Here is a 70074-nt window from a genome sequence, read left to right as displayed (position 1 = left end):
CTTCAGAGAATTGGATACAGACAATGCCACATTAATGTTACTGTGGAACACATTTATCAAGATACCTTTGCAACTCAGGAAAGCTTAGAGGGGTTTTTCCTATGTCACTTTTGCTGAGGTGAGCAGGAATTATTTATCAATTGACTAAGGGGTGATGAAACCTCTAGGACACGTTACCAAAGTGTTTCAAATGTATTCAGGTCCCTCACTAGGAGCTACAAAATTTAAAAATTGAGCAGAAGAAAACCTTTGTGCTTCTTTTGTGGACTAAAGTCTGATTTAAATCCTATTACTGTAAGCCAGCAAAATGCAGTGATGCTAGGCTTTGCAAAGATGGTGGAGGAAAAGGGATTCCATCTGCATTCCTTAAAAACCAAATAGAGTGTAAAAAAAGATAACTATGATACCTCTAGTAGTCAGAACATCTCTACAAAATTCTCTGGACCATGAGCTGGCCACAGAAGACTCAAAATAACAAAGGCAGAGATTTGTGCAGCTGAAGGTGTTCTGAAAGACTGAAGGAAATCCACTGAGAACAAATTGACACAGCTACTGTGACAGAGAAAAATCATAGTTGGTAACAGTGACATTTTTATCAGTGACAGTTTTAGTGCCTATAACATCCTGGACTTAAATTAGCCCAGTTAGCTGGTGCTTTTCTCCTTAACAGACAGAACTGATTGTTGTTGACACTTAATATCACATCCCTTTATTTCTCTACTGGGCCATCCTCAGTGTGGATCTGGGGCAGACTGCCCTGCCAATTTCCCTTACCTGAATCATCTCTTCCTTTTCCAGTATTGAAAACCTCACACAGCAATCTAAATTCCAGTTTTTGAAAAGGCAGAGGTTTAAACTACCAACCTGAGACTCAACAATTGTCCCTTCCAATTATTTAGTGCTTGAAATTGAGACATTCACACAGTGCAACCTAGCAGTCATACACACATCATCACTCACTACCACACTGAACACAGCTGTGTTAAACAGTGGGATTTCACTTCTCAGCAGATTTTACTTTCCCTTGATCTTCCACTTTTTTGATGGCAGCTTGGATAGCTTCTTGATCACCCAGAAACTGGTGAGGGCCCAGAGGGTGCAAATTCTCATCAAGTTCAAGGAGTATGGGCACACCAGTGGGGAGGGTGACATTGATGATGTCCTCATCGGAGATGCCTGCCAAAGAAAAACAAAACAGTTACACCTCCAGCCTCCTCACTGCCTGCTGCCTTATTCCTGAGGTTACCAGTCTCAAAACAGTCAAGGACACCTCCCAGCCTCCATGGACACCACCAGCCACTCAAGGGTCAATTCCCAGCTAGGCCACAGCTTAGGAAGTCCTTTAGGAGCAGCTGAAGGAGAGAATTCCCATCAAGGTGAAGACAGTTTCTTCACTTTTTCAGCCTACACGTGTGAAATAAACAGGAAGAGATTGCCCTGGAGACTGCACTGTTCCTTTAATACAGGACATGGAGTACAATAGGTTCCCCTCCATCATTTCCCAGCTTACATGTCACAAAAGTCAGGAGTCCACATGTGCTACTCCAGCATGAAACAACCTCTGCTACACAGCCCATGCATTCTCAAAGAGGCAGGATAACAAGGTTCATTTTTCTCTTAAATTTTCTGGGCAACTCTTATCAGACAAACTGTCATGAAAATCAGTATTTAATTCTACTTGTGTGAGAACCCCCCTTTGCCCACGTCTGATATCTCACACACAAGTTTATAGCAGGGCCCACAGTACTGTTCTCAGAATTCCTACACACAAGATATTCATTTCCACTTTCAAATGAGGGGAAGAAAAAGGAGGCAGAAAATCAACTTGTACAGCTTGGAGCATTCTTCTTTTTTCCACTTAACTAAAGGAATGCGTACCTGGAAAATAATATTTACGTTATACAGACATGTAATTAAAATATTTTAGGCTCTCATCTCAATGAAATTGCTGGTTATTTTTACATTGAACACACATCCAAAGCCTCCAAGTGAGTTTCAAGACCAAACATCCCAGTAAAGTTTTCACACAAGGTCTAAATAATTGCATGAAAAGCAGTGACTGCAAAGACATTAACCCTCAAAAAAATCAGGCAAAAGAGAGCTGGTGTCATTGGAATGCCAAGATTTCCTTTCCCCTCCTTTTTAGAAGCACTGAGGTCCCAGCAGCAGCCTGCTGTTGTGAAGCAGGGCAGCTTTGAGTAATTCTCTCAGCAAATGCACACCACGAGCTCCTGAAGCGATGACACCACATGAACTAGACCAAGGTGCACCAAGCAAACATCCTCCTGGAGCAGCTGACCAAACAGATGGTGCTCAGAACACAGGGGTGTAAATTCACCAGAGATTTGCACATTAAGTAGAAAAGCAGAGCCATCACATTAACAGGAAAACACACACAAGTCAAGCAACTCAGCAACAGTGGGGTGACAACAGGTCAGAAAAAACAGAACTGTTCATGAGGTGAGGATCATGTGCCCCTGCCCAGAGACTACACCAGCACCCAACTCTTGCAGTGAGCCATAAGTTTCAGAAGGGCATGGAGCACCAGAAACAAACCTTGGCAAAGAACTTACACCTTGCTACATATTGAGCATCAGTCCATTGAAAGAAGTCACACTCAGATAGCTCAGACAATTCTTGCATACAAGGGACAAATAATTCACCTGTTGTAGGCCACAGAGTCACCTACAGGGAAAAAAACCCAAAGAATACCTAAAATTTAAAAATGGCAGAGAAATGGATGGGAAAAATACTGCACCCATTCACCAGGCACAAGCACTGTTCTCAAGGACTTGGTCTGCAAAACAAGCAGCCAAGCTGCCTGAGCTCTTATTTCAAGGATTCTGAAGCATTAGATTTTAACAACACCCACATCCCCATGTATATTCCCAGAGAATCCATGCCTAGGAAGCGTTCTGACCACCTCCTAAGTTCAGTCTCCCCAGACTAAACCATTCATACACACACACAGCAGATGAAGTCATGCAGGAGAGTTTAGGCAAACCACATAGTGTGGTCAGGAGACATGATATTTAAAAGTTTCCTCTGGAGATGGATTAAACAAAACTAGCTGTAGCTACATGGATTCAGAAATGCATTTTACTGTTTTTACAGAACACAAAGTGACCACAATGTCAACTAGTATTGATTTACAAAGCAAAACAGTGCAGCCTAGGATAAACACACAGCAGCAAACATGATGGTTTTCTCCTCAGGAGTTTTCCCCATATGGAAGTGCAGCCCCACAGCCAGAAGTCTGGAAACATGAGCTGAAATCAGATGAAAATCCTAAAGAAACAACAGTGCCTGTTGCTGTGTGCAGCATTTCTGTTCTTCAGGAAGCAAGAAGCTGAGCAGGCTGGTCACACAAGCTCTTTGGTTGCAGTAGTGCTCACCAGAACATTCCCCAGCCAGCAGGCCAGGAGGACAGCAAAGGGATCACACCAATGGCTGCAGTGTGAGCTGACTGCTATCCAGTTACTCCATGTGCTGTAACCAGAACCAGCTGACCTTTTCCTGAGCTCCATCTGAGGTGGCCTGTGTCACAACCCAGCCCATGGCACAGGGAAGAAGGGTGAAATCAGGGCAAGACCTCAACTGCTGACTCCAAGGTGCAATGGTAAATAAGACCACTGAAGTAGTAACGTGCTTCCCTCCAGTTTAATCCCAAAGCCTGGGTATCAGCACTGCTGAAATACTGAGCTGCTGGAAGCAGTTTTTACCCAAGAAGGTTTAAAAAACAGGTCCTGCCTACTCATAGTTGTGAGAACCCACAGACATTTCTGAAGTACTCAGGATGACTTCCTGAGGAGCCCAGATAAAATGTGACTAGGCAGCTGCCCTCCTCAAGGGGCCATCTCCCATGCTCTGTCCTGAGAACACCGCTCCTCACCTGTACAGCAGGGAGCAGTCAGGCACAGGAACACCACAGTAACTTGGTATAGCACTTCTTATAAAAGAGACCTTTCAAAATTGCATTCAGAATTCCTCCCCAGCTCACTTATCCTCCATTTAACCAAACTGGGTAATCAAATACACAAACTGGAAATATCTCCAGGCAAGCTTAAGAATTCACCTACAAGTGGTAGCCCATGGAGTGTTTTGAAATATTTGGACCTTGCAAAGTCCTACAGAGAGAAACCCCAGATTTTGAGCACCTACAGCACTCTCAGAGGGGCTGGTTCAGCTTTCCCTCTCCTCTCACCTGTTCTTAGCAAGTTCCTCCCTCCCTATTCCTATGGTCAGAGGAACCCAAAACCCACAAGAGCTGTTGAGAATAACAACAGCCTCCTCTCTGCACGTCAGCTGCACTTGAGGCCAGATGATTCACCCAATAAAAGATCATACACAAGATCAAATGCATCAATTCATCCACAAAAGCTTGTTTAATACTGGTGCTTTGTAATTGAGTTCTAAATCAGGTCATAGCATCCCATATGCTTAATGAAAACACTAAAGCTTTAGCCTAGTAAGGTAAATATTCAGAGCCACTTTCTGCCCTCCCTGCAAGACAGATCTAACTTCAACAGGGCAGAGGAGGGAAACAAGCACAGTGTTAGAAACTGGATTTTGATCTTGATGGAATCTTACCTTGCTGTGCAAATTTTAAGGTAAGAAAGATGGGTGGGCTACAACCATGGCTGTAGTATATCATTTACATTTGTTTCACTCACATCTGCCAAGACTTTCTGTCTGTATTAGATTTGCACAGCCAGGCTTTACTAGTAGGAGGCTACAGTGGGGCACCAAAAAAGAACTGTGGTGGGTTGGTGGTATGGCTGGACACCAGGTGCCCACCAAGCTGCTCTATCACTCCCATCCTCAGCTCAATGGGTGGGGACAAAAGATGCAAAAATAACTTGTGGGTCAATATAAAGGCAATTTACTAAAGCACAAGTAGAGGCAAAGCACAGAAGCAAAGAAAAACAAAGGATTTATTCTCTACTTCCCATCAGCAGGCAATCCAATCACTTGCTACTAATCAGGGCTTCAGTGTGCAGAGCTATTGCTTCAATGCCACCACAAATGTCCTCCCTCCTTTCTCTCAGCTTTCCCTGCTGAGCAGACATCATAAGGGCTAAGGAATATCCATTTGGGCAGTTTGGGTCAGCTCTCCTGGCTATGTCCTCTCCCAAGAGCTTGCCCAAGCCCAGCCCATTTGGGGACAATGTTGGAGAGACATTCCTGATGCTGTGGGAGCACAGCTTAGCAGTGGCCAAAACACAGCCAAGGTCATTTGTAAAGAGGCCCAGCAAGCTCTCAAGAAATAAGCAGCAGAAGCACTGAGCAAAGACTGGGGAAATGACAGGGAGAGCAAGAACATCTCACTTCAAGACCACTGAGTTGTTAGATCTCAAGCTGTTTCCTGCAACTGCACTCACAACACCACACTCACATAAGCAGTATTTCCTGGAGAAGCCTAAGCAGCAAAATCAGTGAAATAATCTTATTAAGAAACTCTCAACACACAGTCCACACCAGGTCACAATGTGCAGCTCCAGTATGTAAACTATTGGGATACTATTGGAAATTCTACAATCAGGCATTCCACAAACCCCTGTTTTGAGGTATCTGACACCAGTCCCCAGGGTTAAATGGCTGGGAAGAAAGAAAAGTTGGGACAGCCTACCAATCCTTCATCTGGTAAATCAGTCCATTGGACTTGGTCTGCTATCAGCACTTAACAGAAATGGGGCAAGGAGGTCACAAGTATTGCACTAATATCTTCATAAAGGGACACTGTCAAAAGGGTTCAATATGAAGCACTGGTTATTAGATAAAGAGAAAACTAACCTCCCCCAAAGAATTGGAAAAAAACACCTGCAAACACATCCTGTGCATCCAGGATACTCATTTAGCATGACAGATTCCACAGACATTTCATACATCTTAATGAGGCCCACTCTGTGCAATGAGAAAACAAGAACAAAATCCAAACCCACAATCAAAGCCTTTTGAGCATGACACTGTTGCTCCACGCAAGCAGAAAGCAGAACTACATTTCCAGCTCTTTACCAATTATTCAGAACAATGAAAAAACACAGATTCAGAGAATTGCAGTCCTGCTTCAAGAAAATACCTCCTTGAAATAGTAACTTCAAGGGATACTCCGTAGTCTTTTAAGAAAAAAATTCCAATTGACACTATAACAATTAGAACTGTTCCATCAGATCCAACTGAATGAAAACATTCCTATTTCCTGCCATTTAAAGTTTGAGTTACATCTTCCAAGATCAAGTTAACACCACGATTAAGACATCCGAGCAGCCATACAAGATTGCTGCTTGAGGCATTTGGAACCTAGTTTTCAAAATGCCAAAAAAAAGAAGAAAAAAATAAGAAAAAAAAAAAGAAAAAGAGTTTCAGCTAAGCTGGAGGGGCTTAGAAAACTCCATTGAAGTGCAGGACACACTAAGCTTATAAAAAACCCACAAAAACACAGCCCATCTCACAGTGGGTGCTATAAATACAGTAGACTGGCAAAGTTTAAGCACTGTTGAATCAGGTCCAACTCTAGCAGGGTTCCAGAGCAACTCCAACCTTTCAGCAGAGAAAGGGAGAGACAGTGAGCAATGCAGACAAGGAACCTTTTCGATCCAGCTAGATTTAGGCTGGGGAAGGCAAAAACAAAACAACAAAGGTAGATTGTAACACCAGGGTGTCATAGCTCTGCCTATGCTACCCTCCAGGCCAGCTCTTCAGAAATCCATTCTCCACTACATAAAGGGCAGGAGAGCCAAGCAGGAACCTGCCAGTTGTTCCTGTGTGGGAGCTGAGATAGCTCACCCATGGTCCTTGGTCAACAGAACCAGTTCCTCTGCCAAGGACTGCTCACATTTCCCTATGTAATCTCCCATGTGCTGGTAGGGTGAAGGTATACTGCAAGACAAAGGACAGCTTTATTCCACTTTGACTATGGGCAGTCCTGGAAGAGTTAGAGAGTTAGCAATTGTCCCATAGAAAGGTTCTGCAGCTCTGCCCCTCCCTGATCTCAGTGCAGCAAGAAATCCAAGTTAGCCATGCTAACTCCAAAGCAACCCTTCCCAGTCCATGAGGCTGCCAGCCCCTGTTGCAGGCCTGCACAGAAGGTGGCCCAGGATCTCTCCTGGAACCTACACTCAGCTGTCACCATTTCACCCCCAAAGGGCTTGGCCAGCATGGTTTCATGGAGCTGGTTCAGTTCTTGGGAGGCAGGGGAGTCACCACAGCTGCAGATCCCCTTTCCTCTTCTTCCTTTATCATTTCACACAGTGTGGACAACCACTCTGACCACATCGTGGAACTGACTGAACCAGCCCTTCCTCCTTTATCCATGATCTGCACCCCAGGATTCACAACCTCTCTAGTCCCAGAAGCCATTTGTACCTGCTCATTTCACAGCCTTCATACTCCTGACTGTTCCAGCATAGCCAAATGCAAAAAGTAATCAGCAGGCAGAGCCACAGAACAGAGGATTTTAAAACTAAAATAAACCCTGAGTGGACACAATTCAGGCTGTGCATATTTGTAACTACAACTGCAGTAGGCTGCTTTCACACATACATAATGACTGAATTCTGCTCTACCCACAAAGAAATTAACACAGTTCAACTTCCAGTTTAGGATGGCCAAGAAGCCAGGAGATGAAAGAGGAAGGGAGGGAAGAATCTAACAATGAAAAGGATGTTTTTTATCATGAAGTCCCAAATAAGTCATTTTCAAGACCAGTTCTGGGATTTTCAGCCCAGGTAAGACTTGTTGGAGCAGGACCAGAGGAGGACCACAAAAATGAGCAGAGGGATGGAGCACATCTCCTGTGAGGAAAGACTGAGCTGGAGCTGTTCAGCTTGGAGAAGAGGGCCACTAAGAAAGATGGAAACAGACTTCTTAGCAGGGCCTCTTACAATAGGACAAGGGATGATGTTTTAAACTAAAAGAAGATCCTTTCAGACAAGATATATGGAAGAAAGTTTCCATGATGAGGCTAGTAAAACACTGGAACATGTTGCCCAAAGAGGCAGCAGATATCCCATTCCTGGAAACATTCAAGGCCAGGCTGAACAGGACTCTTAACAACCTGATCTAGTTGAAGCTGTCCCTGCTCATTGCACAGGGACTGGACTAGATGGTCTTTAAAAGATATCTCCCAACAGAAACCATTCTGTGGTAAATCAACAACCTTATGCTAAGCTACAAACTTGGCTGTTTATTGGGAAGCATTTTCTATATTGGGATACATTGCAGTATTGGCACAAGCTTTAGCAAGTGCCTACTCTCTGCAGAACTCTATGCCACATAACTTTTAAGTAAAAATTATCAGGGTGACCCATTGAAGTAACAAGAACATCTTCCATAACCCAAGCCAAGCACTTTTATTCTGCTGTGTTACAGCAATGCTTTTTTAATGAAGAGATGATTATCACAAACCTGACAAAGCAGCTGAAAAAAACCAAAAATAACTTGAGTCCGCAGTTTTTGTCTATCTAAACCAACCACAAATTTTGTTTGAATACAGAAGTTTTAAATGAACAATGAGAAATAAAATGAAAGCATCTGGCCCTTTCCTTAACTACATTAACCTAACAAATTCTCTCCCTATGGCAACAGCTCTCTCCACAGAGAGCAGCAGGCACAACTCTCTCCCAGGACTTTTCCTGGGAAAGGCAGTGAGAAGCTCAGAGAAGAAGAGAAAACAATTCTTATCTCTACTTGCTGCTCCTGTTGTTTTGCACATGTGGAATGTGTTATGGAGATTGTTTACCCAAAGTGATTTGGGTACTGGACACTGGTGAAAGTTTTTTTGCTTCCTTGGCCAGTTGGGTCAAAGCTTTGTCCTGACTGTCTCACAGAGTCATGGGTAAAGTGTCTCTTTAGTATGCAAATTAGTACAGTATTAGTGTAAATAGTATAGCTTAATGAAGCAATTGTTCAGCTTCCTGAATCATGGAGTCAGAACAAATTATTCCCTGGCTGGGGGATCACCTGTTTCTACTACACTCTCCCCTTTCCACATCTCCCAGTTTGCTTCCTTGACCAACTTTCTACTTCCTCCTTGGAGACCACAAACATCCTTACCTTACCCAGCTATGAAATATACACAACAGAACAACACATAAAGCTCCAAGGCATTGAGCAAGGAGGAGAGGGGAAGGCTCAAACAAAGGCCCTTACCTTCCACGTGCTTCAGCAACGCCCTGCTGCTGTTGCCATGAGCAGAGATAAGAATCATTTTGCCACTTTTCAGTTCTGGCACTATCTTTTCATTCCAGTAGGGAAGTAGTCTATCAAGCACATCTTTGAGACTTTCAGCCTTTGGGAGGTTCTCCTGAGAGACATCACCACATTTGTAGCGGCGGTCGTTGTAGATCTCTGCGTAGTAGGGGTGAGATTCAGAGATGGGAGGCGGGGTGACATCGTAGCTCCTCCTCCAGATCTTCACTTGCTCCTCGCCGTGGTTCAGAGCCATCTCTGCCCTGTTGAGCCCGATCAGGGCCCCGTAGTGACGCTCGTTCAGCCTCCAGGAGCTCTGGATGGGGACCCACTCCTGGCCCATCTCCTGCAGGATCAGCCAGGCAGTCTGGATGGAGCGGCTCAGCACGGAGGTGAAGACGAGGTCGAACTCGAAGCCCAGGGCTTTGAGGTGTTTGCCACAGTTCTGAGCTTCCTTTATGCCATCACTGCTCAGCTTCTGGTCCACCCAGCTGCAGAAGCGATTCTCCTTGGTCCAGGCTCCTTCCCCATGTCTCAGGAGAACGAGCCTGTACTTTGCCATTTTGGTTGCAGCTTAGCACAGAGGGCAGCTGGTCTGGCATCTAACAGCGAGACATCTGAACAAAGACAGGAGACAGACACATCAACCATCCCACAGATAATGCATTACAAGTAGCAATAAGGCAGTGAAAAGTAAACAACTGTCAGAATCAAAACAAGCAAAGAAACAAGTGTCTGCTGAGTGTGATTTTACAATTGAGAGTGGGAGGAATTCCAAACCAGGAGAGCTCACGTGGGAAGGAAAGTGCCATCCTTCACCCAGCTTGTTGCAACTAGCCCACTAAAACAATTGATTAGGAGCAGATTTGTACAAGCTGTTCCAGCCTACAGTTTTCCTCAAGTCTTTAAACAGAGCCTCACTCAGCATCCCAGGCTCCCAGAGCAGCAGATGTCCCTCCCTGGGGAGCTCTGAGGTGCCCCATGTAGCTGGAGCCCACCAGGCTATCCAGATCCTCACTGCTCCGAGGGAATGCAGGCACACAGAGCGGCTGTGGCACTCAGCCAGATGAACTGCAGAGTGGGACCACAGGACTGCAACACAAAACCTTATCAGCTTTTCTCCAAGGAGGTGTCAACACAGTCACACTCTGCAGAATTTCCTCATATCCCCATCCTGTCCTGCTAACTATGCCAGTCTATGCTTGATTTTTTCCCCAGGCCACCTCCTCCATCATGCCTCCACACATCAGCGTGACAACACAGATACTCTGGGATGCAATGCACAGCTAGTGAGTCCTCATTCCACTGAATCCCCAAGTGACCTCACAGATTATCCCATCCTCTTCCTGACTTTCAAGTCTATTTTTCTTCTCCTGTCTGTGAATTACAATGCCAGATTCTTAGGCATCAGGAATAATGTTTTTACTTTTGGAGCGGGCACAAAAAGCCTGTTTGCTGTCCTCATTAAGTCAGACAGCTACACATTCATAAGGTCAAACAACACCTTTCTCGTTTTTCTTCCAAGCAACATCACCTCCAGATTGTCTTCAATGGCAGATGCCTTTTGACCACACGCCCAAGGGTCTGCCAAGGTGGGCAAAGATCTGCCAGCAGACAATGGGATGCCTGAAAGGCCCATCTAACACAGGACTGCAACTCTGAAACTCCACCTGATCCCTCCAACCTGAGACACAGGCTAGATAGCAATGGACAGAGAGGGGAAAAAATATAAAAATACAACTCTCTGCTCTGGGGGGACTGCTGTACCTCAGATGAATATTAAGTGCTCTCAAAACCATGGGCAGTGGGAGACTGAGCTCTGATTTCTGCACTCCCAACCTTGGGCTAGATTCCCATGACACACTGAAGGAGCTCCTCTCGTCTCAAATCAGCTGGAGCTGCTTCAGTCACACTCCAAGTGTCTCAAATTCAGGCCCTCTGTGACCCTGAATTAGGTCAGCAGGATGGGGTAGGCCCATGCATTCTGGGTTTTGGGAAACAGCCAGCACAATACCACCATTCATTTTAACAGGCTTTCAGAAAAAAGTGTCTAGAAAAGTTGAATTCATTAACAGACTCAGGAATCTGATCTTGCTTGTAACTGCAGCTTAACTCTCCTCTAATCTCACGTTAAGACAGAATCTACATCAAACCAGGGCACTCTGCAAACCCCCCCAGTGCTGACTTCTGCCTAAATGGAACTCAGGATTAAAAAGCCTTTGAGGACTGAGATTTTTACAGAATATCAGGAGGCATTGTTTGACACGCAATAGACAGCTGAGAAACACAAAGAAAGTCTCATTTCATGCAAAGGCAGGCTGAGATTTGTGTAGGGCAAGAAACATCTCAGACAAAATCCACTTTTTCTACTCCAATAATCAGCTGCACTTTAAGCAAAGAAATAAGTTATTGCCAGGATTCAGGTGTCACATCAGATCCAACACTAAACTGCACCCTGTAAGATCTCAGGTTTATAACAAAAACAAGTATTTGACAGCATTTCCATCAAAAGCACCTGATCCTTACCCAACATACCACAGATAAAATTGAAAAATTGCAGTGTGTTCACAGCATGAGCTACTACACATAAAATAGCTCCACAGAAAGCTCTGTCTCTGCAAATACTTCATTATTCAGATGAATTGAATCTGTTATCCACAGGAATAGACTACATAACCTACAAAACCAAATTAAGACCCAACAATAGGGGTGATGCACCTCTTTGCCAAAGTTTACTCGGTATTTTAGCCAAAAGCAATAAAAAATTTGGTTAATTTAAGAGATACACTTACACAAACCCCAAATAGTATCTGGGTGTTATAAATTCCAGTTCACTTATATAAAACATTAGGCAGAAGCACAATTTCTGAAACAAATTTAGAAAGAACTAGCAAGTCACAATGTTGTTTGAACATCAGTCCACTTCTGGAAGCATTTAGACTAGAAAGCCTTAGAGCAACACATGGAAATAATCCTACTCACCTTTCCTATGGCAAAGGAACAACCTACACAAATCCCAGCACGGGCTCAATAGCTGCCTTATACAGAAGCCAGCACACACTCCTGGCTGGTTACCTGCAGGGAAAGAATAAACACCAGTGCTCACAGAAAGAGCCCACAAGTGCAAATGGCCATGCCAGACACCATTTGCTCTCAAAGCTGTTAAAAAAAACCGGAGCACACACTGCTTGTATGGGCTGGGAAAGATACCAAATACCTTCTCCCAAAAAGATGCCAACACACACCTCCTGCATTTCCATCACGGGAAAGTTTCTGGTCTCCCACGTGCCCCGGGACATCATTTGCTCCCTAAGATTTGTTTAGACTGCAATTACAGCTCTAGTGTGCACAAATCTACCAAAAGCTCTGGGGACCACGGAGGACACAGACAGCAGCCCTGGAGCCAGCACAGAGGCACTGGAAGGGGTTGTCCAGAGAAGCTGTGGGTGCCCCATCGCTAGAGGTGCTCCAGGCCAGGCTGATTGGAGTCTTGAGCAACGTGGTCTACTGGAAGCTGTCCCTGCCCACGGCACGGGGGTGGAACTAGGTGGCCTTTAAGGTTCCTTCCAACCCAAACCGCTCTGCGGTTCACTCTGTGAGAGAACAGAAAGCCAGAGCCCCAGCTCAGCACAGCAGCGCAGCGCACGGCGCTCAGGATAACACCTTACACCGGCCAAGCTCCGGGCCAAGCACAGCTTCAAGGTCTAACACCAGCGGCCACTTCCAGCGCTCCTACTCCAGCCGGGACGAGCTCCCCTGCTCATCCCTTACTGAGGCGTCCCTGAGCGGAGCACCTGCGTGTCCCAGCCCTCCCCGAGCACGGAGGCTCGGCCACAAGCAGGGCAGCACCTCCGGACCCGCGCAAACACCGCGGCCACCAGCGCGGGGCGGCGACCCGCACACGAACGCAAACACAGACACGGCCACGGGCTCGCAGGGACACGGGCACACACGCCGTGCCTCGCAGCCACCGCCCCCTCGCCCGGGGGACAGCACCACCATCCCTCCCTGGAGCGCCGGAACAGCCCCGCCGAGGAAACCCCCCCGAACCCAGGGCCGCTCCTCCTCCCCCCGCCCCGGGGCCGCTCCCCTGCCCGAGCCCGAGCTCCCGGGAATTACCGGGCTGACACCGCGCCGCCTCACGGGGAGCGCCGGAGCCGCGGCCGGGCCGGGCGAGGGGCGGACCGCGCGTCTTATTGCGGCCGCGGCGCCTCCGCGCCCGCGAGAGCGGCGCGCTCTGATTGGCCGGCCAGGCGGACGGGCAGCGGGCTCAGCCAATGGGCGCGGCGCGGGGCGGTGACGCGGTGCCCCGAGCGGGCCGGCCCGGCGCTGCCGTGCCCGGCGGGGCTCGGGGATGCTGCGGCCATCGTGCCCTGCCGAGCCCGGCCGCCACCAGCGATTCCGGCAGAGATGCTGGCTCCCCCCGGGGTCCGGGCACGCAGAGCACGACCGGAGGCGTCCAAATCTCCGGCTACTCCCGAAACCGCTTTAGGACCTTCTGGTTTTGGTGAAAAGCAAGGCGCCAAATTCTAATTACCCATCATGAAATCAGTAGCCAAAAAAAAAAAAACCAAAACAGACGTGAGTCTTCTTTAGGATCATGCTAGCTCCCTCATTCCCACAGGCTGTAATCCTAATCTGAAGTAAATAAAAACAAGTGGATGGAATAGCTCTGGTTCGAAACAAGAGGGAAGTGGTGTGAAAAGACAATGTTCTTCTATTGCCATAGGTCTGATTTTATTTCTAAAAAGAAGCAGGGCACATCTTTCATACCCCTTCGGTCGCATTTTCTTCTCTAAATGCTTACCCCTGAACAGCCACAAGGTAAAGCTCAGAGGGCCACAAACTGGATGCATGCCAAATGTGTTCTGTCATCCTTCCCTACAGGGGATAGAGGCGATCTTCCCTTTTTAATAAATTCAAAAGATAGTGCATGATAATAAAAGACAGGGGATTCAGATTCTGATAGGAAAAAGTGACAGGAGTAAACTTAAGAAAATTTGGAGCAGAGGTATTAAAATAATGTCTCTAGTGGGCTGTGAGGAGAAATGGTGTCTACTTTTACATTTACAAGGATATCCAGATCCTAAGATGTCAGTGGGAAAGAAGGCTAATCCAGATGAAACCTGCTTTGCTGGGCTCACAGCACTTAGCACTGTGTGCTAAGGGTGGCCAGGTAGCTGGTGAGCAGCATCCTGCTTCTCTTTGGTGGCTACTGCACTTTGCTCCTCGTTCATTTGGGAAGCTCCAGACAGCATTCTGCATCTCAGGGAGAATACCTTTCCTGATAAAGCTGTTCCTGACTTCACCACAGAACCACAATAAAATCTGCTGCTTCTGCAGAATATTTCTACTGGATGTGCATTTTTCTTAACAGTTACGCATAAAATCCTTTTCACCTCATCCACCAACTTCAGTATTACCAACTACCTTTCATTTCTGTCAGGCTTGTCTAAGCCAGAACTTAGAGCACTAACCCAGTGCAGCCTATGTAATTGAAGCACTACTCAAATTCACAGTGTAGAAGAGTTTGATTTGCCACCCATCAGCTCAAGCTGGTGCAGAGAAATGCTCCCACATCCCACTGTGTGTGCACAGCCACACACCTACAGTCACCATGCCTTCAGGCAAACTGGTCTATTGACTTTGTAAGGAAAAGAAGCAGAGTTCCTCGAGATAGAAGGAAAAATGTCTTTTCTTGAATATCAGCACTGTAAGAATACAACTAGCAGAAAGAAACACTCTATGCCAATATGCAGTTGTGAGTGAGTAGACAGTAACCCATACCACAATCCAGGACTTCCATGGCCATTAAATACAGATTTTTGTCTCCTTTAGTCTTTAGGCAAGACCATTTCCTTAGCATGGCAAAAGCAGCCTAATGACTTTGATTATTCACATTTCAAAATATCCAAGGACGGAAGAGTCAAAGCCACATCCCTGTGCGTGACTTCTTGCAGACAGCTACACTCACTTGGCAGCTATTATCTCTCACACCAGCTGGGTTGTGTTTTTCAGGGTCTCTGCTCTGGAGCCCTTCCAGGCTGTTGCATTTAGCTGGAATGTTTGTGGCAGAATTAGTCCAGGAAACTCCTTTCCTCAATGCATAAACTTCTGCCAGGGCACCAGTGCAACTGCACCACTCTGAATAAAGGCCTGGAGCTGAGCAGGGCAGAAGCAGAAGAAAACAGAACTGGAAAGAAGAAAGGCTGCTTAATGATTGATTAAAACTGTGGCAAACAGGAGCGTTCTTCACTGATTATGCCCTTGGTACTCTCCCACAGAATAGTTACTTTGTTCAAAGCCAGATCCAGTGTTTGCCACAGAGCATTGCAGACATACCAATTTTAATTTCCAGAAAACCCTGAGCTCTTTGTTTACAACTATTTGATGCATGATCTGTCTTCATTAATAATTTCATGTTCAAAAGAAAGTTCTCTAAACAAGTCCTTGCACTCTTTAATAACCCTGAAACCCTCTCTAAAAGTTCTCCTGTGTGTTTTCCTACTTCATGAATTTGTCTCCCTACATCTTTTCCAGCCCATTCTCTCTGCCCCCCAGATGGGTGCCCAGGGAATCCTCACTCCCCTTTTTCTGAGGGGCAGCCCCATTCATTTCCAACACTTGACATTTTTTCCCCTACAGAAGACCTAGGTACTGTCTGCTATCCATGCTATTGTCTCACATTCCTATTCTATTGTCACCATGATATTTTCTGAAAAATCCTCTTTGCCCAGGATTTTCTCCTGGGAAGCTGAGAAGCCTCAGAAAAGAAAGAAAACAATAATTACCTGATTGCTTGGAAATGTGGTCTGGAGATCGTTTACCAACAGGTGCACCTTTGATTGGTTCCATGTGAATTGTTTTTAATTCATGACCAATCACAGCCAGCTGTGTGGGACTCTGAGGAGTCAGTCACGAGCTTTCATTATCATTCTTGCCAAGCCTTCTGATATAGTCTTTCTCTTGCTTTAGTATAGCACTTCTTTTAATGTAATATATATTATAAAATAATAAATCAGCCTTCTGAGAACATGGAGTGAAATTCTCATCTCTCACCTCATCCTGGGGACCTCACAACACCACAATTGATGATGGCCCATTTCCACCCAGAGACAAATTTGTATGGAGGACGTTCTGGGAATCTAACGCTACAAGGAGAAAAATATCCTTACTGCCTCCTGAGCATTCAGAATTACAACAGTGTAAAATGACCCTGCCTAAATCCATCTCTTCATACATCTCTACACACCAGACCTCAGTCTGTAATATAAGGAAAATGAACCTTTTTCCTCAGAGCTCAGGGAGCAGGAGCAGGCAAGGACATGCCAGGCTCCCTTCTCTCTCCTGGAGCCACTTACCCTTCTTGCAGTACCCACACATGTGGTTCTTTCTCAGCATTTCCTTGGCTCGAGCTCACCTCTGCGTGGGGAAATTTTCATCACACACCTCCCCCTATTTGTCAACATATCACACCACCACATCTTAAACCAAGCCTAGGATTACCTCAAACTTGGGGGTGCACCTGACAGAGCACAGAGGCACACCTTGCACACCAGGCAGCCACATAATTGCAATTTAAGCTCCTTAGCAAAGGCCCTTTTTCACCTTTTGTTTTACTAGTTTAGGCACTGTTTGACACCTGCTTAATATTAACACAATTCTGCTTTAGTGTTTTAACACAATGGGGCTTTCATCCTGTTTGGGTATGGAGGCAATACACAACTTCAGTAGATTCTCTTTATATCAAAACCAGAAGTGTAAGTCCATGTGAAGAGAAAATTAGGTACTGTACCTTTTTTTCTTCTCTCTCTAACTCCATTACTTGGCCAGAAAATCTGTTTAAAAAAAAAAAATATGAGCATGTAAGCACTCAAACTCACCCTGCATTTTTCACCAGAATCAGAGCTTTAGTCTTAAAGTAAGTGCAGATTTTTTTCTGAATCATTAATACCAAATAAATGACTGAGAAGGAGGAAGAAAATACATAAAAGCCTTCATTATATGCAAAACAGATGGAGGGAAGCTGCTTTGGGAGGCATCATATTCTAAACCTGAAGTGGGAACTGAATTTTTTATGTGATCCCAATGGCTAGGTACTGGTAATATTATTCTGAAATAAAAAAGGGTGACTTCTGTCTGTTCTTCTGAAATATTAACTAAAAAAAAAAATCTGCATAATGCATGCTTATACTCTCTATGCCCTTAAAACCATTACGTTGTCATCTTCAAATAAACACCTCAGCACAGCAGGTGCCTAGAACATACAAAAAAGTGCATGGAACACAATGTTCTGAAGAAATCCTCATGGATACAGTTCTAGTCTTCAAAAATGCCTCTAAAAATGTTTTACAAGGTATCAATGGCTGGGAAAACAAATTTCTTCCCCACAATCAAAAGTTTTCCCATTTTTTGAGCCAGAGGCACAATTTGAAGATTTCCAAGGTTTACTTTTAAACTTTGTGGGTTGGGAGGTGTTTACATTTCAGATTTTGGGTTGGAGCATTTCACTGGTTTTTAGTCACAGTATTGTACAAATGAACTTCTTGTAGCAGCATCAAAAGCAAAGACAAACCTGTGATTAATCTGCTTTTTTTTCCCCTCCATGATAAACAAAGTGCTCCAGACACCAGACGTCAGTAAGGAACTGTCTGGGAAGAGATAATTTTAAAGGGCTTTCAAAAAAAGAAAGCAGCAGGGTGGTGTCTAGTCATGATAAGTTATTTTGAAAACAGACTGGATAGTGCTGATACTAGAGCATGATGACAGCACATAACAATCTGGGCAAATACAACCAAAAAGGGTAAAATGGGAACTTCAGTGTCATCGCAGAGGATGGTGAGAACAACAAACACACACCACACATACTCAAGTATATGTGTATTAATGTCTTGCTATGAAAAATGAATGGTTCACCTCAAAAAAAATTGTTCTAAAGTCTTTTACTTCCATGTTACAATGAACCATGGATTAACTAACACCTTGTTGATGTGTGTGTAGAATTATCTTTGTATTTATGATGTTTGTTTTCTCACAAACACTCTACAAATCACAAAGACCTTTCTGGTGCTTCCTATGTGTCTGTCCATGGTATGTGGCTCCCTTGCATCACAGCAGTTTACAAAACAAGACTGGCTAAAGTTCAGTTGGGTTTTGAATGGAGCACAAAAATGAGCTTCCTACATAAAAACTCTGTCCTATGTGTCATGGTTAGAGAAGGACTGAGTCACAGTGTTCTCCTACTTTTACTGTAACTCCTCAGAATTCACTGGGGCTGCTCCTGACCGTAAAAAGCAACAAAATCAGGCCTCTCTTTTACAGGATTGTTTCCCAGGAAACTTTAGGAGTTAGGTTGCTAAATAAATAGCTGTGTATCACAAGTTAATTCATGCTTCCTCCCCCTCCACCCTGCCTCATTTCTTTAACAAAAAAGGAGCATGAGCGGAAAGTCAGACAGAACTAATAAATCATGCATGATGGGGAGTCAGAATATCCAACTTCCCAGAGTTTTTCAATTCTAATTTTCATCTGTTTTACTTACATGGAAAACCATTCACTTAAATAATTTTGTGCCTGACTTCCACTCTTTTTCTATTCAGAATTAGTCTATTCCTCTATATTGTCACCTGATCTAGCCATCCATGGAAGGGCCAGGAAAAAAATGTTTTGCCTGTAATTCAGTATCCCTTTTTTATCTTACAAAGAAAGAGACCTTTCTGCTTCAGCACTATCCAACATTCAACATTTTGGATGGGTCAAGTACTTGTTTAAACATTCCGTATTGCTGTCCTTATTCTTCTCTGTACAAGTCTGCATCTGTAATGTCAAACAGGAGTGAGCAAAGATCAATACAAGGGATGCGTGAGGGAAAAAATGGGCACTACGGTCCTGCCCTTCTTAAGAAGGAATTTACAGATGTAGATAACATCTGGCAACAACTTGTGTTCTTTTTGGGGAAGGGTATAATGTCTCTAAAACTCACCACAAAATGAGGCCCACACTGTTGGACCAAGGCTTTTTGCCCTTCTCAAGATACAAAAACTGTAGAGATGAAGAAGCCACTTCATCTGCTTTGATGGTTACACATGGTTTGGGGGGACAGCTGGGAGCACACACAGCCAAACCAATTTTCCTGGCTTCTGCAGCAGCCCACACATGGCACCATCTCTTCCCAGCCCCTGGGGCTCCACACAGGTCCTGCTTGCAGGACAAGCAGAGTCCCCAGCCAAGACCATTTCTGGAAGCCTTGTGCTAGAACAACGTTCAGCTCGTGGTCTCCTCCCTGTCACATTCACATTTTCTGAAACATCCCTTCGCCCAGGATTTTTCCTCTGGGAAGCTGAGAAGCCTCAGAGAAAAAGGAAAACAAATTCTTATCTCATTTGTTTCTCCTGTGTTGAGCTCACATGTGGAATGTGTTTGGAGATTGTTTACCACAGGTGATTGTATTATTGGATTTCTGGTGTGAGTTGCTTTCACTCAATGACCAATCGGTGCCAAGCTGTGTCAGGACTCTGGAAAAAAAATCACAAGTTTTCATTATTATCTTTTAACCTTCTCTAAGTATCCTTTCTGTATTCTTTAGTATAGTTTAGTATAGCATTCTTTAATATAATATAGTATCATAAAATAGTAAATTAGCCTTCTGAGAACACGGAGTCAGATTCATCATTCCTTCCTACATCTGGGAGCAACCCAAATACAATACCTCCCTGCACATCCTGAATTCCTTCTGGAAATGACAGATGCTGAGAGTGCAGGAGCCCATCTGACCAACCCTAGAGCAGACCTGGAGCACAGAGTGCAGTAACTGCACAGCCATGGATTAGTGAAGGACAATGAGGCCAACTTCTGTGGCAATCACTGGACCTTCCACATCCCCACTAAATGTTCAGATTGCCCACGGGTCCTGCCATGTGACACGAGAAACACCACATGAGGTTCTGCTCTCGTATTTACAAAACCTGAGTAACTCAGTCAGCTAAAACAATCTGGCTCCCCTGTTGTGTACGAGTTCACGTTATAAAGCAATTTCTATTCAGCTCTAACTGTACAGATTCCACACTGGTATTTTTCATGTTGTTCCTAATCAAGATGAATTCACCGGTTTTACTGCGTGCTTCATTTTGTTTTGTTTTTCAAGCATGAGGAAAATATTTCCAACACTTTTCAAAACTTTTGTGTTTTTTCAAAGGGAAAACATGTCTCTTCCTCCACCCTTAGGACATTCAAAGAATCCCTTTCCTTGTCAAAACCAGGCATGGATTACTGCTGAAACTTGAAAGGAAGCATGAAAATATTTTTCCATGAGAACAGGAGCCTCTACTTGGCAAGAAAAATAGTCAACTGTTTTCTAAAGTGATGAGCTTTGGAAAACCTACAGTCTGCATATAGGAGAAAGGAAAATCCCATTCCTGTGATAACCATGCCTACCAACACAACTGGACAGGAATGTAGGTCTGGGATGGGCAAATTTTCCATTTATAGATGAGATGGGTTTGGATGCTGGCCATGGTGCTCTTCCTATTTAATTGAGGTTGCCTATCCCCTCATTGCAAAGCCCATTCTCCCACAGAAACAACTAAGAAGGTTTGGTCTGTGCTGATGCTTTGGTACCTGCTCTTTTTACGGGGCTTGACCTAGAGAAAATCAAGCAAAGTATTTGCCAGTCCCACATTAATCCACCTCTCCAGTCTGTGATCAGAAGGTTTCTTTTTACAAGTTAAAGAAAAGACACAAAAGACACTGAAATGTTTCTGCTTCCACAGCAACCAGTCCTGGCCTGTGCAAGGAAGTTGCAGTTTAATTAAACCATTTCAAAAGCTGATGCTGTTAAATTAATGAGAAGTCTTTAGGAGGATGAATGTTATTTTGCTGGACTAGTTTCTACTGTTTTAACTGAAGTGGTGAAGAAGGGATTTAAGCTAAATCAATACACAACATACTTCAACTGATATGTGTCCAAAAAAGGCATTTGCATCAGCATAATGAAACAGTGCAAGATTTTCATGTAGACAAGACTCAGAAGAAAATGTAACTGTATTATTCTTTGGGAATATCATGAACATGCCTTGTTTTGCCCTTGTCTGCTGTCAACACCTCCTCCACTGCCTCCAGGGGTCTGCTCCCCACTGCCTGACAGTTTTATTAACTATATCTTCCTGTCCTGTTTACCCTCAGGTACCCACTTGCTGGCAAGTTACACTTCTCTTTATCACCAAACCACCACCTCATTTGATGTAGTTCTCAAGAATTGTAGCTTCCTGCAGTTCTGCTAAGTTAAAAGGTTCCTCTTCAGGGTAATTTCAACTTGATGTTCCCCAGATTTTCCCCTTTCCTCTATTTGTAGCAGTAAAAGTTACTCCAGCTTCAGAACACAATTGGCTGGGTTTTTCTCAGAACCCAAAAGATATTGTTTCAGTCTTCTGAAACAACTTCTGGTGTGCCCAGTGCTGTGGAAAGGTCAGACTGTGACTACTCCTTCTGGAAAGCCCATCTTGCTCCAGAGGGTGACACACAGTGAGTAAGAAAAAGTATAAAAAAGGCCATTTTGAGCAGCTCAGCTTTGCATGATATCCCAGCACCTCTTGAGCTCACTGGTTTACACTACAGAGTGGGGAATGTCCTTGAGAAGAAGAAAAAGGTCAATCCTTCTTCTTTATATTCTTGGTTTGTCCCCCAGAGGCCAGCATGGCCAGGCCAACACTGGGATGCAGAGCTGAGGAATTTTCTCTGCCCATCTTGCTGAGCCACCACCGCTGCTGCACTGTGAGCTGCACAGGAGATCTCTGGGGATGAGGCACTGGGAAACAGTGCTGAAATCACAACATGCAGCCATTCTGAGCACACCAGGGCCAACATGCACAATAGGTTAGACAGAGTTTGGTACTGCACTGGCAGAACAAAGAGCTGGCACTGTTGGCAGACATTTTAACAAATGGCTCATTCCCACCCAGTTGAATCCATGGCAAACTTCCCAATGGAAGCAGCCCCTGGCTGTAAATGTGCAGTTAACAACCCAGGTCTGTGCAGCACTCTGCCTCCCACCAGCTGCACAGTCCCCACAGACAGCTGCAGTCAAAACCAAGCTGGAGCTGTTGAGCACAGCAGAGTGCTCCCAGCTGTAGTAAATCCAGCCATACTATATTTTAGATAGTCCTCCTGCTTCTCCTTGGACATAAATTTTGAAGGTAAGTGCCTTGTTAACAGCAGGGAGAAAACAAAGACTTGATTTCCTCTCCATGTCCATAACAACACTTAAAAGCACAAGTTTGGGAACATCTTTGAGACAGAGTGGTGAGTTGAAGCAGGGGACTGTCTCATACATTTAGGTGCAAAAGACAGCAGGGAAAAGGAAATTCTTTTTTTGTGTCTTTAATTTAAGGATCAGACAATTCAGAAAATTGGTGATAACTGGCTAATTTCCTCTTTAAACCCACGTTTTTAACTTTTGAGTCCCTACCACAAAATTTTCAAGTCTATTTATTACAAATGTGAGCCACCTTTGGTTTTTTTCTTCTTATACTTTTTTAGGAAAAGAAGCAGAGGAAGAGAGACCTTCCAACTTCTCATTATTACAAAATCTAAGGAATACAATACCCAATTCAATCTGCTGAGTCAAAACTGAAGAAATGCAAAAGCTGTGGCCGCACACAAGTTTAACTCTGCCCCCGTGTGTGCAAACATTAAAACACATCCATCCACCCTGGATCCTGCTCTGGTTTTGTGCTAAAGGGTGTGTTAGCTTGTGCCAGTAATAAATATGGCATTCCAAATGACCATGAAGCTACAGGACACCTTTTCTCTTCTACAGTCACATGTCATTGCATTATTAAACTCCTTTATGACTGCACTGGCTGCTGAAAAAACAAGCAATAGTGAAATGCCTGATGCCCACAATAATAAAATAAGAAGAAGAAAAGAAAAAAAGAAAAGGCAGTTCTGGAATTTTTCCAGAGGGATGATCCTGTTAAGACTGGGGAAAAACAGGGACTTAATTTTACTTCTCACATTTGGCACGCATGCCCTGTGTGAACTTCCCTGTTCTACTCTGTGCCTCACCTTTCAGCCTGAAGGGTGGTTACCAGCATCTTTGGAGAGGATGAAAAGGAACTCCCTCCTCTGCAACCTCACACTGAGGTTTCTCCAGCATCAGCACACAAGGTGACAAGACCCTGTCAAGGGGAGACCAGCCCAGGCCACCAGCACTGTGGTGGGGATATGCTGCTCCAGCCAAGGGCTCAGCCCACACTCACACACCCAGCAGTGAGGGAGCAGCTCCGGGAGCGAGGGGACTCTGCATCACACCCTGCCCTGGGACTGGGCAGGAAGGAACCCTGGGCACTTTCACTGCATGAACCCTGGGCACTTTCACTGCATGAACCCTGGGCACTTTCACTGCATGAAACCTGGGCACTTTCACTGCATGAGCCCTGGGCACTTTCACTGCATGAGCCCTGGGCACTTTCACTGCATGAAACCTGGGCACTTTCACTGCATGAGCCCTGGGCACTTTCACTGCATGAAACCTTCTCTCTCAGGAAATCTCTGGGGGGAACTGCAGCAGGATGTCAGTACACCTCAGCACATGGCACAGGAGAGACACAGGGACAGGACAGGGCACCACAGAAGCTGATCCCAGCAGAAACACCAGCCTGATCAGGACACACCTGCCCTCAACCCTTATCTTTTGATAAGGGAAAAGTCCGCAGGGCGCACCGCTGCCCTGCCCCAAGTAAATCACCTCGCCAATTTTTAATTGATTCCAGCTTTCACATTAACCTTTGTGAGCTGAGTGTACAAGGGAAAAGCCACAGCCTTTTTTGCTGCATATGGGCGGACCCAGAGCACCAGTGAGGCCCCAGCATCGTCCCCTGCCCTGGCCAGTGACCACTGTTAAACCAGACAGGCAAGAGGCAGCTGTGGTGAGGCAAGCAGGAGGGAGTGCAGGACCATGGCAGCCTACGTGCAGCTAAACACTTCTGCCAAGATGCCCCTCGTGGGGCTGGGCACCTGGAAGGTAAGAGAGAGTAAACCACCTGTACTGCAGAGCTCCCAAAAAACTGCAGTGCCCCTGGTCCAGCTCTGGAGAGCTGTCCTGGTGCCTTGTGCTTTGCTCTGCCTGGCTGTTGGGCTGAGAATGAGTTGGAGTGGAACAGCAGATAAATGGCTGGAGGTTGATTTCCAACCCTGGAGTCCATGTTTATCACTGCAAGAAATAGTGTTCTGTAAAGGAAAAAAAAAAAACACCAACCTGGATTGGGCGGGGGGGTTGCTTTCCCTAACATGGTTTCCTGATTTTATTTTGCTGTAATACAGGTCTTTAACAAGCACTCTTTTGAGATTCTTAATATTTATGCATTTTTTCCAGTCTGCAGCTGGGCAGGTAAAAGCTGCAGTGATGGCTGCCATCGATGCTGGGTACCGCCACTTTGACTGTGCCTATGCCTACCTGAATGAGAGTGAGGTTGGGGAAGGGATCCAGCAGAAAATCAAGGAAGGTGTTGTGAAAAGAGAAGATCTTTTTGTTGTCAGCAAGGTAAGGATCCAATGATCCTGCAGCCTGGAGCACAGCTGAGGGAATGCTTTGTGTGGAGTATTTTCCTAGCAGGAAGGTAAGTAATAATGGAGACAAACTTTATTGCTGTAGGATAAAGCAAATCAGAACAGCATTCAGGTCACTCCTGACACAAGGCTTACAGCTTCACCCCATCCTGCAGGGAGAATTAGGAAGGATACACTGTGTCTGCATCCTGCTGTGACCCAGCACTCCTGGGGAATGGATTGATTCCCGCAAAAGAAGGGAAGCAGGAAAAGGCAGAGGGAACCAGGTAGCCCCAAGGAAGGTAGTGATGCAGAGGTCAGACACCACACAGAGTCATTAGCAGCTTGCTAATGACACCCTGCTGATGCTAAAGCACAGCAGAGCACACAGGCTGTCACTGCCTGCTGTTTGTTCCAGCCGCGGGCTCAGAGCATTGCCAAAGGTGTGTCCCTGCCGTGGGAGGAGTCGTTCTGGGCACCTTGGGACACTGTAATCAGTTCAGCACGTGTCCCAGGGAAGGTGGGGTTGGTGGCTTTTCTTTCTTGTTACAAAAATCAGGCTTCTTAGCTGGAATCTTGAGTTGCTTCTTATCTAAGTAAAGGTTGGTGCCAACCACTCTTTGTGGCTTGTTTTATAATTTCTTGGTATAAGACTGCCTGCTACACTCAGTGCAGAGTTCTGTGTGTGCTCAGGAACAATACTCAGCACTGCCTCTGAAAGCCCCCTGCTGCCAAGGCAGGCCCTGGGGAAAAGGGGTAGCACAAACGATGGGTGAACTCATGGCACCAGAGACCAGCACTGACACTGCCCCCAGAGTCACAGGCCAGGCCCAGCCCAGAGCTTGCCACATCTGAAGAGCACTAGGCTGGTCTCATTCCACACCATCTTCCAAAGAACAGGGAGCATTCCTGTGCTGTGCAGGAGAGCACCCAAGAGCATTAACCAGGAGCTCACAGTCTGTCCTGGCTTTGTCTCCAGCTGTGGTGCACCTTTCATGAGAAGCCTCTTGTGAAGGGAGCCTGCCAGAAGAGTCTTGCCAAGCTGAAATTGGATTACCTGGATCTCTACCTCATCCACTGGCCTTTTGGCTACAAGGTACAGTAGCAGCGGGTCTCATTCCTGGGAGAGCTCCTCAGAAGAGCCAGGAGCCCTTGCAGCACCCCTGCTGCTCCAGAAAGAGACCATGCCTGCTGTACCAGCACTGCCCCAGTGCTGCCCACCCTGCCCTGCTGTGCCCCTGATCTCTGCCCCAGAGCACTGCCTTCTCAGCGTCCTCTGCCCTCCTGATAATGGAGAGGCAGCCCCAGCAACAAGGTCAGCCCTCTGGCTGCAAGCAAAAGCTGTGCCTCTTTCCCTTTCCTGTACAAACCCAAGGAGTGCTCTGCTGAAAGAAAAGTCCCTGGGACAGAGGGGTGCAGTTGGCTGCCTGACAGGAATTCTTTCCTCTGCAGGTTGCAGAATCACACGGTGCAAAGAAACACTTCCATTTCCCATTTGTCTCTTTGATCACCAAACCCTTAATACAGTACAGATTGAGCTGATCTTGCCTGCAGGAGCCTTAGTTTTGTTTCACAGACTTTGGATTTCAAGAAGATACCTATCAAAATCTCTATTCTCCCTTATGCTTTTCAGCTCAACTCCATTCCTCCAATATTGTTTTATTTAGCTTTATGTGGACGAAGCTGTCAAGTGAAACTGCACAATATTGTGCAAATTTAGATAATTCCAATAACTCAAAATGCTTTGGCCATACTGTCAGTTACAGGCTGTTCTAAACTATCTAACACAGCAATTTCAACAGTGAGCCTCCCCATGGGACGTGTCAGCAGATGCACTCCAGTATAAATGTCTGTGTTCACAGGGCCAAAGTCAATCCTCCACAGAGCTTTCTAAAAACACCTAAAGAAAGTGTTACTTGAACAATACTTGAAGTGAACTCATGTAAGACTCCAGAATATTGTTCTATAAGTTAACCATTGTTCTATAAGTTAACCACTTCCCTGCATGCACTTTATGGATCACTATTTCAGAGGGTCCAGCAGAAACACCTGTCTTTATTGGGACAGTAGATGACAAAAATGCATGAGCTAAGAAATGACTGAAGAACTAGTTAAGTTATGGTGAGAATTACTTGATTTTTTTAAATGCAGTATTAGCTTTAGCTCCTTACATCCCTGTTGTGATTTTACACAGCTAATATCTCAGCAGAGATTATTTCAAGCCTTTTCTCTCTCTCTCACTCTAACAGGCTGGAGAGGAATTGTTTCCTAAAGATGACAAAGGCATGGCCATACCCAGCAACAGTGATCTTCTACGGACATGGGAGGTAAGTTCAGGCAGAGGAATGTTCTCTGTCCTAATCAGTCTTCCCCATGCTTCCATTACCTTCAGCAGCCATAAAACTGTTGTCATGTTCACACAAAATTAACTGGAAGGAACATAAGGCAGTAGAAAATAGCTTTTCATAATGGCTGTGCTTAATCCTTCCCTGGTTATTCCTGTTCTCTGAGTGTCTTACTTGACTGGAGCTGCACAAGCACTTCCAGTGGAGCTGCATACGAGACTGAAGGTAGAAAAAGTTCACTGTGGAACAATGCACCACAGTTCTTGTGCCTTTCTTGAGTTGCTCAAACAAATTTCACAGAAATAAAGCAATCTGGCCTATAATGTGTGGGACAGCCCTCCAATGCTTGCACAACAGTGGATTACTGAGTATCATCATTCTTCTCCTCATGCAACTCAGTGTGAATTTCTACATGCTCAGGAAATGAGAATTTGTGCTTGGGTGAGATGGCATTAATGTGCCAGCACCTGTTTTTCCCTCAGAGAACTTTGCAACTTTAAATAGCTCTTTTGTGCTGCTCATGGTGGGAAACAAGTCACATTAGGAAGAACATCATCATGAGCTGCCTTGCACACTGGATGATGATTTTGCTATTTTAGGCCATGGAGGAGCTGGTGGATGCTGGCCTAGTAAAAGCCATTGGTGTCTCCAACTTCAACCATGAGCAGATTGAAAGAATCTTGAACAAGCCAGGACTGAAGCACAAGCCTGCAAATGTCCAGGTGAGCTGCAAAGTGACTGCAGGTGACTGGATTTGTGGGATTATAAAGATCCATTTACAGTGGAATGAGGAGATGGGAAAAGGGTGAACAGAGAAGAGACAGCATTTACTTTAGATCCCTCTCAAAGAAAATTTCAGAGTACACCACTTAGATACTCCTTTTTTTATTTGTATCACTTTGCTCAACCACTGTTTAAGGATGTTGGAGAAGTTCCCTGAAAACAGCCTTTCTGGAATAATGAAGAACCCAGAGAGGAGCTTTGTGAAACCCCTTCCTCCCAGCAAAAACTGTATAAGCAGTTTGTATCAAAATAGGTGTTTTAATACTAAGGATGGGTATTATCATGCAAGCCACTGTCAAATTAGGGAAAAAAGCAGCTTCTGAATAGACTAGGAGATAATTTATGGAGCACAATAATATTGCAGCAGTTCTGCCAGTGTCAGACTCTTTGTTTTGTGTTGGCAGATTGAATCTCATCCATACCTCACCCAGGAGAAGCTGATCAAGTACTGTCAGTCCAAAGGGCTGGCTGTGACTGCATACTGTCCCCTTGGCTCTCCTGACAGACCATGGTAAATTTGCTTTGCGATCTGCCAGGGAGATGGTGGGGGTTATTCTGGAAGCCCTGAGACTACACATACACCATTCATTTCTAATTTAAACACAGACTCTAGCTGTACTGAATCTTTCTGTTCTTGCCACTGATTTATTTTCTCTGTGCAGGGCTAAGCCTGGGGATCCTTCCCTTCTGGATGATCCCAAGATCAAAGAGATTGCAGCCAAGCACAACAAAACCCCAGCACAGGTGGGTACTCCTTCCCAAGGTAGGAAAACAGAGCTCCAGAAAGGGTAGAACCTCTATCCCTTCCCCATGAATTGTGGCACTCCTCTGATTTTTCCCTAACAATGCCGATGTTTTTATTATATTACCTCCAGGACACACTATTAACTCTTTGGCCATCAAAAAGATTCTTGACCACCTTCAGATGTCACTTCCCCTCTATAGTAATCACAGGCAACCCCCAAGGCAGGAAATGATTGGTATCTGACTTTAAGGCTTTGGAATGCTGAACACTTGTTTTATTAAATATCATATTCAATAATATCTTATACATTATATTAATTATATTATATTATCTCTTATGTCATCTCTTATCATATATCATATATCATATATATTTATCTTATATCTTTCTCTTTTCTCTTATATCATATACATGATATATAATATATATTCTATATCATATACATTCTATCATATGTATTATATTAATACTACAAAGGATATTTAGGAATACTATAGAAAACTCATTACTGTCTCCTGACAGCTTGGACTTGATAGCCTAATTGACATAAACAATTCTACTAGAATCTAATCAAGTAATCACTTCGGGTAAACAATCTCTAGAACACATTCTACATGAGTACAGACATGGGAGTAGTAAATGAGATAAGAATTGTTTTGATCATTTTCTCTGCTTCTCTCACAGCTTCTTTCTGTTCAGAGGGCATGTGAATACCACACCTCTCTCAAGTCCTTTTGCAAAGAATGTAAACCTTTTACAGACTGCTAAAATCCCAGGTGGAAACAAAAGGAATTGACTGGCCCAAACCTGGATGGGAAGGGAGGTTTCCTGTGAGGCTCCACTCCTTCTCTCTTTGCCCTCCAGGCACTGCAGCCTGGACTGCAGGGCCAGGGATGATTTGAAATGCAGCTCTGCAGAAGTGGGGATAGCTCAGGGAAAACAGCTGTTGAAACAGGAGGAGGGATTCAGTTGTCTCTTCTTGCAGGTTCTCCTTCGCTTCCAGATCCAGAGAAATGTGATTGCCATTCCCAAATCCGTCACCCCACAGCGCATTGTGGAGAACTTCCAGGTGAGGGATCAGGAGTGAGCAGGGGCTGCCCTCAGGGATGGCTTGGATCCTTTATCACCCTTGCCATGGGCTCCTGCAGCAAGTGGGCTGGGCATCTTCCTTCTTCCTGCTGAACTACACTTTACTAAGTGTTAAACCAGGCCTGCTTCTTGAGAGTTTAATCAGCAATCCTTACATGATATCATTCCCTGTTCCATGGCTTGTGGATGGATGAGTGTGGTGTTTGTGAGGGCTCCCAGGAAGAGGGAATAGATGAATCTGACTCCATGTTCTCAGAAGGCTGATTTATTATTATATTGTATTGTATTACATGCTAGACTAAAACTATACTAAAGAAAGAGAGAGGATACATCAGAAGGCTTTACAAGAATGAATAATAAAAACTCGTGACTGACTCCTCAGAGTCCGACACAGCTAGACTGCAATTGGTCATTAGTTAAAAACAAATCACATGTTTGGATAAACCATCTCCAAATCATATTTCAGAGCAGCAAAAAAGAGTGAAGCTTCCCAACTGAAGAAATACTGGCAAAGGGATTTTTCAGAAAATATCATGGTGACAGCTTGCTTGGAATCCCCACACCGGAACATGCCAGAAACATCTTATCTAGAATCAGCAATGTTCATAAAATAATCCCTTCTGTCCATAAAACAAGTTGTGCTTCATAATTCAGTGAAGATGGATTCTCCAGTGTGGAGCTGCTCTTGTATTTCTCTTAGGTTTGTTCCAAGAAGTGATTTCCACTTGTATCTCTAATTAGGTGTTTGACTTTGAACTGACTAAAGAGGAGATGGCAACTATTCTGTCCTTCAACAGAAACTGGAGGATCTGTGAAATGAACGTGTAAGTGATGCTGGTGCTTGTTTTCTTCTAAATCTTAAATTCTGAATATTCTTTACAAGGAATTTTGTGTCACACCTTCTAGGTAACATGAAATTCTATTTTTTAAAATATCATGCCAACTCAAACTCCAACTGGTTTATCCCAAAAAAATAACATTTTCAGGAGAGGCCTTAATATTTTCATTTTAAAAACAAAACAAAATTTAAACCAAACGACATTCTAATTTTTAATTCTTAGTTTTCAGGAAACTCTCTTGAATTAGAAAAAAATGGGATGTTCAACTCATCTCTGTGTGTATTAGAGAAAGGAGAACATGTATCTCCACGTATTCTTGCTGTAACTCAGTGATGCAGATCTTCCCTTGGTGGCCCTTCCATGCACACAACGTATCTCTACATCACATTTAGATCATGGGTGAAAATAACATTGTCACTTTCATTTCTTTCAGATCCAAAAATCTCAAGGAATACCCTTTCCATGCAGAATACTGAAGGTGCTTGTAACATGGCCTTCACCAGACCTCTGGTGCCATCTGCCCTGGTGCTGCCAGTGAAGACATGGGATGTTTATCCCACAACATTTGGGGTTTTTGGAAGAAGGAAAGAGTATTTTCTACAGCACCACTATTCTCTGGTTGCCTTCAGTCTTGCATCAGCAGAAACCAGATGTTGACAAACACACCCCACAGATCCACTATTTCATCAGACGTGTCTGCATTTTAAATAAAATTAACTTTAAAATGCAAAAACCTAATTGGTGGAAAGGTTTCTGTCTACTGTAGGAAAAACCCAAAACCCCCATACTCAGAGATGCACAGAGGGGTGGGTTGCAGTCACCTGCACTGTGGGGACACAGATCCTGCCTGGCACACTCAGCATTTTTCCCTGCCATCCCTCAGAACCCACCTTGTCCCCCCCTCACCAGCCACAGCCCTGTTTTTAATAGACAAATACAAGAATTATCACAGATCTTGCAAAAAAACCTCTTGAGAAGGCACAGAGAGATTGGTGGGACCTCAGAGGATGCTCCTGGCTTGATCTGAACTCAATGCAAGAAAGAGGCCAGTGTCTTAAAATCAGATTAAATCTCTACCCCCTGTTTTATTCCTGCCTTAACAAGCATCTGGAAGTTGAACCAATGCACACCATTTAGCAATGTAAACATTCTGTTCCAACATATACTCTATTTTCAAAGGCCCTGCCATCATCTGACAGCCCCAGCCACACCTCAAGGACAGAAACAAGCGTCACCTCCGGGGGATTGGCACAGTCTGGGCAAGGCAAACAAAGCAAAACACAAAACCTTCTGCCCAAAATCCTCTCTTAAAACACCGAGGTGTCTCTCACAGCATACCTTGGGCAGAACATTAGTTCACAGAGGAAAGTAGAGAAAGAGCAAATGGCATTTCTCGGCCCTGCTCTCCTGTGTGGTTAAACTGCAACACCACATCCTGCAGAGGACAGCTGACAGCACTGCCAGAAACCTGGGGGAAGATTAAAGGGAAAACTAATTATCTTGTCTGCCTTCAGTTAAATGAAGCAGAAAAATCTTGGCCTCTCTGCTGTGGGAGAGGCATCCAGAGAAACAGACACCATTGTACATATTTCAGATTTATGTTTGTACCTGAAGGAATTCTCCAAGCACAAGCAAACAGCAAAGCCTCCCAAGCAGCCCTGACAGGCTATTATGGAGCACTCGGAGGATCCTGCTGATCAATTAATTTCTTTTTCATTGCACTTTCAACACCCCATCCGCACAGCGTATTTTGCCTCTCCGAAATTGAAAAGTCAGTTGAAAAGTGAAATTAAAAGGCCGCCCGCCGTTTATTTCTACACTTGTGTGTTTCCTTCTGAAATACGGTCTGCACCTCCCTAAAGGCACAGGACAACGTGATCGCTGTGATATTCGCTGAAAACAGCGTCTTCAGTAGTTTTGAAACTAAAACACGCTTTCTCTCAGCATTTAGAAGGAAGCGATTTGTACTGATCGTTTCCGAAATGACTCGCAAACTCACCCCAAAGTGAAACTGTTTGTGCCATGTTGGTGTCACTCTCAGGGGACCCAGCGGGCGTCACGACACCCGGGGACATGGCACAAGGAGGGTGCGCACGGACAGCCCGTGGCACAGGGACAGGAGCTGATCCCTGCAGGATCCGGGCCGGGTCACCCCTACACTCAGCCCTTATCCTTCCGTAAGGAATTTCACCCTTCTCACGGGGGAACGCCCGGAGCGCGCCGAGCTCCCTCCCACACGGACTCCCTCCCACACAGGCTCCTCCCTCACTGCATCCCCCATGGCCGCCCAGCGGGCTCCATCCGCTGCTGATTGGCTGGCGCGGCGGGCTCGCGCAGAGCGGGGGCGCTGATTGGCTGGCGCGGCGGGCTCGCGCGGAGCGGCGGCGCTGATTGGTTGGCGCGACGAGGGGCAAACATGGCAGGCATGGCGGGGTGCGTGCGGCTCGGGGCCGCCGCCAGCGCGCCCCTCATGGGGCTGGGCACATGGAAGGTGAGGCGGGAACCGCGCTGCGGCACGGGGCAGCACCTGAGAATCCCTCAGCGAGACCTGTCCTGCCCTTTTTCCCTCTAGTCCCCCCCAGGGAAGGTGACAGCTGCGGTGATGGCTGCCATCGATGCCGGGTATCGCCACTTCGACTGCGCCCATGTGTACCAGAATGAGAAGGAAGTTGGGGAAGGGATCCAGCAGAAAATCAAGGAAGGTGTTGTGAAACGGGAGGATCTCTTCGTGGTCAGTAAGGTATGGATCAGATGGTCATGGATTATGGACACCTGTTTTACCGGCTGTTTTTACTGTAGGAATATTTAATACAGTTAAACGCCCTAGCACTGCAGAAGTTTGCAGTGTAAATGAGTTAATTCCTGGTACCCTTCTCTTGTTTGCTGTGCTGCCGCACAGCCCAGCCTCGCTGCGTGTGAAGAGCACTGGGCAGGCCTCATTCCCCAGCTCATTCCCGGGAACAGGGAGCATTCCTGTGCTGTGCAGGAGAGCACTGCAGAGCTTTCACCCAGGAGCTCACAGCCTGCCCTGTTTCTGTCTCCAGCTGTGGTCCACCTTTCACGAGAAGCCTCTGGTGAAGGGAGCCTGCCAGAAGACTCTTGCAGACCTGAAGCTGGATTACCTGGACCTCTATCTTGTCCACTGGCCTTTTGGCTTCAAGGTACAGTAGCAGCAATGCCCTTAACTTTGTTTCTTGTGCCTGGCTTAACAGCCAAACAATTGTTCTGGATGACAAAGACAATTACATGCTGTTATCTGGGCCAGCACTGCTCTGGTGCTCAGCTTGACCCTGTGTGGCTCAGGCTCTTGGTCTCTGCTCCAGAGGCACTTTTGATCCTGGGAATGATGGCCTGAAAACCAGAGAAACCAGAGGCAGCTCTCCCAGCTCCATGCAAAAGAAAGGCTGCTTTCCTTTTCTCTTGCAAATCCAGTGTGTGTTCATCTCAAAATCACCCCTTGTGGGAACAGGATTGCCTTCTGCTGCTTCTCTGCAATTTTCCCTTGTATGCTACAGAATCAGAGAGCAAAAGAAAGCATTTCTGTTTTCCATCTCTCTCTTTAATCACCATGTCCTTAATGCAGTACAGACCGAGCTGGCCTTGCCTGTAGAAGCCTTAGTGTAGTTCCACTGAGACAGGAATGTAAAAGGTGAAATTTCTGTGAGAGTGTTTAGGAGTTGATGTCTGAGTTTGAATATGTCTAGTCACAGCCTTTCTATTCTCCTGCAGTCTGATCCCTCCCCATTCTGCAGTTGCCTTTGAGATGCTCATGTTTTTTGCATGCTTTATTTTAACTTTACATGAACAGAGCCATGAAGATGAAACTGAATCATGGTGACAGCAACAAACAGCTGCTAAAGACAGTTCAGTCTTGGCATCTTTTCACAGCTTGTACACAAAGGCTCTTTCAGCTTTCCTAGTGTTGGTGGCTTTGCACTGAGTGTTCTCATGGAGGAGCTATCAGTGCACACAACAGCTCTTTTCTGTAAATCTGGTGTTGTGTAGACCAAAGTGTTGATGTTTGCAAGAACAAAACTGTTCTTGCTAAGTGGGAACTAAAGAACAGCCCCTGAAGGGAGCACATGTGAGACTGGAGGCTGCAACTCTGACTGGTTTGTTTCCCTGTGGGTGTTTGGGTGAGCCATCACTTCCAGGGGTCCAGCAGAAAAACCTGTTCTACTGGGAATGGTCACTGGCAAAAATGCCTTAAATTCCTTCCACTTCTCAGGAAGGAATGTCTGAGTGTAGACAAGAATCAGCACTCTTGCACTAGAAGTTTAAGATATTGTGGTTGTGAGCACTCAAGTGGATTTGTCAAGAGATTTTTCAAGCACTTTCTCTGTCACTGACAGGCAGGAGAGGACCTGTTCCCTGTAGATGACAAAGGCATGGCTATCCCCAGCAACACAGATATCCTGCAGACGTGGGAGGTGAGTTCATGCTGAGTGAAAGAGTCTCATGTCTTGTCCTCAGCAGTGGTGTTGGCTTCAGCAGCTGCAGAATGTTCAGCCATGGATGCAGAATTAGTTGGAAAGAACTCAGAGAAGCACACGGTTTTAAAAATGTGCTTTTAAAAACGTGCTTTCCATGAAGACAAACAGATCATGTCAGGAAAAATGTGTTCAGTCATGTCTCACCCACTGCATGCTGACTGTGCTCCCCTTTCTGCCAGGCCATGGAGGAGCTGGTGGATGCTGGCCTGGTAAAAGCCATTGGAATCTCCAACTTCAACCGTGAGCAGATTGAAAGAATCTTGAACAAGCCAGGACTGAAGCACAAACCTGCAAATAATCAGGTGAGCTGCAAAGTGACTGCAGGGGAATGTTTCTCAGGGATTATAAAGTTCTGATTAGAGTTGAATGAGGGGTGGAAAAAGGGAGAACAAAGTAGACAAAGCATGTACTTTAAATCCCTCTCTCTGGACGTTTCTTCATACAAACAGAGCCAGAATATTTCCTTTTTGTCTCATCTTGAACGACTAACTCAGTTAGCTGAACCACTAACTTTGGAGTGTTTGCCTAAGAACCATTCTCTCTGGAGGCATGAGGGATCATTCTGACATAATGATTGACTCTTATAAAGCCTCTCAGGAAAAAATCCAAAAAGCACATAAAGACTCAGTATAAAAGTTGGTGACCAATAGAATTATAGTCTTGAATTGTCATACAGGCCACCTGCAGGGTGGGGTGAAGGCAACCTCTAATTAGCAAATCAGGACTCAGAAAAACCTCTGGAGCAGGGAAAACTACGTTAGTTTTACAGCTCTCACTTTATGCTTCTGTGTTGGCAGATTGAGTCCCATCCATACCTTTCCCAGGAGAAGCTGATTGACTACTGCCACTCCAAAGGGATCACTGTGACAGCATACTGTCCCCTTGGACGTCCTGATGGGTAATTTCCAAGTGGGTGCATGTGATTTATGACTAACTGAGTAATGGTGCAGGTGTATGTATATTTTTTTTTCTTTTTTAATTAATGGGGCTAGATAGAATCTTTCTGAAGTGGTTCTGTGTTGTTTCATCCTTTTCTCCCCCATTTTGTCTAGTTCTAAGCCAGAGGCACCTTCCCTTCTGGATGATCCCAAGATCAAGGAGATTGCAGCCAAGCACAGCAAAACCCCAGCACAGGTGGGTAGGTGCCAGACAGTGGATACCCCTTCCTGTAACACAGTAATTTAGGAAACTGTCTGAAGAGAAGGAACAGCCTCTGTGGTGCTACCTGTGAACAATGCTGCTTTTTTGTCTTGTTAACAAGCAGTGCAGGCTGTGCATTCTGTGGCCTGCAAGATATGCTACTACTAAGTCTGGCCATCAGTCAAGAAAATATTCTTGATTCATCTTCAGTTGTCACTTCTCAAATCTTTTGAAGAATCGAAAACCTTGTATATAGTGCAAAACTTCTGGGTGCTAAGGAAAGGAATTGACTGGCCCAAAGCCAGAATGGGAAAGAGACCTTCCATGGGGGCTTCCACCCCTTCCTTCTTTGCCCTCCAGGCACTGCAGCCTGGACTGCAGGGCCAGGGATGATTTGAAATGCAGCTCTGCAGAAGTGGGGATAGCTCAAGGAGAACAGCTGTTGGAACAGGAGGAGGGATTCAGTTGTCTCTTCTTGCAGGTTCTCCTTCGCTTCCAGATCCAGAGAAATGTGATTGCCATTCCCAAATCTGTCACCCCACAGCGCATTGTGGAGAACTTCCAGGTGAGGGATCAGGAGTGAGCAGGGGCTGCCCTCAGGGATGGCTTGGGTCCTTTATCACCTTTGCCATGGGCTCCTGCAGCAAGTGGGCTGGGCTTTTGTTTCTTCCCTCTGCCAGTAGAGTCTGGAAAATCCAAAGATATTTCTTTTCCTTTCTGTGTCTCATGAATCCATCACTTGTACCCAGCATCCTTTCTCATATGAACTTCTTTAATCTTGTGAATCTTGCTTCTGATTTGATTTGTTCAAAGAAGTTAAATCCAGCTGGTTTTCTCTTTTTAGGTGTTTGACTTTGAACTGACTAAAGAGGAGATGGCCACCCTTCTTAGCTTAAACAGAAACTGGAGGATCTGTGCAATGGTCACGTAAGTGACAGTTTGTGTCCTTCGGACTCTTACATTTTCAATGATGTTTATTCTGATCTCACAGGAACTGATATAGCTGTATAAATAACTATATAGCTATTTATACCAGCTATATAGCTGTATACCAGCTATATAGCTGGTATAAATTTGGTATATTTTGAAATCTGAAATAATTTGGGGGATGAAGCATCTGTTGTTATACTTCCACTTTACTGACTGAAAGGCAAGGATAAGTAATGCTGTGTATTCATTGTGAATCCATTCTCCAGGAAACTTTGTATGCCTGGAATTCCAAAATGAGAGTTCTAACTGATAACTTTGGCAGTTTTAAACTTAGGGTAATTTTTTTCTGTGGGGTGTTATAAATTGATGTCAGCTCTTACACAGGTGGTTGTGGTGGGGAATGACCATCTGTTGTGCAGTATAAAGCACAGCTGCTTGCAGATATGCACCAAGACAGGAAGTGTTGGCTGCAAGGCCACAGAAGCTGCTGCTGTCTCTGTAAGCAGTGTGAATTTTAACTCTGTATCTACAAAGTAACTTGGTCCCACCACTGTTCAGTGCCTGAAATATAGCAAAAAGGCTGGAACTTGTTGGTCCTGTAGGCTGTTTCTATATTATCAAGTCTCTTATTAAGTTCACTCTGCAGTTACTCAGTTCAGAGCCTCTTTTGAAGGCTCCTCTGTACACCCACTGTTGTTCTTTATAGCAATTATTTTATCCCTGAGTAATCTTTCCTCTTTCATTTCCTCCAGGTGCAAAAATCTTAAGGAGTACCCTTTCAACGCAGAATACTGAAGATATTTTTTTTTTCCTGCTCTCTCTCAGGCCTCCAGGGTCTAATGAGCTTCTACCATTGCCTCAAATTGTGCACTATGTAGCTGACACACTGTATCCCTCCTCCCAGCAAAGGCACAGGATATGTGTTCAGTGATTTTGGGTTTTCTTCTTTGGTGGAAGGAAATTATACAGTTGTTCTGAAGAACAAAATGTGAGCTATGATAATTCTCATTACATGAGTGTCTCTGCATGGCTGAAATAGCAAAGGAGAAAACACAAGAGGGAACTAGCAACTGATTTTTATCTACTGTTTTGCATCAGCACCACTTAAGGCTGCAGGGCTAAGGATATGTAAGTGCAGGAGAAAAATCCATCCTATATAATCACATAATCACTGCCTGAAGGTAAAAGACAAAAGTAACTTCTAGAGTACAGCCCAAAGCTTTCTGGGAGATAAGAATAAATGAGAGAAGTGTCCAGACCTATAGATGAATAACAACTCATACTGGGCCTTATTTCAATCCCTTTTTTACAGGCTGAAACTAGACAGAGATTGATGTTCAATTTCATTCTTGACCAAAATAAAAATATTTGAATTACTGCTTGTTTGGAAGTTCTATTCTAATATTAAAATGAACAAACCAAGAAGCTTGCATTAACAATGTAATTGGAAATAATCATCCCTAATCATTCCCATGGAGCCTGCTGGAGGTGAGCCTGGCAGTGCTAGGATAGCTGGGAGGTGCTGTGACAGTGTGGCAGTTCAGGTGTCCATGTGTGCCTCGGGCTGGTGGGCACAGGGCACCTGCAGAACATCTGCATTCTGATCCATAACATCCACATCAGAACAAGCTGTGGGCTCTCACAAAGGCGTGTGAGCTTTGAGCTGTGTCTTGAAACACTGAGTGGTCAATAGACTTCCTTGAGGACAAGATTATTAGCAAAAAATTGCATTTGTGAAGGTTAATAGTGTTACTGTCATATTTTCTGAAAAATCTCTTTGCCCAGGATTCTTCTCCTGGGAAGCTGAGAAGCCTCAGAGAAAAAGGAAAACAATATTAGCTCATTTGCTTCTCCTCTGTTTTTCCGCTTTGGAATGTGGTTGGAGATTGTTTATCCAACATGTGAATGGTTTTTACTTATTAGCCAATGACAGCCAAGCTGTGTCAGACTCTGGAGAGAGAGTCACAAGTTTTTCATTGTATCTTCTGGCCTTCTGTCTGTATCCTTTCTCTGTTCTTTAGTATAGTTTAGTATAGCATTCTTTAATATAATATAGATCATAGAATAATAAATCAGCCTTCTAAGAAAATGGAGTCAAATTCATCATTCCTCCCTTCAACAGGGGTCTCAGAAAATACCACATTAATAGTCTTGGGGCCCAGTGCTGACTGACTCAGTGCTCGTGCTGTACTACTGTTTAACTCAGTGTGCAGTGGGTGGATACACTTAGACAAGCTTGAGCTACTTGCACTGTACATCACTGGGTTGTAGGGGTGACTGCATGGATGAAAGGTGCTTGACAGATGGCAGAAAGGCTGAGAGACTGAATGTCACAGCAGCATCAAGAACTTGCTGTGATTAAGAGTTAAAATAACTGGATATAATGGACCATGACTGACCACTTGGGGCAGACAAGAAGTGTGGGAGGAGTTTTGGTAAATGTGGTGTGAAAGTGCCAGGAGAACAATAAGTGGAAGTTCTGGAAAGCTCTGTGGTGAAAGTGTGGACTGCTCTGGCTGCCAGGCTGTGCTGACATCAATCTAGCTTTACAAGCCCTCAATAAACAAACTGTGGGGAAACATGACTACACCCATGTAGATACCCAAAATGATGAGAACATGAGGTGTAAGAGCATGTGTTAGTGCTGAGCCACTGCCCAGAGCCTGACACAGATCAGGGTTGAGTGCTGGATTTCTCCCAGGTGAGGCCACCCTGACTCACTGGAGCATTTTATGAGGGGCACACACTACTCTACATTGTGAGTATTTCCAGGTATCATTCTCCTGTTTCTTTATCACCCATAGCTCGTATGTCCCAAGACTCCTTCAGTGCACATGTCACATTCTGTCTCCCAGGCTTTTCCTTCATTGATGCACTTGGTGAATCCAGCTTAGCACTATCACATTGTCTGGTGTTCCCTTACACCCTGGTAGATGCAAAAAGAACTTGGCCTTTGTGTGTGATTAAAAAGAAAGAAGCTTTTGTTTTCAAATGAGGTGTGAATAAAACTTGTGCTTATGGCTTGAGCATTTTGGTTGTGGGAAGCAGGACCTCGGATACTTTACAGCAAATGCAAATCTTCTGCCCAAAATCCTTTCTAAAAGACAGAGACCTCTCAGTCAAAAAAACCATTGGGGAAAACCCTCAGACAAGGATGGCAGCAGGCCTCTCATGCAAACAGCTTGGCTTTAATACTGTTCTCCTAATATCACAATCTTTCCATTGATTTCACTGTCCCCCAAACCAAACCCCAGGAGTCTGAGCATGCTCAGAGCAGATTTACAGAGAAGGGATACATGGGGGGGAAAAAAAGAAAAAGGCAAACACTGTGTCACATAACAATTTTGTGATGTCAACTGAAACATCACATCCTGCTGAGGATGGCTGATGGTGCTGACAAAAAACAAGAGGATTACAGAGACAAACTATTATCTGCCCTCAGGTAAGCAGGGCAGAAAAAGAGCAAAAGCAGCTGGGCATCTGCAGTGGGAAAGGCACACAGAGAAAAATGCACTATTGCCAACTGAATGATTCTCCGAGCACGAGCATGCAGCAAAGTTTCAACACAACATCTATTATTCTTCAGCAGCTTTCAAAAAACATTTTAAAAGAAGCCTCTCCCAACACTAAAAATAACACTCTTCCTGAAAATAACTGCTTTCTCATTTAGCCCTGCAAAAGAGGTCACTTTTCCTCTCCTGTTACCACAGACATCATCCCACCTCCGGAGGGAGCCCAGAGCCCACCCTGCAGCTGCGGGGGCTCGGGGGGAAGCAGCGCTGGCCCGGCCCAGCCCGGCCCGGTGTCCCCCGGGCTGCGGGGCCGCGGCTGACCCGGGCGGGCGGGCGGGCGGGCGGGGCCCGGGGCGGGGCGGGCACGGCTCTGCCGTCGTTAAAGAGCTCGGCGGGCGGTACCGGCGGGCAGCATTCCCGGCTGGAGCCATGGCCACCTGTCTGCAGCTCTACACCGGGGCCAGGATGCCCCTCGTGGGGCTGGGCACATGGAAGGTAACGGGGACAGCGGTCGCTCGCTCTCAGAGGGGCGCGGTCCGCGCTCGGTGCCATCTCCTCCGGAGGGGTCCGGAGCGCTCGGGGGTGGGCAGGGAGAGGGGACAGCTCGGCTGGGTGACACGTCCCCGGTGCCATGCCCGCCGTCCTACCCGGGATGCTGCTGGGGATGCTCTGTCCCTCCGGTGGTTTCCGCAGGCACAGCCCCGGCTCTGCTTTCGAAGCCGCTTTCCCTGCCTGGCCCTCCGTCCCTGCCGCGCCCTCCGTCCCCGCCGTCCCCTCCTGCCGCGGGGGAGAGGTGGCACTTGGGTATCCCCAGCCGGGAGAGGCGGCGGCTCCGTCCCTCCCATACCCGCCAGGGATGCGCGGATCCCATCCATCCATCCATCCATCCATCCATCCATCCATCCATCCATCCATCCATCCATCCATCCATCCATCCCCTGCTATCCCGACCAGGCTCCCGAGGCTCCCCGGGCCCCTCTCCCTGCCCCTTCCCGTGCCACTGCCCCGGAGCCCTTCCCTGCTGCTTCCGTGCTGTGCAATCTGGGCGAGGTCCCCGGGAGTCACCCGATAGCAATGTATGGCTTTAGAAGACCATTCATGCGTTTTGAGCAAGTTCTGACAAAGAGGGTTGCACTGCTGTTGTGATGACTACAAAACCACTGATCTATACAATGCCTAGAAGCAAACATTGCTGGATTTGTGTGAACAAGATATGCCAACATTTCCTTGTGTACAGCTCTTACATGGCCTTGCAGAATTGCTCACCTCCTCTGTCTCTAAAGCAAGCAGCTGACATAAGGTTCCAGTTACAGGTGGGATGTGCCCCAAGACAAGCTGGGCTAGAGCATAGTGTAACACTCCAAAGTGATGTGGATGACTATGACCACTGCCCTCCCTACAGAACTGAAATTCTCCCAGCTGGGCCATTTGACTGTTTCTCTTCTTCAACACAGCACTGGGAAGCAAGGAGTGTTGAGCAAGGGGCATTGCAGAGCTCCCTGGCACAAAACTTGGTTTTCCCTGGTCCATTTCTGGCAGTACTGGGGGCTCTGTTCCATCTGGCTGTTGGCTGAGCCTGCTTGGGACTGAACTTACAGATAAATGGCTGGAGGCTGGCTTCAAACCCAGCAGCCTGCATTTGTGAGATGATGAATGCTTTAAGAACATGGCATGGAAAAACTCTGCCTAATAGAAACATAAAATCGGCAAGATAGCTTCTGTTGCAGTGTTGGAAACAAACAAGTTAAATAAAAGGCAAAATAACAAACAGAGTAAAACCCAGCCAAGTGCAAGAGGTTTTTGCCCTGGTAAAACACCTCACAAAAGTGATTAATTTCTTTCTTCTCTTATTTTTCTAGTAAATTGCCCAAGCAGGACTTTTTAGCTTCTGTCCAATTAGCTATCCTTAAGTTTGAGATGAAGTTCCCTAGGCCTATGAAATGGCTTTTCCACTTAATTGAAGACAAAAACTTCTGAACTTCTTTCCCTTTTGAAGGGACAAAAGATAGTTTTGTCACTCTGTCAACAAAGAGCACATTCCTATAGCAGCCTGCATTTTTAAGATGATGAATGCTTTAAGATCATGGCATGGAAAAACTCTACTTAAACCCCCCCTTTAGTTGCTAGATAACTAAGAAATGCTTTGATTTGGGATCTTCTTAACCTTCTTTTTCCAGTCTGCAGCTGGGCAGGTAAAAGCTGCAGTGATGGCTGCCATCGATGCTGGGTACCGCCACTTTGACTGTGCCTACGTGTACCAGAATGAGAGTGAGATTGGGGAAGGGATCCAGCAGAAAATCAAGGAAGGTGTTGTGAAAAGAGAAGATCTCTTCATTGTCAGCAAGGTAAGGTGACCTAGGATCCAGGAGAAAGCTTTGCACATGCATAGAGGGAAATTCAGAATAGTGGGGAAAGGCTGTGTGCTATAGTGTGGAGTAATTAGGAGAATAGTTCAGGCCCATACTGGTAGAATCTTCTTTTTGTCACTGCATTTTGTAGAGGGTTATTTAAGATGTGTTCCACATTCTCCATTTTCATGGGACTGTTCAAAATACATGGTAAGCAGAAATGGTCCCAGAAAGTGTGCTAGCTTTCTTTCCTTGTTCAGGAAAGAGCTTTAACCCAGGAGCTCACAGTCTGGCTTGATTTTTTCTCTAGCTGTGGTCCACTTTTCATGAGAAGTCTCTGGTGAAGGGAGCCTGCCAGAAGACTCTTGCTGACCTGAAATTGGATTACCTGGATCTCTACCTCATGCACTGGCCTCTGGGGTTCAAGGTACAGTAGCAGCAGGGCCCTTGGTTTTCTCTCCTGGGAGAGCTCCTCAGAAGAGCCAGGAGCCCTTGCAGCACCACTGCTGCTCCAGAAAGAGCCTGTGCCTGCTGTGCCAGCACTGTCCCAGTGTTGCCCACCCTGCCCTGCTGTGCCCCTGATCTCTGCCCCAGTGCTGCCCACCCTGCCCTGCTGTGCCCCTGATCTCTGCCCCAGAGCACTGCCTGCACAGCGTCCTCTGCCCTCCTGATAATGGAGAGGCAGCCCCAGCAACAAGGTCAGCCCTATGGCTGCAAGACTGACTCATGCTGCTTTACTTTGGGCTAAGCCATCCCTTCCTGCTTCGAGGGAAGGAAGGATGTACTTTGCTGCCTGACAGAAATTCTTTCCTCTGCGTGTTACAGAATCACAGAACAAGAGAATGTTTCTGTCTTCCATTTCTCTCTTTAATCACTGAGTACTTAATACAGTAGATTGAGCTGACCTTTGCTGTAGGAGCCTTAAAGTTGTTCTGCAGACCTTGGATTTCAAAAGGTGAGACTTTCTGACATCCATGTCAGAAGTACATGAAATACATCTCATCCTTCATGTACTTCAAAGGATCTGATGTCTCAGTCTGTGTCCAGTCTTGGCTTTTTCTTTCTGCTGCAGACAGGTTTAGACCTCCATCCTATCTGTTGCTTTTGAGCTTGTCAACAGTTTGTCACACTTGCAAAGCTGTCATGGTTAGTTTTACATGAACAAAGAGCTCGAGTAAAAGTGTCATGGCATAATACTCTGACAGCTGCCCACTGGATGGGGAGCAATGTGCAGATGTGGGGCTCTATTTCTGAGCTTGTACATCTGGGGTGTTCTGATTTGCCACCAACTTAAGCTGAGGCTCCCCTCACAGGCCACTTGTGTGTTTACATATTTCCTTTTTCAATAGATGTGGGTTGGCTTGAACCTGACTTAAATGTTCCTGGGACCTTAACAGACCCTTCAAAACAAAAACTACTCTAGTTCTCTCTTAAAGGAATAGTAAAGGACTACAGGAAGCTTGTTTGTTCCACAATAAATAATTCAAGTGTTTATCTGTATGTATTTTAGTGAGTCACCATTTGCTTGGTCCAGGAGATACAGCTGATATTCCTAATAGGAATGATTCTGCATAATTCCTATGAGGAATGATTGCTGGCAAAATTGCCAGAAACAATGTGGACAAATATTAATATTTTCTGTACTAGTAGCTAAAGCCATCATGGTCTTCAGTTGTCTTGGTATTAACTTGCCAATAAAAAGAGTGTTTAAATCTTTTTTTTTTTTTCTTTTTATGACAGGCAGGAGAGGAGCTGTTTCCTGCAGATGACAAAGGCATGGCTATACCCAGCAACACGGATTTTCTAGATACATGGGAGGTAAGTTCAGCCAGGGTGGGAAATCATGTTTTCTGTTGCTGGCAGTCTTTTCCATGCTTTCAATGCCTTCAGCAGCCACAAAGTTTTTTTGTACTTATTGCACCATATACAATGTAGCTTTTCAAAACATACATGCTCAATCAAGTCGATAATCTTTAGTGAATCTGCAAGCCAGATTGCTTGACCATAACAGAATTGTCCTCACCACTCTTCTTAAATTGCTAAAACACACTCTGCTGAAATAAATTAGGTTGTGATCATACCCACAGCCTGCACTACAGCCCTCTGGTGCTGGCTCAAGAACACATCATTGATCATCCTTATTTCTCATGTGAAAATAACTGAGAGTGAATTTCTGCCATCTCAAGAAAGGAGCCCTCACGTCTGGGTGAGATGGAAGTCGTGGCACAAATACACCAGAGGTCACTCTTCTCCCAGAGACAATCTTGGCAGCTCCAAACAGTTGTCTTTCCTTCCCATGAAGGGAAATGAAGCCACACAAGGAATAATTCCTTCAGGGCCTGTCTCGTCCACTGGTGCTGACTGTGCTCTCCTTTCTGCCAGGCCATGGAGGAGCTGGTGGATGCTGGCCTGGTAAAAGCCATTGGTGTCTCCAACTTCAACCATGAGCAGATTGAAAGAATCTTGAACAAACCAGGACTGAAGCACAAGCCTGCAAACATCCAGGTGAGCTGCAAAGTGACTGCAGGTTTTGTGGGATTATAAAGATCCAATTACAGCTGCACGAGGAGCAAGAGCAAAGCAGACACAGCACAATTACGCCCTGTGATTATTTCTGAGTACTCATAAAGATGTTGTAGATCTGTGTTCTGATAGGGAATGAAGCTGTGGTGCACAAATTATTAGAACTTCTTAAAATACTTGTTATTAGTAATGGCATCAATTTGTTATTAATAGAATATAATTGTTCACACAAACATGTGGGTTTTGTCAAGTAGGAATCCACAATCCAGTCACCCAGTTGAAAAGGGAGGTCAGTTTTAACTTCTATACAGAAGCAGCATTTACTGACACACTGGTGGCTTCCTGGTATCTACCCTGATTTATGTAAAATAAAAATGAAGTGTTTTTATACACACACACACACACACACACATATGTATACATAAACCACCTAGTCTTTGTCTGCATACAGCAGCCACTGCCCCTTTGTATGCAGGAGCTGCAGAAGTTTATCCCTTCAAGGGGTCTTGGACAGGCTCAAACATCTCTTACAGTTCTGAATACAGAACTTTTTACATATTCATTAAGAGTGCTGAGTTCCCTCAGTCTCTGGAGCCTGCCAGTCCTTCCTCTGCATGTAGTTACAAAAAAAGAGCATGCCAAATGGAAAAAAAAGCATTCTTTTCCTAACCTATGGCACATGAGAAAGGGGCACCAATTCATAAGAAAGGGAGCTTTTATGTCTAGAACAGATGGGAGGGAGAAGAGAGCAGATGCAGCATCTCCTTCTCATCCCACTCCACATTATTGCTGAATATACAGGGCACTGGAGTTTTCAATATTTGCTAAGCTACTGCTTAGAAATATGAGAAGGACCTCAGAACCCAGAGGTGAGCCTTATGAAATGCTCCTTCTCCAGAGCAAAGACCCAGAGCTACAAGAAATGTCAGTGTAGAGGCAGGTGCTGTAGAACACTACAGCTGATAACACTTTGCAAAGAGTGGCCCATGAGGACAAAGAGCAGCCTTTAGGAGCATTAGGGGATAATCCCTGCAGCGAGCTACAGCTGGATTCCATCAATCTCTGTACTCTTCTGCTGGCAGATCGAGTGCAATCCATACCTCACCCAGGAGAAGCTGGTGAGCTACTGCCAATCCAAAGGGATTGCTGTGACAGCCTACAGCCCCCTGGGCTCTCCTGACAGACCATGGTAAGACTGCTTGGCAATTTGTGAGGGAGCCAGCATGAATAATGCTTGGAGCACTGAGACAGTGAGTGCACTATTAGCCACTGATCTCAAAACAGACTTCTGGTGTTATGTCTCCACTGTGTAGGGCTAAGCCAGAGGATCCTTCCCTTCTGGATGACCCCAAGATCAAGGAAATTGCAGCCAAGCACAACAAATCCACAGCCCAGGTACATGGATGCCAGATGCTCATATCCTGCCCTCCTTCAGAGCTTGATCTGATATCCTTCCTATCAATTTATCTGACTTTCTTATTGCATTTCTCCTGCTGCAGCCAGTGAAGTCACAGCATATGTATTCAGTGATCAGCTTTTGTTTATTCTTTCTGAAAGAAACAGTCAAGTTGCTCCAAAAGAACAAAATGGGGGCTGTAATTATTTTCTGTCAAAATGTGGATTGGGTAATCCACATTTAGTGAGCGAGAGACTTTGAACTAGACAGACTGTGGCTACCCCTTCCTGTAACACAGGACAGCTAATGACAATGTACAGGACTGGCTGGCTCTTTGTTCCCTGTCACCTGTGTGAGAGGCAGCAGTGCAGGGTCTGTTTTCTGTGTGGCCTGCAATGCACACTCTCCAGGTGTGCTCTGACTGTCATCATGAAACATTTTCTTGACCCATCTTTAAATGCTGGAATGTTTCAGTCTTCATCTCAAGTCCTCCTGCAGAGAATGAAATTTTGATAGAAGTCTGGTAGAGCAGGAAGGCTTGACTGGCCCAAACCTGGATGGGAAAGGAGGCCTTTCACGTGAGGCTCCACCACTTCCCTCTCTGCTCCTCAGGCAGAGCAACCAGGGCTGCAGGGACAGGAATTATTTGAAACAGAGATAACAGCTGTTGGAACAGGCTCTGCTTCCTCCAGAGCAAGAGGAATGATTCACTCATCTGTCTTTGCAGGTTCTCCTTCGCTTCCAGATCCAGAGAAATGTGATTGCCATTCCCAAATCTGTCACCCCACAGCGCATTGTGGAGAACTTCCAGGTGAGGGATCAGGAGTGAGCAGGGGCTGCCCTCAGGGATGGCTTGGCTTCTCCCTGCACAGCAAGGGAAAAGATCCTTTATCATTCTTCCCTGCTCAGGCAAGAACACCAGGCTTCTTGTCTGTTTACACACTCTACTAAGGGCTAAACTTTAGGTTACAGTTGGAGAGCAGGAATGAACCAAGTCTTTCTTTAGTATGCTGATAATGCTAGCAGTCACTTTTCATGGTGTCTTGTATTCTGCAGACTGGAGATGAATTGCCACATGGCTTTTCACTGGCACTTGAGTGCAGCAGCACACCACAAAAGGCTTATGTTGAGCAAGCAGTGCTATGAAAACAGCTGTGGTGTTCACAAACCATGCTGCTCTATTGTTAATTCAGTGGTCTTTGACTGCAACTGGTCATTGGGATTTCAAAAAGCCTAGATAGATTAAGTGAAATATGGCAATCTTGTAGATGTGCCTATGGAATAGGACAGAAAGATGCATCTCTCACAAGTGGCAGATGCAAGAGCCTGCCAAGTGCCCTGCAACAGCTGGCATGTGTAATTGCAACTTTGGATGAATTTTTCTGTTCCCTCTGCCAGTGCATTCTTGGTCATACAGAGATGCCTTTTTCATGAAGCAGTCATGTCTTCTAACCAGCTACCCTCTCTTGCAGACTCGTTCTTTAATGTTGTGGATTTTGCTCACAGTCTCTGGTTTGTTCAAAGAGGTGATGCCCAGCTGTTTCTCTTTTCAGGTGTTTGACTTCCAACTGACCAAAGAGGAGATGGCAACTATTTTCAGCTTTAACAGAAACTGGAGAGTCTATACAATGAGCATGTAAGTGGTAGCATTCAGTATTCTTCTCCAAACCCATAAGTTAAGAATACTATATACACAGAGGTTTTACATCTAAATACTGCCTAGAATGCCAAGAGCCTGAATGATGAAATAATTGGGATGTTCCAAGTGTACAAAAAAGACTATAGAGGAAAACAAATCTGGACTGAACCTATCCTTCAATTTCACAGTTCAGATCCCACCTTAGTGGCTCCTTTAAGGAAAACTAGAAAGGAAAATTATGACTAAAAGGAAGTCTTCTATTCCCTGCAGGGGCAAAACTCACAAGGATTACCCATTCAATGCAGAATACTGAAGATGCTCATATCCTGCCCTCCTTCAGAGCTTGGACTGATATCCTTCCTATCAATTTATCTGACTTTCTTATTGCATTTCTCCTCCTGCAGCCAGTGAAGTCACAGCATATGTATTCAGTGATCATCTTTTGTTTATTCTTTCTGAAAGAAACAGTCAAGTTGCTCCAAAAGAATAAAATGGGGGCTGTAATAATTTTCTGTCAAAATATGGATTGAGTAATCCACATTTAGCGAGCGAGAGACTTTGATCTACACATTCACATTTTTAATTTTTCTTGCTTCAACACAACAGGCTGAGGAGGATAGTTGGCAGTTATGGGAGAAAAATCTGAGAAATGTGAACTAAAGGCCAGCAGTTTAATCACTCCAGAAGTAACAGAGAAAGGAGTTTTCCTACTTAGGAAAAACTTTCCCTTAGGGAAAAAAAACAAAACCACAACTCCATAAGCAGAAAACACAGAGGTGCGTGGTCGGCAGTATTCTCAGCCAGGTTTCCTCCTGAACGAGGGCACATTCCCCTTCCCCTGCGGGCAGCAGAGGGCGGCCATCCCTCAGCCACCCGCGCTGTCCCCTCCCCGGCAGTGCAGGGACTGATGTCCCTGGTGTCACACAGCTCAGCCCCCGAAGTGCCAGCATCCCCTGTGGCCCTGTCAGCCTCGGAGCCAAACTCTCCCGGCCGTACCCAATGCCTCTCTAGCTCCATCCACCTCCCCCTTCAGCCCAGCCACCACCTGCCACTGCCCCTGGCCCCACAGCCCCAGGTGACATCAGCAGGTATTTGCTTTTGGGGCTGTGTCACCTTTCCACTCCCAGTGCCTGGGCAGGTGGCCAAATACAATCATGAAGTTGCACACTGGCTTTCAAGGCAAATATCAAAACCTTTGCTGAAGAAAATGAGCACCTTGTGGACTTCTTTCCAAAATTTCCACTTTCAGTTCATGAAAATGTAATCCAAGAACGTTTGCTTTGCAGCTTCCTAAAGGAAGCAACCCATAAAACCTTCTGTAACCCCCAGGCTGAGGTGAGACAGCTCTGCAGAGATCAAATACACATTTTTATTGAATAATAAAGTACAGTGTTACTATGATGCAGAAGTTTGGAGCATTGTCTTTTTAGAGAATACCTTCTCCAGCAAGGGTTACCAGTGCACATAGAGCCCTCAGTGGTGTCCTTGTTCAAGTATAACTCATCCCACCCACCAGCTGCAGTCCCCTTGGAATTAAGTCCTTTCAGCATGGATCTCCTTCAAAAAGTGCATCTGTGTCTCCAGGAGTATTCCTGAGTCACAGTATTGTGAGCATAAATTCTAGCATGGGACAGGGTGTTTGTTTCAGTGGTCTCCATGCAGGTCACCACTGCCATCCCTTGATACCATCTGCAGTTTATGTTCTTTACATTCCACCCTGCACTTTACTGAAAGATATGTTAAGAATTGCTTCACCCTTTTTCAAGCTCCATCTGTAACATAATCATCACCTGACTTCATATTCACTATAAACTCCACCCCTTCCCCTGCAGACCAGTGTAGTTAACACCTCACCAGTGCAAACATAAGACACATATCCCAAACCCACCCCTTCTCCCACAGACAAAATTATCAGGATCAACACTGCAACAGTCAACATATTTTCCAACCACTTCTAAAATGCTTTCCAAGCTGAACTCCCAGCACTATCCTTGGTTGTGCCACTACTCTGCCCATCTCCTGGCATGCACCATCCAGAACAAGGCGTGTGAGTTACTCCTTGGTGTCTCAGCAGCTTATCAAGTGACAGCAGCAGCAACTGTGCTCAGACCTTGCAGCTTTCAGGCAACAGCATCAGTGATCACTTTTTCAGGGTCACTTCCCCCTTGCCTGTAAACACAACCCAGCAGTCCAAGCAACTGCAGGGGAGTCTCACCTGTTGGATCAGCAGAATCAGATGATTTCTCCTCACAGCCCTTCCCTGGTGGGTCCTAAAGCCTTCCTCCCTTGGGAAGGACAGTGTCTGCTAGTAGCAGAGACCCCAAACTTCCCAGAACTCTGCTCTTACAAGGCAGAAAGCTCTATCCCATTTCCTTCAGTTTCTGAGCATGGACACAGTCACTGCAGGGACAGTTCAGTAAGTGTTCAATATTTCTGCAATTTCATTCTGAGCAAAGGACTGTCAAAAGAGCACTCAGATTCTGGGGAGCAGCACTCCCACCTCCACAGGCCTACCTAACCTTGCAACTCAGGCTGCCTGAAGAGGCTTTGTTTTCACTTTGCCATCAGTTTTCAGAAAGCACTTGTTTCTCTCTTCCAAATCATCTTCCTACCCAGCACTGACCTGCCCAGGTGCCTCCTCTCTTCAGGCAATTGCACACTGTGTGTACCCCCCCCCAGACATGCACTGGCCACCCCACTTCCAGGACTGTGTATTCCCAGGGCCAGGATCATTGCTCCTTCCAGAGTTCTTCTCACTACTCCACTTCTGGGCTGTGGCTCAGAGTAACTGAGGAGAGAAAAAATAACACAGAAGAACAAATGGGTAAATGCTTTTCTCCCCCTTCCCCAGCCTCTGTTTAAGCCAAACACCAATCCACTCCCTGTCCTCCTCTGCACCCTGCCTTTGTCACCACAGTTACACCCAGGCCATCCCAGTCCCTCCCTGGAGCCAAGGGTGGCTCAGAGGGTGATGCTGGGTGCCTGATGCTTCCTTTCACCACTCAGTCCTGCTTACTGTGTCCTAGAGCTCCTGGGCGGGCAATCTGCTGTCCCCAGGACTGCCACTGTCCCCAGGACTGTCACTGGGGTGGCCCAGCCCACAGGAGCTCCCTTTGGAGTGAGGTGCTGCCCTCCTTCTCAGGGGCCAGGGGGACTGTAAGGGGCACACAGGTGCTTTCCATCTGCCAGAACTCAGTCATCCCAGGTACAGCACCAGTTTCAGAGCCTGCCAGAACCAGCCCTGACCAGCCTGGGGCAGTTCATGGTTTCCCCCTGTCCAGGCTTCCCCTGCTGCACTAAACCTGCCCTTCCCACACAATAATCACCACAGAGGGGTGGCAAGATCACTTCCTCATCCTTGGCTGTGCCTGGAGCTTGTTATTTCAGCAGGTGCAATTAAAGGACAAAAGCATGAGGAAAAAAAGCTTCATCAGCTCTGAGGATAAGGGAGATCCACCAAGATATGCTCCTGGGCTGATCTGAGCTCAGAGTGAAAAAGAGGCCGAGATCTTCTACAGTCAGGGCTGGCCAAGGCCCTGAGATCTGCCTCCTGGCATCCAGAGGTGGAACTGGAACCCCCACTGAGCAAGATAAATCTCCCCTCCAAGCAAAGCAGAAATTCCTGCTGTGCTTCCCAGTGATTCAAGCGTGAAACCTGCATGCTCTCCCCTCCAAACTCTGGTTTAAGCTATGCCTGTGTCTGTACAGACCCATGCAGCTCCTTCCCTTAGCTGCAGGTACGATCACACCTTGCAACACTGTCACCTCCCTACTTTGCCTTCATGTGTTCTCAGTGGGTCTCTCTTGTGAGCACTGTCCATAAGGACATACCCACTTCCCTTAGTTTGGGCCCTGTTCTCAGATTCCAAACACTGCTGGTCACCAAAGTCACGACTTGTGGTGAAATTACAGTTACTAAATGCAAAGTCAGCAAAACCAACCGAAAACTCATGAGATTACTCCTCCTGTTCCAGTGCACGTGGATCAAGGAAAAAACAACAAAGCAAGCAAGACCCTCCTCCCCCTTGCAGTTCCTCAATGTCAGCACTCTCTGTAAAGGCATGGCCATGTTATCAAGGACACAGGGCACAAGATTTAGCAGGCTGGCTGTCACAGGGTGACACGTGCAGTACTTCTTCTTCCCCCAAGGCCCCCACCAGACCTTTGGGAGAGGCAAACACTGGAAAGCTGACTGGCCTTACAGCTCTGAGAGGAAAGGCTCCAGCTCACAAGAGCTAACAGCAAAAACAAAATACAGAACTTCTGCCTGAAGCCTCTTGTGACAGGAGGGAGGCATCTCTCTGACTTGAAATCACGAGGGAAAATTCAACCCAAGCAGCAAGAGATAAGCACCAAGTTGTGTAAAGGTTTTGTGATCCAAGTGAAAGCACATCGCATCCTGCCAGGGATGCCTGATGGTGCTGACATGAAACAGGAGGAACATTAAAGAGGAAAACCAATTACCTTGCCATCCTTAGCTAAATGGAGCAAAAAATATGAAGCTGCAGATAGCAGGGAGAGGCACCCAAAGCAAATGCTCGCACCTGAAGAAACTCTTCACATGTGAATAAGCAGCAAAGCCTCCCAGGCAAGACTGGGTTTTTCCATTGCGCTGTGACGTCTTCAGCAGAACAGCAAATGCTTGTCTGCAAGAGCATCAAAGCCAGTTTGTGATGGGAGACTGCTGGCCACTACTGCCTGCGACTACAATCATGCATTTTATTCTGCAATGTCCTCAGCACCTCCCTAAAGACAGAGGGACAACACGATCATTATGTCACTCATTAAAAAGTCACTGTTCCTCTTCTGAGACTTTCAAAACACTTTCAAATAACCCCTTCCAAAATTCAAAACAAAGCTGGGTTTTCTTAGATTCACTCTACCCTAAATTACTCCTAAGCCACAGCTCGCAGTGGAAGCCGCGTTTGTCCCACTTGGCTGGCAGGAACAGCTTCTCCTGGCTCTCAGAAACCACGGAGGCTTCTGCTGGCTCTCAGAAACCACCGAGGCTTCTGCTGTCGTGTCGCTGCATCAGCACACAGAGCCACAAGACTCGGGCAAGGGGGACCAGCCCGGGCCACCACCCCTGTGGGGACAGGGGCCTCAGCGCCCTCGGCTCTTGGGGCGCGGGGACAGCTGTGTCTCACGTCCCCTGTGTCACCCCCGCGCCGGGGATGAGGCGCTGCGGGAGGGTCGGTGTGCGGGGAGCACAGCCCGGGGGCTGCGGGCCGATGCCCAGCCCCGAGCGGCAGTCGCGGCCTGCTCCGCACCCCGGCCGCGGCCCCGGGCTCGGCGCCGCCCCGGCAGCCCCGCGCCGCGCCGGGCGGGGCGGGCCCGGCCCCGCTCGCTATTAAAGGCGCGGGGTTCAGCAGCAGCCGTGGTGGTGCTGCTGGCGCGGCCATGGCGAGTTACGTACAGCTCAACACCGGGGCCAAGATGCCCATCCTGGGGCTGGGCACGTGGAAGGTACCGGAGGCGCTCCCTGGGGCTGGCGGCGTGAGGGCGATGGGGAGCGGGGAAAGGAGGAAGGAAGGAGCGAGCGGGGCTCGGGCCCTGCGAGCGCTGCCGGTGCCACCGACACCCGGCCAGGCCGCCGCCGGGATTTGGCTTTATTGCAGTTGGGGTTTGCTTTGGATGTGGTGGCTTTCTCGCTTTTATCTTGCCGTGAGAGAGGTTTTCAGTATTGTGTTGATGAGAACTTCTTTTGCCATCGCTTTTTTCAGTCCCCCCCAGGGAAGGTGACAGCTGCGGTGACGGCTGCCATCGATGCCGGGTACCGCCACCTCGACTGTGCCTACGTGTACCAGAATGAGAACGAAGTTGGGGAGGGGATCCAGCAGAAAATCAAGGAAGGCGTTGTGAAACGAGAGGATCTCTTTGTCGTCAGTAAGGTAGGGGGTCTGGTTATATAGGCTATACCAGGGGATACATTTTTATTTTAAAGTAACTCCCTGCTTCTTTACTTACCTATTCTGTTGTGCAGTGTGGAACAATTCAGAGCATCACTTAAGCCATTCCTGAGATTCCTGCTTTACCTCATCCTGTATTGAGAATTTTGCAGGGTCCATATCACAGATTTGGGTGATGCTTTCAGCTTTAGTCTTAATAAGTGAAACAAGACTACTGCTGTCTGCCAGGACACTGTGCAGTCATGTGTGCTGCCACTGCACACGTTGCCCAGTATCACAGGCCAGTGCTGCTCACAGAACAGCCCCACTGGAAGAGCTGTAGGATGTCCTGGTTTCACATCACTTTCCCAAGGGGACAGGCACCCTGCTGAGCAGTACAGAAGAGTTCCAAGAGCTTTAACCCAAGAGGTCGCAATGTGCCTTGGCTTTTTGTCTCCAGCTGTGGTGCACGTTTCATGAGAAACATCTGGTGAAGGGAGCCTGCCAGAAGACTCTTAGTGCCCTGAAACTGGATTACCTGGATCTGTACCTCATCCACTGGCCTCTTGGTTTGAAGGTACAGTAACAGCAGTGCCCTTGGCTTTGCCTGTGAGTGGCAATTATGGGGAGCTATATGGCTTTATAGCCCAGTGATTGCTTCATTTGCACAGATCATTCTATGTGTATTGTGTAACAGCACTGATGTGGTGCTCAGCTTTGCTGTGGCCATGTGAGCCAGGCTGTTGATTTTTGCCTCTGAGATCCCTGCTTGCATGGCATCTGCTGCCCTTTTGGAAGAGGCAGACCTTGAACCCTAGGGATGGGTTTCCCTGCTGGGAGTGGAAGTTATATCTCTTTCTGTTTGATTATTGCTTATGTTGTCTTCTACAAATCCAAAGCTACGCTCAATGTGGTCCCCTCTTTGTGGGAAGAGGGCTATACTTTGCTGTCTGACTGAAGTTCTTCCCTCTATATGTTACAGAATAAGAGATTGCTTGTCTTTCATTTCTGTCTTTAATCACTGAGTCCTTAAATACAATCCAGCTTAAACTGACCTTTGCTGTAGGAGCTTTAGCATACCACAGGCTCTAAAAAGAGTTAAACTTTTTAACTCGAAAAGGAGTTAAACTTTTTAGTTCTTAACTCTTCCACTGTCTGCATGCAAAGGAACTGATGTCTCAGTTTGAATTTGTCCAAGCTTAGGCTTTCAGTGAGAACTTGATAAAAATTTTTTTTCTACCTCTTGCTACCAAGATGAACTGTTCTTTCTAACATCTGTATTTTTAAAATTAGTTTCACATGGACAGAACTATCAAAGTGGAAATGTGTTGTGGTGTAAATTAAGTAATGAATGAGTAGAAAATAAGAGGTTTTGAATGAAGTTGATACCTGGCAGATAGTCCTAACAGGGACACAGGGTGTTCTAACCTTCCCTGTGCCAGCAACTTAAATAATGAGGCTCCCCGTGAAGGAGATCTGGTCCAGTGTAAGGTGAATATATTCCAAGTCCTAAGTGGGTCCTTATTATGCATTTCACTAAAACACTTCATTATATGAGCAGGTGACAGCTGTGTATTTTTGTAAATTGGCTGTGATTTTACTTTCTGTGTTACAAGTGGAGACTTAAGTTTCACCACATGGATTTTGATGAGCCATGGGACACAGTGTTCATCAGAAGTATCTGTCCTTACTGGCTTGTCTGTAGGCAAAAAACCACCCCAGTACCATGAGAACACAAAAGAAAGGACTGAAGACTATGGATAGTGAGTATTAAAGTCTAATACATATGTAGATAATTAGTATAATAAGTGTTTATAGGCTCATGGTCTTCAGCTGGTGTTAACCCAACTTCCCAATAAAGTGTGTTTCAAGCAAATTCTCTCTCACTGACAGGCAGGAGAGGACCTGTTCCCTGTAGATGACAAAGGCATTGGCATCTCCAGCAACACAGATATTCTAGACACATGGGAGGTAAGTTCAGCCACAGCAGGAGAAAGTTTAGACTGATGAAGGTAATGAGAGCATCAGAGACTGCTGAGAGCAGAAGGCAGTCTCATGTACTTGGAATTACTGGGAAGGACTCACTGGTGCAATAGCAAGTTGTCATGTATCAATTTGTCATTTTCCACTTCTGACTTGTGAATTTCCATAATCTCAGAGAAGGAGTCCTTTGAGTATGGGAGGCATGGCACATATACACCAGTGCTCTGGGGTTTTTCCCCTCCAACTTGAACTCTGAAAATCTAAACACTTCATTTAGGTGTCTTATGAAGGAAACAAGGCATGTCAGGAAGCATGTGCTGTTCAAGCCCTGCCTTTGTATATTAGATGCTGACTTTGTGCTTCTTTTCTTCCAGGCCATGGAAGAGCTGGTGGATGCTGGCCTGGTAAAAGCCATTGGAATCTCCAACTTCAACCATGAGCAGATTGAAAGAATCTTGAACAAGCCAGGACTGAAGTACAAACCTGCAAATAATCAGGTGAGCTGCAAAGTGGCAGAGACAAGTGTTTGGTGGTGTTCTTTTTTGTGTGGTCATTTGTTGCGAGTATTTTTAAGAAAATTACAAAGGTCTTATTTTGAAATAAGGTTATAGAAAGAGACTGGAATAGACATATTCTACTTCAAAGACTACATCTTCTTCAATCTCACCCTCCAGGTGATGCCAGGGTGCTGGTTTTATGAACTCTGTGCCACTGCTTGGAAATCTGGCAATGAGCAGCTCCAGAATCTCTCCTTGTAGGAGGAAAGGAGGGGGAACTCAGATGAGCTTGAAAAACTTCCTTGCAGTAGAGTAAGATTTGGTGTATGCATATAGAGAGAATTGGATGTCCTTTTCATTACACTTTTGTGGAGAAGCCAGTTCCTGTTGCAGATGATTGAGGGAATTGATCAGGAACATGCTTTATGGGCTCAAGAGTTAATGAGGGTTAGGAGGAGATGGAGTTGCAGGGTGGGCAATAGAGTAGAAATTGTATAGACAGCACTTGGATGAAATCTTAGAAAAATTCAGGTGGCAGGAGACCTTGGGAGATGATCTGCTCAGAGGAACATCAGCCCTGAGATCAGACCAGGTTGTCCAGGACTTTACCCATCTTGAAAACCTGTGAGGATGGAGCCATGGAGACTGCACAGCCTCCCCAGGCAGTGTGCTGTGCTCCCTGACCCCCTTGAGTATATGACAGGGAGGGGGAGTTCTCCTACATCCAGTCTCAACCTCTCTTGTTTTCAGCTTGCATCTGTTGCCTTCCTCCAAGCACCACTAAAGAGCTTGGCTTGTCTTTGAATGACCCCTTTTAGGTGCTGAAAAGCTGCTACTAGGAGGCCTGAAGCCTTCCCTTCCCCAGCCACAACAAGCCCAGCTCTCCTTTCCCAGTCTGGCAGGTTGTCCAGCCCTTAGCCATCCTGGAGTTTCTCTGCTGAATTGATGGCAGTCTGTCAGTATTTCTGCTACTGAGGGGAGCTGGGAAGAGGAACTGGACACAGTATTATGAAGGTGGTCTGGCAAGGATGAATAGAGGCAAATGATCACTTCTCAAAGTTTACTGGCTGTGTTTCTGCTGCCAGGGCTCACTGCTGGCTCATGTCCTGCTCAGTCTGTTATGACCCCCCAAGTCCTTTCTAGCATGGCTGCTTTACAGGTAGTCAGGTTCCAGCCTGTGCTATTGCCAGGGGCTTTTCCTTCTCAGGTGCAGCCTTGTTGAATTCTTTCAGGTTTTTGTTTGCCTGTTTTTTCTGCCTGAATAGGTCCTGCTGCAGTGGCAGTCCTGCCCTTGAGTGGTTTGTCCCCAGTTTGACATCATCTTCAAGACTGACATGATTATAGACTGGCATGGGTTGCTGACAACCTATGCCAGTCTGTAAGTTCCAGGACAGGCCCCAGTAGGGTCTGCCTAGAGTTCACCTTGACTCTTAGGGCATTGGAAGGACTCTAGTCAATTACTAATTATTAAAACTGGGTCATTTATTGTGGTAACTTGAACATTATCTGCCTCAAAGCACTTTCAGAAAACTTAGTGTAAGTTTTATGGTAACCTTTCAACATCTGCCACACCTCATTGCCACGATCACTATATGACAATTACATTATTATAATTTATATAATGTCATTAATATCAGTATTATCATATCAGTTACCTTCTCTGGCATAGGGGTCACTGGTCTTGGACCTCTCACACTTGTAAATGCCCTCAGGCTCCAAATGATTATTGACTATAATCAAGTTTAACACAAAGCATTGGGTCTTTGGTCCCTGTCCTATATAAACTATGGCTTCTGAAGAAATGCTTGCAAGCCTGAAAGCTTGCTGTTACTAACACTTACCAGTTGGGCTAATAGTGAGAGTGCTTCCTGAAAACACTTTCTCTGTGCAGATAATTCACATGTAATCTTCTGTCTTTCTTGTCATTCCCATTCTTGATTTGACTGCAGCCAGGTTGTGTTGGTTTCAGTTGTAGTGAGAAATTAATTTGGCAGGGTAGTAATTACATAACAGTGATGCTAGTACTTAATTTAATTTTTCAACTTGAGTGCCAGTGGAGAGGTGAGGATGACTGTGCCTTGCTTATGTTGCATAAATTCTACTTATTGAATAGTTGAGAAAACTAGATGCTCTATTACTCTTAAATAGCTGTCTTTCTGCAACTGCTGAAGCAAAATAAATACGTATAATATGTCCTAAAAATGGAGCTCTCTGTTCTGTTTAATATTCCAGCATGTCTCAGAGGGGAAAGAGGCATGCAGGCCTCTGATAACAGCAGGCAGCTAGAACCACAAATAAAGAGCTCTGGGCTGTAAACTGATTCCATGTTTTGCACTGCCTTGCTCCACCTGCCAGCAGCACAAGTTTCCAGGGACTGCCCTCAGAGTGCAGCTGCAGGAGGCTCAAATGGCAGCATAGTCCAAATGGTTCTTTCTGTTGCCTGCTGGAAGAAAAGTAGTGCTCCCTGGTGTGCTGTTATCCTGAAAGTCCCTCTGTGCAAAGTATCAAATATTCATGCTCATTCACTGCCTCCTGACACGTGAGCAGTTCCTGTTCCACACTCCCTATCTGTGAATGTGCCTGCCAGAGCACGCACCCACTGGGAAGGAGTCTGTATTCCATTATGCAGCTCTTCTTATGGAAGTTCATGCTAAGTGCATGTGTGTTTGTAAAAGGTCTGTAATGTGCACTGGGCTGAAGGTCTAAAATCTGTAGCAGGCAACCATTCTCAGCAATTTCAGACTAGAAGTGCTTAGTGTGAGTATTAACACAAATCAAGTAAAGACTAATGAAACAATGCTGACCTTGGAGTTAATATGGTAGCTGTAAAAAAAATATTATGGCATGTTTAATTAGGGGTGAAAAAAGAACTTTGGTCTGCAATCCTATTGCTGTGATTTTACAGCTCTCCTGGGTGTGCATTTTACTGGCCCATTGAAGCAATTGTGTAGCTGGTCACCCACATGTTGGAGGTGATCCAGATCCTCAAAGACCCTTCACTGCAAGGAGAGCTCCAATAAAGGGGGTGGGGCACAGAAAAAATACAGACTATAATTTTGCTTAGAGACTACTGAGTTAGCACAAAAATCAGCCTTTGGTTAAACTAATCCATGGAACGTGTTAAAGCAGTTAAGTCACTGTCAGTCTCTATACTTTCTATGTTGGCAGGTGGAGTGTCATCCATACCTTACCCAGGAGAAGCTGATCAAGTACTGCCAATCCAAAGGGATTGCTGTGACAGCCTACAGCCCCCTGGGCTCTCCTGACAGACCATGGTAAGACTGCTTTGCCAGGGAGCTGGTGTGGATTATTCTGGAAGCACTAAGACTATGTGTGCAGCATTAATTTTTCATCCAGATACAGATCTTTACTAGGTTGGACCTGTGGAGGTTTCTTGCCACTGATTTGTTTTCTCTGTGTAGGGCTAAGCCTGAGGATCCTTCCCTTCTGGATGACCCCAAGATCAAAGAGATTGCAGCCAAGCACAACAAAACCCCAGCACAGGTGGGTAGGTGCCACAGTACCCTTCCTGTAGCACAAGCTAATGACAATGTAGAGGACAGGCTGCTCTTCATCCCCTGTCACCTGTGGTGTCAGGTAGCAGTGCAGGTTTGTTCCTTATGTGGCCTTCCATGCATGATTGCAAGGGTGCTCTGATCATCACAAAAAACATTTTCTTGACCCATCTTCAGATGCTGCTGTGTTTTTGTAGTAGCCTATTCAAAATCTGGCTGAGAAGGAAAGGAATTGAGTGTCACTAAATGGCAGGGGAGAGGAGAAAGGAAGCCTTGTGGGATTCCACCACTCCTCTACATGCACTTCAGGAAGTGCTGTTTAGAATGCAGATAAAACTTGAAAAGCAGCTCCACAGAGTGGGTTAATTTTGCAGAATTGTACCATTTACAGTTAGTAACTGTAAATTACTTACTGTTTAGCAGAGCTAAACAAGCTGTGCTTGCATGGAGCAGGAGCCATCCCCTCTCTGATGCAGTGCTCTGTGCCTCTTGCAGGTTCTCATCCGGTTCCACATCCAGAGGAATGTGATTGTGATTCCCAAATCTGTCACCCCACAGCGCATTGTTGAGAACTTCCAGGTGAGTCAGTGGAGTGAGCTGATGCGTGCCATGTCCAGGGATGGCTTGGCTTCTCCCTGCACAGCCAGCAGTGAGCCTTTCTCACCCTTCCCAGGTGCTCTTCTGACAAGAGGACTGGGCTTTTCCTCTGTGTGTTTACCTACAGTCTCCTGAGGGCTGAATTTAAGATTACAGTGGGGAGAGCAGAAATTACCAAAGCTTTGGGAAACACTCTGTCCTGATAATCTGAGCAGTCACATTGTGATTCTTCCTGTTTTGTGTCATGTGAATGAGTCATTTGACAACTTATTTGGGGCCTGAGTGCCGTAGCACACCCCAAAAGACTTCTGTAGAGCAAGCACTTTTAAGGAAATAGTGCTGGTGTCCATAAACTGTGTTGCTGCTCTGGATTCAGTGGTCCTGGACTGGACCCAGTATTAGGATTTTGCTTCCAAACACTCAGTAGCTTTAGGTGGAATATGGAGGTCTTGCAGCTACAACTTTGGCTTAGCACAGAAAGATACATTCTTTGCAAATGGGAGATGGAGGCATTCTGCTACACAGTGCTCCCCAAACTTCTTCGAGCAACTGGCATGTGTAACTACAACTTGAGTTTCTCTAATTCCTGCCTCTCCTTGCTCACCACCCTCTCCCACTCCAGCTAGAGGAGGCTCATAAATCCAGGGAGTCTTGTCTTTTTCCTTTCCCTTGTGAAACAGCTACCTCCAACAAGCACCTACACTGTGGACTTGTTCTTTAATTTAGTGATTTTTTTTCCTTATTTTTTTTGCTTACAAGTGCTGATTTGTTCAAAGAGGTGATTTCTGGCTTTTTCTCCTGTTAGGTGTTTGACTTTGAATTGACTAAAGAGGAGATGGCAACTATTCTCAGCTTTAATAGAAACTGGAGAGCCTGTGAAATGTTTGTGTAAGTGGCACTTCCTTTTCTTTAAACTATTAGGTTATCACATAATTCAGTAAATGAAGTTACAGATGGTAGTCTTGACTGAAATTCAGGATATGCAAACTCCATTTTCAAAGGGGTCATCTTCAAAATTAACTTTCCAGAGTAAGATTTTTTTTAAATGTTCATTTTGTGAACCAAAACATGATGAGCATTGAGCAAACTTCAGTTCAGTTGCCAAGAAACTCTTTGTAGCTGGAATTGCAACAGGAGGCTTCTTATTTGTAATTTTTTTTTTGTCCATATTGGAGGAATGAGCATGATGCAGACTTTAAAACTTGATTAGTTTTGCTTGTGGTGTTTCGCCTGAAGTACATTACAAAATCTGTGTGTTCTTCAGGAGTTGTTGGGAAGGCAGATGAACATTCAAAATATAACATGAGGATTTACCACTTGGAAGTGTAGATCCAGATATAAAATCTTTTTTGGAAGGCTGCAAAAAAGGTCTTCCTGTCTGTAAATAGCAAAACTTGGACTTAGTTATCTACAAAGCACCTCTAGGTCCCATCACCCAAACAACAGAAGGCACTCAATCTTTTTGTTTGGAAATGCAGTCACCAAGGAAAAGAGAAGCAGACTTTGCTTTTATACAGTTCATCTCTTCCCTTGTGGGTCTTTGAAGAGGTTACAGATGCATACAATGCCTTTGGGATGTGAGATAATCTTTGCTTTTTGATTTCCTCCAGGTGCAAAACTCACAAGGGCTACCCTTTCAATGCAGAATACTGAAGATGGTTCCCTGCCTTTCTCCAGGCTTCCCAGATATGCTTCTGCTGTTGCCTTTGAGTCTGTGTAGCTTTTTCACTGCATCAGACACCCCTCCACACCCCCATTTTTTCCTTTCTTTTTCCCCCACAAAGATGCAGTATATGTACTCTGTGACTTTGTGCTGTTTTCTTTTTTGGAAGAAGAAAATGCTGAAATGGTTCTGAAGAGCACACTGTGTGGACTAGTAGATTTTCTTTGCCAAACAGCAAGTCTGGAATTGGTAAGCAGAAAAAAAAGCATTGAGCAAGTTTGAGCAAGCAGTCACTTTTATTTTGGAATACTGTGATTTGGAGTTAGTGACTATTGTTGTCTGGAAGGACCAGGATATTGGAAGGTGTTGCATAATGAGGTTTGCTTCTTTTTTTCTGGTTACTTTTGAGGTTGGTTTTGTTTCTTTGTAACACTCCATTCCTTTTTTTTTTTTTCCCCTCTAATTGGAAGTATAAGTTGTTTTCTAAGTGATTTCTACATGGGTAGCTCTTTGAAAAGTGTATAGATCCTGGTTTCTTGGTGATATAAAAGCTGTTTTGCTTATAATAAAATACAGTTTCATTACTGTGTGTAATGAGATGGTTATTTCTGTCATGCTCTAATGGTGGTAATGCTGGAGCAGCTGTATAATATCAGCTGTCTCTAGAGATTACACAAAAGCAAGAAATTTACCATCCCCCACAAAATCATCTGTTGATGTTGACTTCTTACATGTGCCCTGGGAGCTGCTTGCTGTTCTCATGGTTGAACTTGTGGCCAGTGAGTCTGTTTGTGCCTCTCTTTAAATAGAACTGGTTTGGTTCTGACAAGCAATACAGTCATGTTTAATTCAGTTTTTATCTTACTGAGGTGGTATTATACTTTTGCTAGTAGAAAACTCATTCCATTGAAGACTTGAAGCCTACACAGCATTGCTTTAATAAGCAGTAGAAAACTTGCCCTCTCCAGCAGGGAGCACATGATGCAGGAAGGAATTGTGTGATTGTACAAGATGCCATTGGCAAATATAGTAAAAATGGGTTTCCAAGAAAATCCTGTGTAAAGCTTTGTTCAGGGAGCACAGAAAAACAGGCTGGTACTGAACTTCTGGTTTGTGAGCTGTGTTTGTCCCTTTGTGGTTTTCACAATGCTTGCACATAGTGATTTTAAAGCTGTTGGCACCTGAGAGCTGCTCAAGACTGTTCACAAAATGCATTTGGGCACTGGTAAAAGCAGTGGCCAATGTTGGGTGGCTTTCTTGCATCTTCCTGTGAGTTTTTCAGATGTCTGAGTAGATCTGTGAGTGGTCCCTCTGAGGAGGTTGGATGGAAGAAGGGAGACACCAGGGCTGCTAATGCATAAATGTAGGATTGTGATTCCATAACTGTGTAGCAAACCTTAAAGTGAACTTGGCCAGTTTAAAATGTAACCTTTAAGGCAATTTTATATCAAAGTATTTGTGAAATAGGTGGTTTGTTTCCTGCTTCTGAGCAAAAGGACTCTGACTAAAGAGTCATACTGATTGAAAGTTACAAAAAAAAATTGCTTTCTCAATGTAACAGTTAGTATTTATTATAAAGAAAAAAATTTAAAGTGTTTTTAAAAATCTTTCCAGTAATGCTAAGACCAGAATTAGCATGCAACGTGTTTTTGGTCACAATAATTTACAATAGGCTGAACAGACAAGATTGAGTTAAAATATGAGGAGTAAAGTGCCTGATCTGAAGCAATATGCTCCTCTAATGCTGGTTCTTCTAATATAAATTGATTATAAATCACTTTAAATTCTGGACTTAAAAGCACACACAGAAAGCTTCAGCTCTGCAAGTGTTTTTGGGAATCTCTAATGTGATTAAAAAAACCCCTAAGGCATGTAGAAAAGCCAGAAGAGATGATGTTCTTTGCTTAGTCTGAGCTGTGACAGAAAACTGTTTGGGGCAATGTTGACTTGCTTGCAAATAACATTTTTGTGACAAGTGTGTTCTGGCAAGAAGTTACATTGAGGGTCAGGGTTTCCAAAATAGTACATCAGGTTCTGTTAGCTTCCTGTTTTCATTTCACTGCAACTTTCTGAAAGTTTGAAATGAAATTTTCCATTCTGGAAGTAGGAATTTTACTGGAGGCAGACTGCTCCACAGCAGAAGGGAGAGCACTGGGGTGGAGTGGCATTGTAACAGGCTCTCTCTGTATTTCACTGCATGACTTAGTGGGAAGGAATTTGGAAAGGGTCGTTCTGGGACACAGTGCAGCACTTAGCCGGCAGAGGGCTTGGATCTTGGAGTGTCAGAGTGGGAATAGAGGGAAAGCAGAGAAGCACCTGAGTGCAGGGGTCATGATGCACAAGCTTGAACAGAAAGCAGGCTGTTGTCAGCTTGGGAAGGGAGTGACAGGAAACCCTGTCACCCTTAATGGCTTTGGATTAATGTTTTTGGATTGCTTCTCCAAGCATATAATTAAGGCTGAGATGGAGGAAGAGGCAGTCTTCCCTTAGCCAAGGTTGATCTAGGAATTGTTACAGTAAAATAGTCTGTTGTACCCCCATGCTTGTGCCATACTCTCTGCCTACAAGGGCAGAGATTTCCTTTCATCTCCTAAAAGGTAAAGTGGAAAGATCAAAGAGCTCAATATCCGGAGCTCAGCATTGCTGCCAGCTGAGCTCTTCCTGCTGAAACTGTTCACAGCATTTGTTTTTGTATTGTGATTTGACAGATCTCTGGGTTTCTGATCAAAGACATTTTTAAGGACAAATAGAGTCTTGTAGCTCTTCCAATGAAAAGTTGGTTGTGTTTTGTTTTGTGTTCTTAATTTAAGAACTTGTAGTTCAGCTCCACCTTGTCGGCCTCTTCCTAGACATTCTGGGGACTCTGCTGCAGCAGCTGAGCTGCTGTGATACTGTAGCACACCCTGGGAAGAGGATTTCCAGCCTACAGCAAAGAGAAAGAGCAGCTAACAGAAAATCTTGTCTTTGGAACTGGTAAAAGCAGTTCTTGCACAAAATTTGTTTCACTTCCAGCTGCACTCACTGCTCCAAATAGTACCAGATTAGCAGGCCTTTATTTAATGTTTAGGAGAAAATGGTTCTCACAAGACAGATCCAGTTACTTGGTAGCAAGGAATGATGGTGATTTATCAGGGAAAACAGGTAGAGAAAATCAGCAATTATCTCATAAGAGAAGGCAAGATACTGTTTTTGCAAAAAATTTTTTTGTGTAATAGAGGATAAGAATTATTTGGAATAAGAATTATTTGGAATTGGCATCTTGCTGGTTGAAGGTGGGACAGCACAGATAGTCTGACAGGCACAGCATGTTTGTTTCAGGTTGCAGTTGATGTTCCTTTGAGAGAAAATAGCTTTACTTCTGGTATTGGAACACAAATACACAGGCCGGCCTGGCTGGAATCACTTTTCATATGATGCTCTCCAACTTGGTGTTTGCTTCCCTCAGGGAAAAAGGACACAGGACCTCTCCTCTTACCCAGCTCACAAGACTTGCACAAATGGAATGCACTTGTTTCAATTTTCATTTGTGAAAACTGGAGCACAGGAAACTCCAGTATTCAAAATGGGAAGAGAAAATCCTGTCTTTGGATTTTAATCTGTATTCACTGTGTTGAAGATACAGCTAGAAATCTGCAGTCTTTTGCTTAACTGGGGCACAGAACAGTTACCTTGGGACAAATTATTTTCATTTTAGTCACTTAATACTGCCCTAGAGTGTCACCTACAAACTGTCAGTAACTGTTTGTTTGTCATCCCTCCCTCTGCCTTGTCCTTGGTTTCTTTAAAATTACAGAGCCCTCTCTTATTCTGGCAGGACCTTGTTTATTTTAGCTGTGAGGCAGCTCTTAAAACCCTTAAACAGGCCACATTGCTCTTGCATCTTAACTTGTTAAAGTGCATAGTACAGAACCACTAGTGCAAACAGCTGCAAAACTCCATTTTCCCCCTAAATTCTTAAGAAAAAAAAAAGCTGATTGCAAAATCAAGCTTTTCTAAACTGAACCAGGCCTGATCACAAGCCAGCTGGTAGTTGCTCATAAGAACAGCTGACCTGAATCAGACTAAGGATCTACATATTGCAGCACCTTGTCTCCAGCTGTGGTCAAAATAAGTTGCTAAAGATGAGTAAATTGAGCATTGCAGCAAAGTGTTATATTTAAATATTCTGACAGCAGCTTGTTCTTTTGTGTTTAACAGCCACCAGTTAACTCTTTGTTGTTCAGTTACCTTCTGTTATGTTCCAAGGGAATGACACTCAGTTTGAAGAATTGCCATCTCTTATTTGTTTTGGGCTGATTTGCTGATAGATTCATTTGATTCTGCTGGTTTTTACAGTAGAGGAAATAATAACTGGTCTATTTCCAGTTACACTTTGCAAGCTGCTCCAGGTTTGATAAACATCTGGCACAGCTCCTTGTACTGGTAACAGGTCAAGGAAAGTCTTAGTCTCCTTAATTGCCATCTCTATAAATTCCTCCTAGGCCATTGATTATCCTAATCAGGCTTTTGTAAGTGTTTTTTTTGATTCAGAGGAAGGCAAGGAGCAGTACTTCTTGTGTGGGACTGCATGCAAACAGTTCATGAAGTAGGTTTGTATCTGACAGTCTTTGGTTTCTCAATCAGTTTTCTTTTGAACAACATGAGAGAGCTTGGAATTCCAACAGATGAACAGTGATGAGCAGCAAAGAGTTTTGGATTTTTACCTGTTGTTCATTACCTGTGTTGTCCAGTTTTCCCTCCAAAACACAGACATAACACTACTTTTTTTCACCCAGCCCCTTTGGAACTTTTCATGAGGCTTGACTCTACCAGAATGCATGAACTCCACAATAAAAAGCTGAAGTCATGGGACAATGTGTTGTGATGCAAAGACAAAATGCTAAGCTAAGGTGTTTTCATTTTACTGGGCTCATTGGCACAGATAATGTCACTGCTGACTAGGAATGATGTATGTGTGGGTTGGTGCAAGAGCACTGCTGCACAGCTGATAGAAACTGAAAATTAACTTGGGATACTGTAAACCTTTCCATGCAGCTCCTGGCAGCAGGCTCAGGGCTGTGCTTGCTGTGAGGCAACAACTCTCTTCTAGAAAAGCACATTGTAAATAAGGCTGTGGCTCTGCTGCAAAACAGGGGGACTTTATTTCCCAGCAACTGACACCACCCAAATTCTTCTCCTTTTACCTTCACTAAAGTCTCTGCAGCTGAAAAAGATCTATTGTCTCTGAAACAAATGCACAATCTCTGGCTTCTAACTTGTTTTGAATTTTTTACTATTATATGGCTACTGTGATCATCTAGTCTGACTTCCTGCCTACCACAGTCTATAAACATCCTGTAAATAGCTTCAAGTCTGATAGCTGTGATTAAATTGGAATGTGGTTAGAAAATTCCTATGAAGTAAAGAATATTTCAAGACAGGCTGTATGCTACAGCCTTAAGTGGGTATTTCTGCCACTGCTGTGGATTGACAAGTGAGCACAGGCAGCAGAGCACCTTCCACAGAGTTCAGTTTCTAATTGCATCTAGGATGATATCCTGCAACTGGCCTTGTAAATGTAGCATGTTCAGGAGGAGAGAAAAAAGAGAATGCCCATTACAGGCACCTTCCTGTCCATATCACTGCAGTGTAACTGCTCAGTGTCAATTCCTGATAGATTTTTCACACCTCTTTCTTTAGAAGAGTCCCTGTGGGAAATCCAGTTTGGTGGGAGTTTGCTCTGTTGTTTCTAGGGTACCTGTTATTTAAACATCTTGGAAAAGCCTGAAGTAGCTCAAAGATAATGTCATTGTTTCCTTTATTAACTACAAAGAAAATCAGTTGGAAAAGGATATCCAAAGTGTGTATCCTAGTCCTGAACCTTAATTCCACATTGTCCTCTCTGCATGCAGTGCTGAGCCACATTGTTCTTATCCTGATCTGCAGGAGCCTAAAGCAAGCACAGGAGTTTTGAGTCAATTGTTAAAGAGCAAGTCTTAATTAACAGACACCTCATTAAAACACCAGCATGGGCTGCAGCAGCACTGACTTTTTTTTTTTTTTTTTTTTGAACCAGAGACAACAGCATCCAGAGACATCCTTTGAGTCAAAACACAAGCAAACAGTACCTAGGGAACAGAACAGGAGAGTGAAAATCTGCTGTTGGCTTCTGTGAAGCTGCCCAGCTTTTCTGCTTGCTAAATATGACAGTTGCCAAACAAAATAATTCCTGTGTGTCTCCTTTATCAGATTTTGGGTTTTCTAGGAGATTTTCAGTCTCAATTGCAGCCATTCTACTGATAAAGGCAGTATTTATATACTCTTGAAGATACTATAAACCAAACATACAAATCTCCTAGCAGTTTATTAGCTTTTAGCAGTTCATAAATAGGAAACATCATCAAGAAAAGAGCTCCTGAATCATAATTCAGCAGTGGCCTCTAAAGAGCTTTCAGTCTGTTACACTGAAATTACTGAACTCAGCATCTCAAGCAGCATGTCATGTCATTGAGATCTTCTGATGTTAAATGGATTGTCTTGTACTGATAATTAAAAGATAGTAAATGTATTGAGTCTTTGTCCAAAAGTATAACTAATCAGAGGATATAAATTTTCTCTAAACTTCGTTAGGATGTACAGTTATGACAAAAAAAATGCTTTTCCCTAATCCCAGTCTATGGCTTTATTAAACTTCATTATCATTACTAAATTAAGAGAGAATATATATTTTACTGCAACTCAAAATTGTGTTACAAGAGCAGATAAAGGACTGATGCAACTGGTTGATAGAAAGGAAGCAAATGTATCCATGTTCAAAGATGACTCTTCAGAATATCTGTGAGATACCTTCTCCCATTTTTTAATTCATAGTCCCCTTTTATCTATGAATTAATTCAGAAAGTATTGCAAATTGCTTGAAATAACAGTAAATGGTCTGGATCCCCCAGAGGATCTGAAGCTGATGTCTATGTCAGTCTTCTGAAAAGGGATAGTCCTTGTGATTTTTGCATCTAGAAAAAGAGAGCATGATTAAAACATTTTAAGGATATAATTTAGAGAAAAAGCTTTTTTTTTTTTTTCCCCTGGTAAAAGAACTGAAATTGAACTGCACTAAAAACACATTGTCTGCTTAGTGTATCCAGGGCAGGGAAAGTGAATTCTCTGTAACCTTCACATGTATGAGTGACCTCCTCAAAGGAAAATGTATCTTATGCTCAGCTGAAATTACCAAAATTCCCTGAGATACTAAACTTCTCTCTTGGAAACTCCCAAGGCCCTAGGGTGCTTTAGACAAGTGGGTAACCTGGGAAAACGGAATAAAATGCAGATCTTGGTGAGTCTGTAACCATTCTGTTATCTAGATAACATTGGCAGGAGTACATAGGCACAGCTCTTCCCTTCAAAAAAAACTTACAACTCTCATTCTTAAAATGGAGTT

General features: G+C 45.0%; 5 protein-coding genes across 9 annotated transcripts in view; 3 read left to right on the top strand and 2 right to left on the bottom strand.

The window, feature by feature from the left end:
• BPGM (bisphosphoglycerate mutase) overlaps positions 1-13798 on the bottom strand; it is a 15810-nt gene extending 2012 nt beyond the window's left edge. Inside the window, exons 1-4 of one of the 2 annotated variants that reach the window (XM_084205970.1) lie at positions 13309-13798; positions 12172-12264; positions 9151-9806; positions 1-1176 (exon numbers count right to left, since the gene is read on the bottom strand). The exon at positions 1-1176 is cut by the window's left edge and continues 2012 nt beyond it. In XM_084205970.1, the coding sequence (XP_084062096.1) occupies positions 998-1176; positions 9151-9751 (780 nt within the window). In that variant the 5' untranslated portion in view covers positions 9752-9806; positions 12172-12264; positions 13309-13798 and the 3' untranslated portion in view covers positions 1-997. The remainder of the gene's footprint in view (positions 1177-9150; positions 9807-12171; positions 12265-13308) is intronic. The other variant, XM_084205971.1, reaches the window with a different exon arrangement.
• A 10344-nt stretch (positions 13799-24142) lies between these two features.
• On the top strand, positions 24143-39175 carry LOC311153880 (aldo-keto reductase family 1 member B7-like; the record flags this gene model as incomplete). Of its 3 annotated transcripts, none has more annotated exons than XM_084205966.1 (10): positions 24143-24208; positions 24560-24727; positions 25712-25828; positions 26982-27059; positions 27677-27799; positions 28265-28371; positions 28523-28604; positions 29591-29674; positions 30436-30518; positions 37849-39175. In XM_084205966.1, 10 exons carry the CDS (start codon positions 24143-24145, stop codon positions 37889-37891), a joined length of 951 nt encoding a protein of 316 aa, XP_084062092.1. The 3 variants fall into 3 exon arrangements, with proteins under 3 accessions (XP_084062092.1, XP_084062091.1, XP_084062090.1); XM_084205965.1 differs by lacking the exon at positions 37849-39175 and adding an exon at positions 30967-31009; XM_084205964.1 differs by lacking the exons at positions 24143-24208; positions 24560-24727; positions 25712-25828; ... (4 more) ...; positions 29591-29674; positions 30436-30518 and adding exons at positions 32907-33024; positions 33106-33273; positions 33578-33694; ... (4 more) ...; positions 36648-36731; positions 37011-37093.
• A 1840-nt stretch (positions 39176-41015) lies between these two features.
• Positions 41016-48912, top strand: LOC311153883 (aldo-keto reductase family 1 member B1-like). Its single transcript, XM_084205969.1, has 10 exons — positions 41016-41103; positions 42786-42953; positions 43267-43383; positions 44697-44774; positions 45339-45461; positions 46562-46668; positions 46793-46874; positions 47603-47686; positions 48429-48511; positions 48785-48912. The coding sequence occupies exons 1-10, from the start codon at positions 41038-41040 to the stop codon at positions 48825-48827; spliced, it is 951 nt and encodes a 316-aa protein (XP_084062095.1). The 5' UTR covers positions 41016-41037; the 3' UTR covers positions 48828-48912.
• A 4933-nt stretch (positions 48913-53845) lies between these two features.
• LOC311153882 (aldo-keto reductase family 1 member B1-like) lies at positions 53846-63246 on the top strand. Its single transcript, XM_084205968.1, has 10 exons — positions 53846-53980; positions 54238-54405; positions 54863-54979; positions 56296-56373; positions 56760-56882; positions 60051-60157; positions 60305-60386; positions 60893-60976; positions 61800-61882; positions 62605-63246. The coding sequence occupies exons 1-10, from the start codon at positions 53915-53917 to the stop codon at positions 62645-62647; spliced, it is 951 nt and encodes a 316-aa protein (XP_084062094.1). The 5' UTR covers positions 53846-53914; the 3' UTR covers positions 62648-63246.
• A 6023-nt stretch (positions 63247-69269) lies between these two features.
• LOC311153453 (aldo-keto reductase family 1 member B1-like) overlaps positions 69270-70074 on the bottom strand; it is a gene marked incomplete at its 5' end in the record, with an annotated part of 10260 nt that continues 9455 nt past the window's right edge. For both annotated transcript variants that reach the window (XM_084205373.1, XM_084205374.1), the window contains one exon: positions 69270-69646. In XM_084205373.1, coding sequence (XP_084061499.1) covers positions 69607-69646 — 40 coding nt within the window. In that variant the 3' untranslated portion in view covers positions 69270-69606. The remainder of the gene's footprint in view (positions 69647-70074) is intronic.

Source organism: Fringilla coelebs, assembly GCF_963513975.1.
Source record: "Fringilla coelebs genome assembly, chromosome: 5".
In the NCBI taxonomy this organism is placed as follows: Eukaryota; Metazoa; Chordata; class Aves; order Passeriformes; family Fringillidae; genus Fringilla; species Fringilla coelebs.
The sequence above is the reverse complement of the archived record's forward strand: the minus strand, read 5'-3'. Positions and strand labels throughout refer to the sequence as shown.

Coding starts and splice junctions, on each gene's coding strand:
- LOC311153883 (XM_084205969.1), top strand. CDS start 41,038: ATGGCCACCTGTCTGCAGCTCTACACCGGGGCCAGGATGCCCCTCGTG. Junction 43,384..44,696: donor ACTGGCCTCTGGGGTTCAAG/GTACAGTAGCAG, acceptor TTTTTATGACAG/GCAGGAGAGGAGCTGTTTCC. Junction 46,669..46,792: donor GGCTCTCCTGACAGACCATG/GTAAGACTGCTT, acceptor TCCACTGTGTAG/GGCTAAGCCAGAGGATCCTT.
- LOC311153882 (XM_084205968.1), top strand. CDS start 53,915: ATGGCGAGTTACGTACAGCTCAACACCGGGGCCAAGATGCCCATCCTG. Junction 53,981..54,237: donor TGGGGCTGGGCACGTGGAAG/GTACCGGAGGCG, acceptor CGCTTTTTTCAG/TCCCCCCCAGGGAAGGTGAC. Junction 60,158..60,304: donor GGCTCTCCTGACAGACCATG/GTAAGACTGCTT, acceptor TTCTCTGTGTAG/GGCTAAGCCTGAGGATCCTT.